Source organism: Acomys minous, assembly GCF_964271855.1.
Source record: "Acomys minous genome assembly, chromosome: 4".
Taxonomy (NCBI): domain Eukaryota; kingdom Metazoa; phylum Chordata; class Mammalia; order Rodentia; family Muridae; genus Acomys; species Acomys minous.
Genome location: NC_140486.1, coordinates 75,238,970 through 75,299,359, shown reverse-complemented (window position 1 = coordinate 75,299,359; position 60,390 = coordinate 75,238,970). Strand labels below are relative to the sequence as shown.

Sequence of the window (60,390 nt, the reverse complement as noted above, 5' to 3'; positions counted from 1 at the left end):
ACTCCTTCTGTGTCACGCAGTGCCATAATAGGCTCTAACAGTGAGTACATTCCCACTGACTAGGATTTAGGCTCAGATATCACACTGGCTTTGCAGTCCATGGATCTTGCTCAGTTTCCTTCCTGTTTGCTTCTTCATAGGCCCCCGTCTGTCCTTACCACTCTCCTAGTTTCCTTCTGAGGATTCCTTGGTGACCGTGGGCACAGATGCTCCACAGCACACTTTGAAGCACACATTGACTCAGCTACTGTTTCTCAGAGTCTTCTTAACCGACTGAAAGCTGAACTGCCTGGAGACAGCTCAGCACATACCCTTAAGGCACACGGCAACTGATCCATGGGATGGTCGCAGGAGTCCCTGTTGTCAGTGACATGTGCAAGGAATCAGGGTCGTTTGCATTTTGCCTTGAAGATGAACAAAATTTTAAAAAAGAAAAAGAAAAGTCTCACAATTTGCTACATGGCCCATTCTCAAATGCCTCATGTAAGCACACTTCAGGTTTACTTCAAAAGACATTTGCATATAGCAACCCAGTTTGCAACTCCAGCAGACAGAACCAAGCCTTCTGAGTGAGGAAAAAGGACTGAAAAATTTTGTGTGAAAGGATAGAGAAGGGTTTTCAAAGGACAAAAAGGCTGTTAAACTGTGCGTCCCCTATCTCTGCTCTGCAGACCTCATCCCAACGAATCCAGTTGCACCCCGCCCGCAAAGACCTTTGGGGCTTCTGATACGGAGTCCAGATACAAGGCCTGCGCTCAGGAGTGGCCCTCCTCATCACCAGGTGTTATTCTGGTGGCGGTGCCTGATGTGTGCAAGCTGCTCAGAGTTTCAATGGTTAGGATCCCTCTTGAAGTGTTGGAAGAGATTGACAAAGGTAAGCAGGTAAGCCCTGGGGTGGAAACGGAGGTCACTAGAGGTTACACCTGGTGCCTTTTGCTTTAGTTCGTCCAGCCATCCCTCCAGCAGGCTACCAAATGGCTTTATCTGTCCTGGGCCAGACTCAGGATCCCAAGTGGGACAACCGGTATTCCTGGTAACTGCCTTTCAGATACTGGGGAGTGTGGAGTAGAGAAGGGGGCAGGAGTGGCTGGGGTGAGAACACAGAGGGAGAAGGACAGAGAAGGGTGCTTCCTCCTTGCAGCCTCTGCAGGGCAGAAGGCAACACTGAGTCCTGGGCTGGGAGGCCTGTGTTCGCAGCCTGGGCAGCGCTGGCCCCTTCCTGCGCTTTGATTCCTCAGCTTTGAGAGAAAGCTCTTTTTACAGTCCGGGAGTAGGAAAACATTCTGCGCCGCAGGCAGGCCGGACGTGGAGGCCAGGAAGCCTGCCTCTGTGACTTGACTTGTATTTACTTAGCTATCTCCATCCCAAAGTATAGCTGGGGGTGGGAGGCTCTTTCTTGCCCCCCCCCCGGCCCTCCCCCCCCGCACCAGAATCCTACAGAGCTTTGCCTAGGGACTGTGTGGCAATCAGGTGGCCACAATGAAGTGCTTTCCTCTAGCACCTGCCAACCGACTTTATGCAAAAGGTTCCCGTGGTGTCCCCTCGGGGTCCACATCCAGTCTTCTTTTTACAGCGCGGGCCACCCAATCCCTTCTCGGTTTTCTCCTGCGGGTGATCCACTGAGGCGCCGGTTGTTCGCGCTTCCTGGGAGGGCGGCGGGCACCCGGCGGCGGGAGCGCAGCTTGCCCTGACCTGGAGTCCTGTCGGGAGGGACGGCCCCGGCGCTGGCGAGCTCCGCCCCCGCCTCCCTATAAGTGGCCGCCCGGCCCGCGGCGGCGGCGGCGGCGGTGGCGGCGGCGGTGACGGCGGCGAGAGCAGACTCAGGGTCTCTCGTGGCCGGTGGATCCTCCAACCCGCTTCCATAAGGCTTTGACTTTCCAACTTCAGCTACAGTGTTAGCTAAGTTTGGAAAGAAGACAAAAAGAAAACCCCGGTGGCAGCTTTGCTGTTGTTCTTTGCCCTAGTTGTTCTTTAGGGTCTTTTGGCCTGAGGCTGCTCTGCTTTTAGCGGTGCTATCTCCGGTCCCTACTTGCACTCCCGTGAACAAGCCTCTGGGCAAGAGCAGCTATAGTATCCGGCATCAGAACAAGCAAGAGGAGAGCGCCTGGTGTCATGACCAAGGCAAGAGATCAGACCGGCCGGGAAGGATGCTGCGGTGAGTTGTGAAATCTAACGCATCAAGTGGTGGGAATGGGGAGTCAACCCTCCGTTCCATGAGGGTTGACTTAGGTTTCGATGGAGGTTCGAGGAGAATGTAAAGTCAAACGTTTCAATAAAAGAGTTTGCGTATAGACAAGGCTAGAGTAAGCTGGGCAGTGTGAAATTTCTTGCATTAAAAAAACAAAAACAAACCCCACCAAAGTTAAAGAATGTTGAAACAAGAGTTTCTTCACTGAGCATCAAGTTGGGCGGTTATTGACCAAGAGGCAACGCTGAATCTAAGTAGACGGTATTAAGTAAGCAGAATGCATCAATGTAGGTGACCTGATAAAAATCACACATAATTATGACCAAAAGCAAATTATAATCTGAGCGCATTGGAGTGCTTAAACATGTTTTGAACTTGTTCTCTGTGCCTTTGTAGGATCCTTAGCAAACTACCTGACCTCGGCAAAGTTTCTCCTTTACCTCGGCCACTCTCTCTCCACTTGGGTAAGTGAGAATGCACACTAGTTCTTAGAGCACAGTTGCACAAGTTCTTGTTTACTTTCATTGGAGACAGTTGTGTTAAGTGAACTCCCAGTTTTGTCATTCAGTTAAGTAAATAAATCGTTCTAAGACTCGTTTCAACAAAAAACGTTGTTTTCTTCAAAGACATTTCCCATGAGTGTTAGTAAATGTTACTTAATGGTGAAATCCTAAAACTCTACATAGATTGACAACTGTCCAAAACAGGAAAACTTGCATAATTACTAGGGTTGGTAAACTAATGCCTCCTACTGAACTGGGAAGGTGTCTCATGGGCCTTCCTTTTTTTCCACCCCCACATTTAATAAACTTACCTGTTTTCTTCTTTTGTTAATGTGTGATCCCAGCACACAGCGTTATCGAACAGAGTAGAGTGGAAAACTGATGAATACCTCCACATTGGGTTTGCAGTAGTCTTGTGAAATGAGTTTAAATATACCTGACGCAGGATCAAATATCTAAATGGTTACAATTCTGACCTTCAAAATCATTATCTGTGGCTACTAATACGTGGGTGGTACAAGTTATGTTAAAAACAAAACCTAGTGAAAATTAGTGATGGATTCACAGCTCTCCCTTTGGCGTCCTGTGTGGCTTTGGGAGAATCCCTGTGTTTCCACTGGCCTGGTTCCTTCATCAACTCCTTCAGATACTAGAGAGTGCTGGGTGTGCTCATTGGATAATCATTAGAAACTGTAAGGTCAAACAACTGTTCTCACTCCTTAAGAGCTTTAACTGTAGACATATTCTGTGCACTATGAATAAGGGAAATAATTTCAAGAGTATATTTTGAGGTGCTAACTTCTTTTTAATGGAAGCCCTTATTGATTTATCTATAAGACATAAATGGAAGCCATCATATGAGGAAAGCTGTGCCCTATGCCCTTGGGAAATATTAAGTTGGATTGTTGGCACTTTAAGCAATAGCAGTCGCAGATAACTTTTCAGAGAAGCAAGCTCCTGTCTTTCTGAACGCTTACTCGGGGATGACTCTGCAAATATATGTATAAACAAAGAGGAATTGCCTTGAGTTTGCTTTAGCTGATGGGTATAAGGAAACAAAACAAAACAAAGCAGTGAAGAACCCTTTATACATCCAAACCGACAGTTTGTTCTTCCTGTTTACCTTAATAATGTTAAGCATAGAAAGGACCAGGAATGGAGGACTGTCTGGAACCCTAGAGAACCAGGTGTCTTGTTTCTCAACACTGATTAACTTCAAGGCTCATGTGACCTGTCGGTGATAAAAGGTGTCAGACTGGCCAGTGCATGAGAAGAGCCTTGAGTGTTGGGTGTTCCAGGTCATTTTTTTTTTTTAACTGAAAAAGGTCTCTGTTAAGAAAATTTAAAGCAGATTTCAAAAGAAATGTGAAAGATGCTTGTTCTAACCTTACAGTAAATTGAGCAAATGCACAAGGTTAGGTCTGTGGGGATTTGCATGTTTTTTAACTTCTGACTTCGTTTCTGGCAATCGGCCAATGCATTCCCTGCTACCATTGGAGTATAGAATAAATGAGATGTAGATGCTTTTGTTAAGGAGTTTATAGCACAGTTTAGTAGGACTTTAAAAAGTAACAACAAAAATAGCAATGTAGAGAAATAAAAAGAGGAGTGAGTTGCTACTGTTTCTATTGATGCCCTTTGGACTGTTTCCATGTAAACCCAGGTGGTCTGCATTTCTCAAGGGCGTACTTCTATGCTTACAAAGGCCTCTGTTGTCATGTAGAGTGCCACTTGCCAGCCCCCTCTTGGGTTCCTTTTCTTCACAGTATTTGCTGCTACCTGTCCAATGTTAGGTTTGCCTTTGTCTCCGAACCCTGGAATACCAGCAACATGGAGAATAGCCCGTCTGCTTTGTGCACTGCTGAAGTTTTGACACCCACAGTAGCATTGGGCACACATCAGAAACCATTCTGTGGGCATTTATTAAGTGCATTAATAACTGGTTACATATTCTCAGATGCAATGTGGCGTGTAAACAAATATCAAAGTATAGTGAGAGCCCATGAGAATGTGGGGAGGCAGAAAATGGAGGCGGCACCTGGTTTAGCAGTTCAACCTGTGGGGTTGAATGACCCTTTCCCAGAGATCATCCAACACCATCAGAAAACACAGATATTTCTAGTGTGATTCATAAGAGCAAAATTACACTTTTGAAGGAACAATGAAAATTTTATGGCTGGGGATCACCATAGCATGAGAAACTGTATCACAGGGCCACAGTATTAGGAAAATTGAGAACCACTGACTTAGAACCACTTACTTTGTATATTACCCATTTCTTGGGATTTTTGTAAGTATAAAATTTATGACTTGTAAAATTAGGACAGCCAGAGCAATTTCAACTTTCTTCTCTGAGCTCTAAATCTTGTAATCATTTTGAATTATCATTGGAAATCTTTGCACCAAGATTTCTCTACCTCTGCACTGTTAATGTTTGGTGTCAGGAAATTCTTTCTTGTGGACTGATAGGAGTCAGAGGTATTTCTCTACCTCAAGCTCCCTGCAGGCATGGAGATAGTGATAACCAGGAGCATCTACATTTGTTAATTAGTGATCTTTAAAGAATAGAATCATTTCTAGTTGAGAATGGCATGATTTTTATATTAGCACAAATCAATTTAAAATTTGAACATTTAAGATTGTTATCTTAGGGTTTTGTTGTTGTTGTTGTTGTTGTTTTGCTTTTTATTTGGTTTTTTTCTTTTTTGAGATAGGGTTTCTCTGTGTACCCCTGGCTGTCTTGGACTCAGTTTGTAGACCAGGCTGGCCTTAAACTCACAGTGATCTGCCAGTTTCTGCCTCCCAAGTGCTGGGATTAAAGGCATGCATCACTATGCACAGCTGTTATCTTAGTTTTATTAACATTTAATAGCATTTGACTTAACAATATAATACTTTTTCCAACATATGAAATTTATCATGAAGATTTTGTAAGACTTTGGAAAGTTTCTAGAGTTGAAGTTCTTCACACAGGGTCAAATATGTAAGGAACTCAGTCTTGGAATTTAGTGATGATGATGACAAAGCATCGTCTTTCTTCATGTTACCCAAGACATCAGGGCTGGAGCTTACAATGTCGTAAAAATCTATGCTACACATCTCATATGTTAACCAACCAGACTTATTTAAAAGTTTGTGTTAAAAACTTATATCACATTTTATACCATTAATTACAAAATTCTTTATATGTTCTGGAACTATGTAAAGATATGGCATTTTCTTTCGAATTTATCTGTATTAAAACAGTAAAATAGCCAGGCATGGTGGCACATGTCTGTGATACCAGCCCTTGGGAGGCAAAGGCAGATGGGTTTCTGTGAATTTGAGGCCAGCCTGGTCTACAAAGTTAGTCCAGGACAACCAAGGCTACACAGAGAAACCCTGTCTCAAACAAAACAGAACAAAACACCAAACCAAAACAAAACAAAAAAACCCAAACAAGAACAACAACAACAACCACAAACCAACAAAAAGCAAAACAAAACATTAAAACAGCTACTTATATATTTATTTCAACATCTTTGGTTTTCCAGGATCAGAGTTTCCCATATTGACTTCTTCCTTCTTGTTGTTCTGTTGTTCTGTGACTTTGAAATTTACTTGCAAGGGGGTTGGAGAGATTGCTCAGTGGTTGAAGACACTGACTGCTCTTTCAGAGGACCCGGGTTCAAATCCTAGCACCCATGTGGCAGCTCTCAACTATCTGTAACTCCTAGATTTGACATTATCACATAGACATAAATGCAGGCAAAACACCAATGCACATAAAATAAAGGTAAATAAATTAAAAAAAATTTTTTTTTTAAAAATTTTTAAACAGAACATTGTGTTTTTTTTTTTAAAGATAGCCACGAGAAAACATCAGAGGCCACAAAGTCCATTCCTACCAATTCTTAAATTAAAAAGCCGGTGTGTCAGCATTTAAGGCAAACTGATGCGTATAAACCATTAGTAATAAAGCTTGAATGTTTTCCATTGTGTCGGAATGAAGTGTAACATTAAGCAGGTATTTAATCCATAATTATTGACTTGAAAAACCATTTGATATAGCCAGAAAGCACCCATTTGATAAGGAAATGACTTCTTGAGTCTAAAAACAATTTAACTAACCATCTTTATCTTGTTTAAGGGGGATCGGATGTGGCACTTTGCAGTGTCTGTGTTTCTGGTGGAACTCTATGGAAACAGCCTCCTCTTGACAGCTGTGTATGGGCTGGTGGTGGCAGGCTCTGTTCTAGTCCTGGGAGCCATCATTGGTGACTGGGTGGATAAGAATGCCAGACTTAAAGGTGAGTGCTGTGATGTAATCGTCTTCTCTGGACCAGCCTGCGTCCCCTCTGTAATGAGGTGGGTGGGGTATCCGTCTGAGAGAGAAATCAGTGTGACTGGCTCCGAGAAAACACTCACATAATACAGCTGCAGGATGTGGTCGGTGCCACACCTGGATTCAGGGTCCTGAGGCTTCTGCACTAGCTGGGATTTCAGGACATTGACCTAATAGGTTTTCTTTCTTTTGGCAGTTTGTCAGTCTCAAATGTTAACCATTAACCCTGTAGCCAATTTTCTGGGAATCATGTTAAACATTAAAAGTTTGCTTAGTGCTGGCTTCCTCTCTAACCATGAACTGCTCTAGAGGCCCTCCAGTGTGATGTCCCTGGGAACAGCTTAACCATCTGTCCCCTAGATTACTGAGTTGCACAGAAAGGTGGGTGTGATGGAATTGAAAACTAAATATTGACCCAGGGGAGAACAACTATGTCTACCTCATAGACAGCTGAATTATAATTTTTTTAGGGAAAGAGAAGAAATTATAATATGTTGTACATATATTGTATGTGTATGAAAAAGTGACACTTATTCTAGGGTATCAAGACGTAATCTGTTTTATATACAAGAGATTGAAAATAACTAAGGAATTTAGTCATTTAGAATCAGAGGAATGTAGATAATTATTTGGACCTTGCCTAATAATGCAAAGAGCTGGCCACACCTGCCTGAAGATCGACATTGGAAAGCATTAAGGTATCGCTAGTTTTGTTCTGTTCAGGATGACTGCTTCTAAGTAAGTGGTCAAGAGGATTGTTAAGCTCTAGGATGTCGTCCTACTAGTAAAAATTTCCATATGAAGATTTTTTTGTTTAGAGAATGAGTAGATCAGAACACATATAGAAAAAAGTCTACATGCTAGACAAAACCAAATTCTTATTATCGCTATACACGGGAATATTTTCCATTGGATCCTTTGAGCAGTACAATCACGCGTTAGGGGAGTGCTGAGCTGGGTGGAAAAGATGTGTGTGATAAGATGGGGGTCTCCTGTGCCTGGGATGAGCTCGGCCATTTCTTCCTCTGTGCGTTTCGAGACTTTGTGGCACTGCTGTTACTGGACTGATGTGGCGAGAGTGATCTAATCACATACCCTTCCTTCTGGGGTGTTGGCAGTCGATATTTAATGCTTTGCTGTGAATGAACGCAGGCACAGGTATATGGATAAATGAGTTCTGGGCTGGGTCTTACCTCAGACTGCCTTCTGAGGAGAGTTTGCTTCATCTCAAGCCCTTTGCTGTGACCTTCCAAGCCAGGATTAAGTGTGTTACTGTCCTGGATGACAAGATCTGTAATTATAACTTACGCATTTCAGAATGCTTTTATGACTATTTTATTTGAGTATCATTATGATTCCATAAAGGAAGGAAGATGGACGCTATCCTCCACACTTGCTAGGCATAGGCATAAGAAGCATTAAATATCCAGTCCTAGATTGTTACCTAGTGAGTGGTGGAGAAGCAACTACCGGGTTCATACCTGGCTTTGCTCTAACACTTCGTCTGCATGCAGGAGTGTCTCTTTCTACCAGGATTTGCATTTCTGTGATGGAAGGTGTGGCTTAGAATTTTATAGCAATGATAAATAAAATACAAATCAGAAGAAATTTGCTATTTGATTTTTGGCAAATGTTGGTGTATTTTTCACTTCTCAAGATTATTTTACGAGGTCAAGTCTGCATGCAAGTGAGAGGTTATGAATTCCGTAACTTTCTCCTTCAACCCTTTATAACCTCCTATATGTTTTAATTTTAGTTTAAGCAGCAACGGGTTGAAAGACAATCTTATCTGTGGAATAGTTCTGTTTAGGGCAGCAAACTTTCTAGTGGATAAATCAGACGAAAATGCAGTTACCATGAGAGACGCCAGCTAGCAGAAGAACGCCACGGGAACATTATTTGCAGGTTTCACAGGTCTGTGCACAGGAAGTAGCCGAGGCAGAATTTGCTGTTGAAATCTTTCCTTTGTCTTGTAATTATGCATGAGTATCGATGTAGTTCAACAAGTGCTCAGGACATGCTGCTGCAGTGAACATATGCGTTTGCTTTGTGCAGTGGCCCAGACGTCACTGGTGGTGCAGAATGTGTCTGTCATCCTCTGTGGCGTCATCCTGATGATGGTTTTCCTACACAAGAATGAGCTGCTGACCATGTACCATGGATGGGTCCTGGTAAGTTTTCCTCACAGTTCCTAATGCTTGTGTGTTTTGGGGGCCCTGAGGCTGGAACTCAGGGCCTCAGAAGTGCGAGGCTCACACTCTGCCTCCTCCTGGCTGTGCCTCAGCTCCCCCAGGGTTCTGGAAGACAGAAAATGAACATCTGATAGCAGTGAAAAAGTTAACCCTTTATAGTCTAGGTGGGAGTGTACCTTTGTAACCTTTTAAGATATATTTCTATGTCCAAAGGTCTCTTTGATTCTCTTTAGATGCAGTTTTAACAAGTACTTTTGGGATAAATGTTAAAAATCATCAGTACATCACTACTTTCTATGAACTGTCACATAGATGATCACTGTTGCTTTTTTCTCACTTTTTTTTTTTTTGCATTAAGTACAGATGATGCAGGTGTGATCAGTGTCATGCCCTTTAATTTCTTACTTCTGGTACTCAACTGTCCCACACGTAGAAAGTAAAGTGACTTCTTATCAAAATTATAAAAATAATGCATCCTGACATACTAACTCAAATTTTTTGCTCCAATTCTTTAGACTGTCTGCTATGTCCTGATCATCACTATTGCAAACATCGCAAATTTGGCCAGTACTGCTACTGCAATTACTATCCAAAGGGACTGGATCGTTGTGGTGGCGGGAGAGAACAGAAGCAGATTAGCAGGTAGCTTGCATTACTTTTTCGACTAGATGAGTCCGTGGTGATAGTGGGAGTATGGGACTTTTGCTCTTGGTCATCTGGGAAAGTTTCAAGAACAACTCCAGGAAAGCACAGGGTTTTGAGCTGTTGCTGCTCTGGGTGTCAGAGAGCACTGTGATTTAGCTGATTGTTACCACGTTAACTTCAGGTACTTACTACCGTCACTGGAACAGCTCATTTGAACTTTCCCCCTTTTTCTTTGTAAATTATTGCTGTTTCTAAGCTTCAGTTGTGATGGTAACAATCTGACATCGTATTTTACCTGCATGACTATGACATGTAGTTTAAGTATTGTACCATTGGTACTTCTTAAAATATATATACCAAATGGAAACAAAACAGTTGTAGCAAAGATTCTAGAAGTTAGTTTCCACTTCAAAAACATTTTTTTTGAACAGCAGTTATCTCACATCCTACAAAGTATAAGGCTTTTGGAATATGTTTTCAAGTGGAAGATAGAATGTGTTCTTTAGCAAACAATCTTAGTTTATTGGAAACACAGAAAGTGGCTCAAGAGAGACCAAAGAATGCTGACAAGACAGCGTGCCCTGTTATTACATCACTACTTCAAAGGGTCAACATGCCCGCACACATTTGGTGTTCTTCTTCATCTTAGAGCACACAGGCTTGAGCTGGATGGATAATTACCCAAGGTGATGGAGGATGGCTACCCAGGGCTGCAGATCAGCTGAACTGACTGCTGGTCGTTAAGATAATGGGTACCACAAACACATTGCCCAACAATCCCCACAGTCAAGAAAACTGTTCTTGATGACCACAGAGGCTTACCCCAGGATGGAGAAGGAACAATTATATGCTAGGGTTAGCAACTGGCTCTGTTTGCCTAGACTTTGTGGTTAAGAAATAAAAAGAAGGTAGGAAAGAGTGACTGAAAGAGAACAAAGTCTACAGGAGCCTGGAGCAGTCTTGCTCAGCCTGCCTACATGCTTCCTTGGATAACTGTGAATGTGGCCCCACATAGCTGTAGGTGACGGACAGTGCTATGCTCTCCTGTTAAAAAGCTGGACAGCCCTAATCTAGAAGAAAAGGAATTTACCTGGGTCAACACTTCCTTGTAGCAGTAGTGCAACCCAGAGAAATTTTACTGGGGTTTGGGGTTTTTGTATAAAATGAGAGTAGCCCAGTGAATGTGCTCTGCAGGAAATTCTCCTTGGTCTTTGATTGGTTTTGATTTTGGTTTCAAGACAGGGTTTCCCTGTGTAGCCTTGGCTGTCCTGGACTGGCTTTGTAGACCAGGCTGGCCTTGAATTCATAGAGATCTGCCTGCCTCTGTCTCAAGTATTTTTCATTGTTTATTTAAAAAAAAAATAATTCCACATCTCTTTTTTTCTGTCATATTGAAAGAGAAGATAAGACTTCATCCTTTTTTCTTAGCTTTCTCTTTTTAAAAACTATTATATATTTTAGGCTTTGATTTTTTGAAGCTTTTTTAAAATAATTTTTTTATTTGTGACATATACATTTGTATTATTACACATGTGTACAATAAACTACCTACAACAAGAACCATGAAACAATTAGGAATTATATAAATGTTACATTCTTAGTGTTTTGGCTATTTGTATTTGACAGCCTTGAAGAAAATATCTTTTCTATCTTTGTGCGTCTAAAATTCTAAATGTAAATCAATATCTATCATATCTCCTCATTATCAACTTAAAAAATCTATCTAGACCTAAAAACATCCTAACCCCTAAACAAATAAGCTTCATTGTAAAACTAAGCTACATGGTCTTCAACCCCATCAGAGATTGAGAAAGAATAAAATTAATTAACTGAGTATACAGGGGGTGCAGGTTAGCAGCTTCCCAAATGAGAAGATGGCAGAGATGGTTTGCTGCCTGAACAGTCACCCAAAACTCTCTATAACATCATCTTCAGCCTTCTGGCCCAATATATCTGACAGACATATTTGTGAGGCAGGAACTATTGAGGACTTGCTTACCCTATCTTGGCAGAGTTTGGCCTGCATCCAAGCTTGCCCTTTTTAAGACAGGATTCTGTGGTAGAAATGAGGACATTTTGCACAGTGTCTAGTTTGCCACAGTTGAAGCCATCTTCATAAAGAAATTCTTTGATGCTCATCATCTTCTTTGAAGTAGGCTGGGTGTTACCAGGAGTTAACCTGTCTCATTGTCAACAAATCTTTAAAATAATAAAAACATTTTTAAATGCCATATTCTGTATGTCTCTGAGGTTTTGGGGGACCTTATCTAACTATTTTCCCTTATCTTTCTATAGAATCATATCTATATGTTGCACCTAAGATATATTTTCTTGTTATAAAATAGACTAGTGATTGACATGACCATGATTTGATCAACTAACAAGTAACTTGTATAACTTACTTATCCTAAACAGCCTGCAACAGCTCTTTCAAAATATTAGTTTTAAATTTATTTTAAGCACATAAAATATGTCTGTGTTTTAAAATTCAGAGGAGATGAGAGTGCATTTTTGAAGATAGGTCAGACATTTATTTTTCTGACATGTTTTTAGGAAAAATTTGGCTTCTAAATTCTTTTCTTTCACTTATCTGACTTTATTAACTATACTCATTTTGACCCTATAAAGGCCATTAAATTTAAAAGGCTATTTTAGGGAGCTGGAGAGATGGATTTGTGCTTAAGTGCACACAGTCCTCTTCTGGGGGCCCCAAGTTCCATTCCCAGCATGGCCCCAGGCAGCTGCCTGAAACTCCAGCTGCAGAGGGTCTGACGCCCATAGGCTCGGTGGGCACCTGCCCTTATGAGCCCATACCTGCACAGTGCACATAATTAAAAAGTAATAAAAAGGTGGGTGTTTTTGTTGTTTTTGTTTTGTTTTGTTTTGGTTTTGGTTTTGGTTTTTTTTTTTTTTTTTGGTTTTTCGAGACAAGGTTTCTCTATATAGCCTTGGCTGTCCTGGACTCACTTTGTAGACCAGGCTGGCCTCGAACTCACAGCTATCTGCCTGCCTCTGCCTCCCGAGTGCTGGGATTAAAGGAAAAAAGGTGTTTTTAAAAGGTTGTTTTACTCCTTCAAATATCTTTGATAAAAGGAAATACTGGGAATCTTTATGTGGTGCTAGTAGAACTACACAGACAATATAACTCTGTGTATCTATGTAAAGATGTTTCATAACAACCAAAAATATGACTGGCCAGTTCTCAGCTGGCCCTCTCTTTATTGTGAGTTATTGCACGGTAGGCAAGTCTAGGATGGGCAGCCTGTTTCTGAGCCTTGTAGGCTTTCTCCAGTTTAAGAAGGGAAACGCGATGTCTGCTGACTTTCTATCAGTCACGTCGTAAGTGCTGTTCTTCCCCCTGAGCCTGACGTGCAGGTTAGTAGAGCAGTGAAGGAAACTTACAAACTTCCTTTCCCGATATTTAACTGCAGCAGGTGTTAACTAAAAGCCATGTTTTGGTCAACAGATGTCTAGTCATGGGTTTTGTGTGTCATTTCTACTATGAGCAGAATTTTAAAAGTCAGAAAAAAAAAAAGGAGATGGCCAACGAAAAATAGAAGAAGAAAAGTAGAGTCTCTGTGTGGAGGGGGTGGCAGTGGTGGGGACTACAGCTGTTGCCTTGGCTTCCGATGAGGATGTTAGAAAACCAGATAGGAGACCGGGCTGAGAGGGGGTGTGTGTGTGTGTGTGTGTGTGTGTGTGTGTGTGTGTGTGTATAGATGAGTGAGCAGAAAGAGTAAGATTATGAAGTGACTGCTGGCTGCTGGCTGCTCCCATTTTCTTGTTCCAGCATTCATGGCTCCAGAGAACTTTAAAATTGGAAGCTGTATCATTGAGAGATAGGACAGGAGAGAACACTTAGGTGGAGAGCTCCAGAAAAGATGAGAGGTTTTCACATACACACTCTTTTGTAACTTCAGGTGCTTGTTTTCATATCTTGAGGCGCTCTCTTCTCCATGTGTCTGTGGAGCCTCCTCTCCCAGACATGCCAGGCCACCGGCTGCTCCCTTCTTCCCTTTATGGGACAATTTTTAATGACAGCTTTTTGGGGTTTCTTGCTAATTACTCCGAAGAAAAATCTGGTGGTTTGCTTTTATCAAGTATGGCATATAAATTTCATGTCTGAACTCTAGTGGTTAAAAGTTGGTTTCATCTTTTAGCTAGGTGAGCCTGCTAGCTCCTATTTGCTGAGCAAATCCCTTTTTGAAAAATTATTCTTCTGTGTGGTAGTACGTACTTATTATAGTGAAAGAAATAATTTCATGCCGTGTTCTGTGCCAGAGCTATAGCCAAAGCAACCAAATAAGAACCAAGAAAACACTCATTTGAGTGTTCATATGAGAATGAGTATAAATTCACAAATAGCATACATTTGCACATTTGGAAGACTGATTCTGTTCTAGAATGTTCCCAATAAGATGATCAGAGCTTCAGAACTGCTGCTTAACTCATTCTGCCTCAGAAAAATAAAACCTGCTTTCTGATACCACCTTTTTCTTGACACAAAGCATTATTACCTTCCTAAATATTACATAAAAGACAGAAACCTGGGGTCTTGGAAGAGTTATTGGTCATCTAGGGAAAGAGAAACATTTAGCTATTGTAATGATGTTTTAAGATCCAGCTATTCTTTTTTTCAATTATTTGCTTTTTGGATTGAAATTACTGAGTTACTTGGACCAGTTCCTTGTGTCACTGTTGGCGCATACACTGGAATCTTGTTAGTGGGTAGACTGAAGTCAGGAGAGCCTCTGCAAAGATAGCACCATGAAGGCTGCCTTTGCCTTCCAAGTGAAAGGTGGAGAATATCAGAGTTCTCTCATTATCATATACCCATTGCACACTCATAGGACTAATCAGGAAGCCAGCGAAGACTAGAAGGAATGAGGGAAAGAAGAAAGGCCAATTTCCACGAATGTACTCATTAGTCACATATTGATTTTCCTCTTACTAACCCAGATGATTGCTAAGGACCTACCTCATTAATGTCACCGTGCTGTGTGCTATAGGCCATGACAAAGTACATAATTTTCTTAGCTGCCCTTCCTTCATCTTTGACACTGCTGTGCATTCCCAGAGTCAAACTTGAGAAAGTCTTGTTAGCACCACTGAACCGTCCTGCCTCATACTCGCAGTCTTTAGCATCTGTGGCTTAGCCTACCTCTCTCCATTTTCCCAGCCCAATTGGCCAGGCAGCCAATGGGCCTGCATACTTTCTCTCTTGCCCAGTTTAAATTTCAAGATCAGTCATGATGGCATGCTTACCTCCCAGGGGTTAGCTCACTTGGCTCCCTCCCTCTCCTTTTGTTAGGCTAGCTCAGCAACTCCATATAAACCCAACTTTTCACAGTAGTGCAAGACTGGAGTAATACACATGACTTAGCTCAGTGTTCCCTTGTGCACAGAGTTGACCTCATGCATTGAGATGATCAAACTTTTCCCCTCCTTCCTGAAGGATTGTTTTGGATTTTCTCCTTTATCCTTCAGGGCCTTCTCCACCTTCCTCACACTCGTGCTGGCTTTCTTTTTATTTTACTAGTAGCTCTTTACTAAGAGGCAGCATTTATATTGTGTCCCTGGAGGGACACCTGCTGAAAGATAAGAAAATGGTGTTTCCTGGAGTTGGCACCAAGACCTTAAACCAACTTTAGTCAATCATTTGCCCTTCTTGCTCCACTGTCTTTGAGGCTCCCAGTGGCTTTCACTGAGCCAATCAAGGGCCCTTCATAGCGTTCATTTTTCTTGACTGCCACCAGTACTCGGCCCACATGATTTTCCTGCACTTAGAAGCACAGTCCTCTTTTGGTTTGCATGACACTATATTCTTGCTTTTATCATTTTGCTAGTTTCTACTCACCTTCTGACTTCTAAACAGTGGCATTCCCAACACTTTAGTCTTCTTTCTGTTCTCTACACACACTCCCTTGAGATTCCATCAAATTTCATTGTTTTAAAGATTGGCAAACTTCCCAAATGGGCTCACATCTCTTTCCAAATCCTCTGCCTCACTTATTTATTTAACTGTTGGTCTCGAGAGAACCTCTTGGATGTCAGTGGGTCTATCAAAATCAATATTTCCAAAATCACATTCTAGTTCTCTTAGGCTAACTTTGATGATTTTGAAGTCCTCTGTTTCTCAGTAAATAGTAACTCAAGAAAAATAAAAAGAATAACACTTTGTAGAGCCACCTTTGATTCCTCTTATACTCTATAAGTCATAATCTATAACCAACTCACTCTGAGTATTCCTTTAAGGCAGCAGTTCTCAACTTGTGGGCGTCAGCCCTCTAGGGAGGGTCTCAAATAACCCTTTCACAGGGGTCACATATCAGATATCCTGCATATCAGATATTTACATTATAATTCGTAAGAGTATCAAAATTACAGTTGCTAAGTAGCAAAGAAATAATTTTATGGTTGGGGTTACCACAACATGCGGAAGGTATTTAAAAGTTTCAGCATTAGGTGGGTTGAGAACCATTGCTTTAAAATAAACACTGGGTTTGTTTTGCCACATTTTATATGTTACATGTATTTGTAGGCTTGTTTATGTACTTATTTCTATGCATATATAATATGTAGTGTATATTATATACTACTCATTGATGTATTGGTTTTCTCTAGAGGAAAATCACTTCAGAAAACATGAAAATACTTTTTTTCTTCATTGCAAGTGGTTTAGTCACAGAGTGCCTTTAGAAATTAGCCTTTCAGTAAACTGTACTCTTGGCTTTTGTCTTTATCATACATGCATGGTCAGCCTTTCTTTGATAGGCTTAAACTCTTATTCACCTGCCACTTGCACCTATCTCTGTAGACATGAATGCTACCATTAGAAGGATTGACCAACTAACCAACATCCTGGCCCCCATGGCTGTCGGCCAGATCATGACGTTTGGTTCCCCGGTCATCGGCTGTGGTTTCATTTCGGGGTGGAACCTGGTGTCGATGTGTGTGGAGTACTTCTTGCTCTGGAAGGTTTACCAGAAAACACCTGCCCTGGCTGTGAAAGCTGCCCTTAAGGTGGAGGAGTCGGAACTGAAGCAACTGAACGCATCTAAAGGTAACTGACTACAGCAGCACTCTGCGTTCTAGGCTCAGACCTTGACCTTGGGGGAAGAGCACATGCTAAGTAGCTTCCAGGCTGTGTTTCCAGGGCAAGCCCAGATGAGTGGGACATACCATCTTCTGAGATTCTGCAAAGAGCTCTCGGTGGGATCTAAAAAAAGTTAGGTTAGGTCCCTGGCTCAGGCACAGAGGAACAACTGGTTCAGGATGGCTGAGGAAAATGACTCACAGAAATGGGAAGACAGAAAACGTGAAAATTTTTTAACATCCTTGAGAGGAGTAAAATTGCCATTTGGAGGGCAGTGGGAGCAGTGAAGAGAGAGGCAGAACTTTTCAAGAAGAAGGGGAGGCTGGTTTTCTGGTAAAATGATATCTTAATGAGGTCCTATAAAGTAAGGTACTCTATTTCCCCCACATATTTTTTATATTTTATTTGATGAATTTTGGTGAAATTTATTTAAGTGAGAATGCAATTTCTATAAGAAAGAGGAGCTTAAAATGAAACCAACAGTATTTTTAACGCAAAACTGGTACTTGGGAATTATTCCACAGCTGTAATTCATAGATTACCAGTAAAAAGACAACATTTAATGTAGTAGTCAAGGAGACCCATACAGGAGAGGAACAAGGAGATCAAAAATAATTGGCTTTTACTCCCCATGTTCTTCCTCTAAAAAAATGATGTGTCTTATTAACAGATACTGAGCCAAAACCTCTGGAGGGAACTCATCTGATGGGTGAGAAAGACTCCAACATCCGTGAACTTGAACATGAACTTGAGCCCACATGTGCCTCACAGATTGCTGAGCCCTTCCGCACGTTCCGCGATGGATGGGTCTCCTACTATAACCAGCCGGTGTTTCTGGCGGGCATGGGCCTGGCTTTCCTCTATATGACAGTCCTGGGCTTTGATTGCATCACCACAGGTTACGCCTACACTCAGGGGCTGAGTGGTTCCATCCTCAGTATTTTGATGGGAGCATCAGCAATAACTGGCATAATGGGAACTGTGGCCTTCACTTGGCTCCGTCGAAAATGCGGCCTCGTTCAGACTGGCCTCTTCTCAGGACTGGCACAGCTTTCCTGCTTGATCTTGTGTGTGATCTCTGTGTTCATGCCTGGAAGCCCCATGGACCTGTCTGTTTCTCCATTCGAAGATATCCGTTCTAGATTTATGCAGGTGGAGCCAGTGTCCCCAACTACCAAAATACCCGAGACCATCTTTACAACAGAAGCGCATATGTCCAACGTGTCTAATGTTGTTAATACTGTCCATGAGATAAGTACTAAATCCGTGCCCATAATCTCCGTCAGCCTGCTGTTTGCAGGAGTCATTGCTGCTAGAATCGGTAAGAGCTCTTTCTGTATATTCAAAAATTACAAATATGGGTTTGGAAACCTGATGCAGAGAATTCAATGATAAGTTAATCTGAAAATACTTTATAGATGTGTTAATTTAATTGAATCCCACAGTTTACATATACAATCTACTCTTTAAATATGAAATTTTACTCAATATTTAAAATTATATATGTATATGTATATATGTGTGTATATGAAGTGATATTTGTAAATAGTGTGTGTGTGTGTGAGAGAGAGGGGCGGGAAAGAGAGAGAGAGAGAGAGAGAGAGAGAGAGAGAGAGAGAGAGAGAGAGAGAGTGTGTGTGTGTGTGTGCGCGTGCGCACAAGCGTGCTACTGGGGATCAAACCCAGGTCCTTCTGTGTGCTAGGGAAGTGCCTTAAATTGTTATTGTTACTCTTTTAAAGACAGATTAAAGAAATACCCTTCAAAGTCTTCTCTAGCCCTGTGTAGTTACCATATAATTTGCAACACAGATGAGTTTTATACTTCTGGCAGGAAATATACCATATTTTTTGGACCATAAGACTCACTCCCCCCCAAAGTGTGGGGAAAATTAGGGAGTACTTTATGGTCCAATTGCTGTTTTTACTCTTTTTCTTGTTTTACTGCTCTAAAAACTAGATGCGTCTTATGGCCAGGTGTGTCTTATGGTCTGAAAAATACAGTAATGTAAAGGCATCTTACAGAGCAGAATTTAAGTAATCATTAATGGAGCACTGGTGCATGGCCTCTGAATCCATTTATTCTTGAAACGAAACCATATTTATCTTGTGATATAGAGCAATTCATTAATTTATCAGTGACATTAATACTCAGGCAAGACAGCTTTATTGGGAGCCCTATGCTACTCAAGTGGCAATATAACAATGGTTTAAAGTTTCTGTACTCTTTAACCATGGCAGCACATTAGGTCACTTTAAACTTAGAAGTACTGGAATTTATAGGCTGCCATTTTACTTTGGTAGTTTGGTTAGTCACAGAAGAACAGGACTGAGAAACTTGTAGCTTAGCTTTGTTGTGTCTTGTGGCTGTAAAAATCCTTTCTTGAAATCATTAATAATCCAATTTATACTATTAAGCTATATAAGGCAAAGTATGATTAATACTTTATGTATGGGTAATTCAAAGGTTGTAGAGCTTAAATGTGTCTTGCATATATTAGCACATTGAATGTGAGATATATAATTATAAGTTAAATTACACATGAAAATTTAACCTTTTAAAATATCATTTACCAATAGGTCTGTGGTCCTTTGATTTAACTGTGACCCAGTTGCTGCAAGAAAACGTAATTGAGTCTGAAAGAGGCATTATCAATGGTGTGCAGAACTCCATGAACTACCTTCTCGACCTCCTGCATTTCATCATGGTCATCCTGGCCCCCAACCCTGAAGCTTTCGGTTTGCTCGTACTGATTTCCGTCTCCTTTGTGGCAATGGGCCATCTTATGTACTTCCGATTTGCCCAGAAGACTCTGGGCAACAATTTTTTTGTTTGTGGTCCTGATGAAAAAGAAGTGACAGATGAAAATCAACCTAACACATCTGTTGTGTAAAATAGTTTAGCTGTGACCCCTGTTACGAGATTGTAGAGAGCGGGTGTGCTTATTTGTACTGCAGAATTCCAATAAATGCCTACATATTTCTCTGGTTTTACCACAGCTGCACCTTGAGGGCTAAGAGCACTAACTGACCTATGTCAGGGACTGGTATTTCTCCTTACATTTAGACATGGGAAAAGAATGAAGGAGAGAAAACATCAGTATATGTATAGAGAGAACATAATGGTAAAGAACTTCCCTTATTACGAGAATTTTCAGAGTGGCTATTAGGTGAGTTAAGTTATTCCCGAGCAGAGAATTCAGATACATCACTTCACCTTAAAACTCACCCTTGTACAAGTCTGGCCCACTTCCTTTTTTTTTTTTTTAGATCAGTGATATTTTTCTCGGTTACGATGTAGAAACAAATTTTCCTCCATATATGATTATAGTCTGATAACCAGTATTATTCTTATTAATCCCTTTGAATTTAAGGGATTTATTATATGTGGAGAATAAAATATGTAGCCAGACTCGTTCAAAAAGGTTCATGGTTTAACTTTTGCATTTTGCCTATAAGATAGGGCAAAATATCATAGTTATATGTGAATGTGGCTCTTCATAAAATGACTCTCAAAAGCTGCAGGAAGAAGCAAAGCCGTAGATTTCTAGTACAATGTGGGAGGACTTAAAGTATGTTATTAGTGCGGCTGTAAAAGCTGGAAGCTAAGGTGGAGGACCCAATGTCACCATGGTCACTGTCCTCAAGCAATCACTAATTGTCTTAGTGTATGAGAGGGCTGCCCCCAGGCCTGGCAACTTACAGGTAGAAAAGCAGCCCACACTTGGAAAGGACATTTTATGTTTACTGACTTGGGCTTACATATGTGTTATCTCTGTCCTATTCTAGACCAAGAATAGTCACAAAACTTTCCCTTTCAATATCTGAAAAAATAAAGGCAAAACTGTTTGTAAATATTTTTTTTAACTGTTTTGAAAGTCTTTTTGTAACATGCCAGTATCAACATGGGACATTCATTGCCTTAACTTTTGATGCACTTTCATGGAGACTGCAATACTTTGCTACAAGCACTTTCTTTGTCCTTGAGGTTAATCTTTTCCTTCCATCTTTCTACAGTATGACATAATGATATACTACGTTGTAAAATCTTCATAAAATATTTCCATATAAAATGTTTTTAAAATCTTAATTTCTCTTTACTGAGTTGTGTTCTCCAATTATTTTTACTTATTTCAAAATTAGCATATGCTGTATTTGGTATCATTATGGCCTCTCGAACCGAGTATGCTTTAGTCAGTTTCTCCTGTCCCTTCCCTCCTTTACCCCTAGTCTCCTCCTTAGCACCTTCCAGTGGCTTTCCATTATGTCTCTTTGTCCTTCCTTGTCACCTAGTCATACCTTGTCTTTCTAGTTTTTTAAGCCTTACTCATGTAGACTCGTATATGTATATATGTACACATGGAAGGCTGGGATCATATGTAGACTCATATATTTGTATGTGTACACATGGCAGGCTACAAATTCAACATATGAAACAGAACTTGTTTTTGTCATTCTGAGTTTGGATCAGTTTCCTTAAAATTATACTTTCTAGCCAGGAATGGTGGTGCATGCCTTTAATCCCAGCACTCAGGGAGGCAGGCGGATCACTTTGAGTTCCACGCTAGCCTGGCCTCCATAATGATTTATATGATGGCTATATTAGCTTTCACTCCTACCAGCAGTGAATAAAGGTGGCTTTTGCCCACATCCTTGCCAGCATTTGCTATCAGATTTCTTTTTCTTTTTTTGGTTTTTTCGAGACAGGGTTTCTCTGTGTAGCCCTGGCTGTTCTGGAGCTCACTCTGTAGACCAGGCTGGCCTTGAACTCACAGAGATCCACCTATCTCTGCTTCCCGAGTACTGGGATTAAAGGCGTGCGCCACTATCGCCGGGCTGCTATCAGATGTCTTACAATGCCATTCTGATCAGTAAGGTGGTATCTCAAAGTAGTTATAATTGTTTTTTCCCTGATGACTAGGGATGTTGAATGCATTTTTGAAATTCTCATTAGCCTTTTATGTTTCTTCTTTTGAGGGAGTTAGCTCGTTAGCCCATTCCTTGATCAACAGTTTAAGTTTTTTTTGTCTTTGATTTTTACAGTTTTGTTTTGTTTTGTTTTGTTTTTTAAATTCTGGCTATCAGAGCCCTGTCTGAAATTTGGCTGGTCTTTCTGCGAGCCATTCATTCCACTGATAACTTCTTAAACTGTGTAGAAACTTTTAATCTCTTGTAGCTCTGTGTGCTGATTCTTGGGGTTAATTATTTAAGTTGTTTTTGTTACAGGACATCTGTGTTGGATAGTGTGTTTTTCTCTGTAGAAGGCTACATACAGTTTTGTAGTTTATGTTGTCCTGGATGAAAGTGTAGTACCAGGGAGCCAGGGGCACATTTTTTTTTCACGTTGAGTCAGTCATACCATGTTCTCAAGTTCTATTTTCCCTTCTGTAAATTGGAGGTAATACTATAAAAGGTAGCCCTACCAGTCTCAGTACTTCCATGATCGGATTGAGCAAATGAGGCCATGTGCAGCATTTGAGGATGGTGACGTCATCATAAGGGATTGGGCCTAAGTAACACAGCAGATGTCTAACACTCTGTGAGTGGAGCCACACTCAGGAAACATGCAGCAATCCTTCGTTGATGCTGTGACCTAGGCCCCTAGCTGTGATCAAGGCAGACAGTGGATAAAGATCCCTTCTCCCATGTAGCCTGCAGCTACAGATCTGGAGTCTGCACAGACGGCAGATGCCAACTATGTTAGGCCTGGCTGCAGTCTTGCCCAGGCCCTCGGCTCCCTTCCACAGAGGTCATGCTGGGGTGAGATGTCTGTTCTGAGTGTATGCAGGCCACAGCTGAAGGTCTGTGACCCTGGGTGATAAACAGACTCATCTGAGCAGGAAAAGATCCCAGCACTTGATGTGGGCGCTTTGCCAAATGCCAGACCCACAGGAGAAGCGCTGTGGAGAGGAAGGACCGTGGTGGGGGAAGTTAATGGGAATTTTACAGCAGCTGCCCTTATCTTTGCTGGCTACTCCACTGAGCAGGAAGAGAAGCAAAACGGGGAAATGGTGGCTGTTTACTGCCCGAGGGTTTAGAATGACGTCACGGGTGGAAGACTCAGAAGACCAAGGACCCTGTCTCTGGGCGTGTATTTTTTAAAAGTGCGATAAATTCAGAATCCTTCTGGGTCCGCGGGATCATATAGCACAGTGACTTAGAAGTAGGAAAAATATTCTTTTATTTTGTAGGTAATTACATTTTTTTAAAAAAAGAAAATTTCACTTTGTTCTCACTTGGAAACATTCACTCCAGATTGTTTTCCTTGGGTTTGTTTTTCATCCTCGGCAGGCTGTTTAAGCTGATCTCCCAGCAGACTCCTTTTGGCTGTGTACTAAGCCCAGCGGAGAGGCTTCATTTTTCTTTTCCCTTTTAGTTTCTGTACATTACGTGCATAAAGCAATGGGGTTTGTTGTGACACCCTCCGCGTATCTGGGTCCCATGCACCAGTGCACCTCCTTCCTTCCCTCCCGTCCCTCCCTTTGCCGGTCTTCTCTGATGATCCCCCATCTACTTGCATGTCTTCTCTTTTTTGTCCCACTAGAATCCAAAAGTGAGGGGGGAATGCAACCTTTGTCTTTCTGGCCGAGCTTATTTCACTTAGTTCTCAAAGAAATATTCCAACTGCCATTCTCCCACTTTCTCCTGCCTACCCTCTGCCCTGCAGTAACAACATTAATAAGTTTGGTACTCAGTGTCCTTTACAGTTTCTGCAGGTAAAAAGTTACTTTCCAGAGTGCTATAAGAAAAGTCAGTGCACAAGGAATTCTGAAGGTACCCACATCCAAGGCCTGTTGGTCTGGCCGGGAGTGAGGTGTGCTCAGGGCTCAGGGCTCAGAGCTCAGGGCTCAGGGCTCAGGGCTCAGGCAAATGTAATGACTCACTGGTCATTTGATGTGGCCCTGTGTTGGCAGAACCTGAAACTCTTAAATATTGACAATTAATCTGAAAACACATACGCGCGAGCACACACACACAAACACACACACACACAAATAACCAAACAAACAAAATGCATGGGCTGCTTTTTTAAAATTAATGTTCTCTTGGGGCCTAGAGAGATGGCTCAGAGGTTAAGAGCACTGGCTGCTCTTCCAGAGGTCCTGAGTTCAATTCCCAGCAACCACTTGGTGTCTCACAACCATCTATAATGTGATCTGGTGCCCTCTTCTGACCTGCAGGTGTACATGCAGGCACTGTATACATAATAATAAATAAATCTTTAAAAAATTAATGTTCTCTAATGAGATGATTTGTGAATAAGAGGATGGTATTTTCATAAAGCAAGTGATTGTGAAAAGAAACTTAAACAGAAAAACTAAAAAGTTAGGAGAACAAGGAAAAACTGGGCAAACACTTGTAAAAAAAACTTCAAGAGAGCATTATACAAAAAAATCTATATATCTATCACCTATCATATGGATGTCATGAATTTTGCCATCTCATTTCTTTATTCCATGTGTGCTAGTACTGTTGGGTTAAACAATGATGTTTTTTAAATGACTTTTAAAGATTGCCTGATTTGTAATGATAATACACCCCTCTTGGGAATAAAGAAAATTACGCAGAATTTCAGTGAAAATGATCATTTCCTGTCCATTCTCTGAGTCTTGGAAGTAACCACTGTAAACATATTTGTTTGTTCACATAATATTTTCAATGAATTTAAAGAGATACTTGTTCTTGTATCACCATAGCTTATTTGCGGAGTTTATCTCTACTTGTGGATATTTCCAAAATTCTAAGAAAGGAGAAAACCATGTTCACATGGACTGTTTGTATAATCACCAAGCATTTTAAAGATCTATAATACTTGTAAGTAGGTATACAAATTGCCTAATATATTTTACCATGGTTAGGAAATAAATGTAGGGGACTATAGAGGCGATTCTGCACTTAGGAACACCTGCTCTTCTTGACAGGACTCTGGCTCCCTTCCCAGCACTCACATAGGGTGACACAGATTCATCTCAGTCTTCAAGCACCTGCATACATGCAGCACACATACAGACACATGAATAAAAGTAAATAAAAAATGTTTAAAGTAAATAAATTTAGTCTAAGATTGTAGCCCAGACCAAAAGTTAACTTAAAAAGCAAACAAAATAAAACAAACAATACCAAAAAAACAAACAAAACCCTCAGTTTTAATTTTTTTCTCAAATTATTCTTACGTCAAACTCTCACTACCTCCAGCTAAGCAGAACACCTTCTTCCAGGATGCCTTTTTTCTGCCTTTTGATTCACTCTTCAAAATAATCTTTGCTATCAGGATTTTTTTTTTTTTTTTTTTTTTTTTTTTTTTTTTTTTTTGCTGTTCAGGATAGTAGCTCAAGAGTAGAGTGGATGTGAGCATAGCCTTTAATGGCTGAGCCAATAAACATCAAAGCCCTATCCAGATCTAGCCAATGGACAGGACATTCTCCACAGTTGAGTGGAGAGTGAGGTCTGACTTTCACACCAACTCTGGTGCCCCATATCTGACCACGTCCCCTGGATGGGAAGACCTGGTGGCACTCAGAGGAAGCATAGCAGGCTACCAAGAAGAGACCTGATACCCTATAAGCATATACAGGGGGAGGAGGTCCCCCTCAGTCACAGACATAGGGGAGGGGAGTAGGGGGAAAGTGGGAAGGAGGGAGGAATGGGAGGATACAAGGGATGGGATAACTATTGAGATGTAATATTAACGAATTAATAAAAAATAAAAGTTTAAAAAACAATGAAAATAAATTAAAAGTAAACAAGGAAAAAAATAGAGTGGAAATGTTTGAATCTTGTGACAACACATGCACATTTTACCTAACAGGTATGAACTGGTCATCTTCCTAACACTTTAAAATTTAAATGACCTTTTTCTTTATAAGTAGACTTGTTCACATTTTCCAGGTCTATAAGGGAACATGTATTTATCTAAGGAACGGACTAATGGAATATCAAAGCACAGGTAAATTTTTTTGTCTCTGGCCTTGTGTGAGTTAGGATATATATATTTTTTTATTTGAACATTTTCCCTATTGTGTTTTACTGGAAGAAAAGTACACTGCCAAGTTCTTAAAATAGCTAGGCTCAAAATTATCTTAGTCTGTTGCGGAACTTACTTTATGTATATATGAATGTAACGGGAGTTTTGGTTTTGTTAAAAATTCAGTTATGTTATGTTAACATGTTTTTGTTTTAATCCCAGGTGTGGGATATGGGGCTGATTTAGATTGTTCTCAGCAGCAGACTATGCCCCCTGTGGGTTCTGAGAGGGGCATGATCTTTGCCAGCTGCAGACAGCTTAATTCCCAGGACTCTGGAGAGGGAATAAATATCAGAGCCCAGAGAGAGCCTGGGGCACACCAAAGAAGGACGCCGTTGCTTCCCCTCTGTTGCTCCTTGTTGTTGTTTTTGTGGTTTGATGAATAGAAGTTGGAGATGTCCCAAAACAAAGATTGGACTTGCTCTAAAGAACCCAACAACCCTAAAACGGCAGGAAGTAGCCAAAGATGACTACGCCTCCTCTCCCCGCTAACCGTCTTTCTCTCCTACCTGATGTTGAGGTGTTGGAAGCGATTGGGGTGAAAAAGAGAGGTAGGCACATAAGGAAACCCAATAATGTAGAGTGAAACTACCAGCCAATACGTGAAGTTTTATAGAAGCAATTTTCCCATGTCTCCAGGGATGTCAGTTAAGAAAAGACAGCTTCCTCAACAGCAGAAGGAATTTACATGAGATGCTTGAGTTAATCATCTCTCTCTCTCTCTTTCTCTTTCTTTTCTGTCTCTCTCTCATAATTATGAACAGATAATCAAAGATGGTCAGAAGATTGAGAAAAACAAGGAACCAGATAGCAGCAGTAGATCCATAAAGAAAACAATGATCAATGAAACAAAACACTTCATCGAGGAAAATATATTTTTTAAAGCTGTAGTTAGTATATGCAGAGATCAAAGAAGAAAGTTTTATTGATAAACTAAGTAAACGCCTTTATGCAAAAATTCCCCATAATTTTAATAAGGTGAATAAATTGAATACTTTATAAAATGAGGACAGAGTGGACTGGAAATAATATAAATACAGGTAAATTAAATCAATGTATAAGTTGATAGAACCTGAAGGTTGTAGATGAAGGATGCAGTAGGATTCCTCTAGCTTTACTTTGTGACACAGTCCTGCTAAGTAGCCCAGACTGGAATAGTGCTCAGTACACGGTCCAGGCTGTCTTGCTCACAAGACTCCTGACTCTGTGTCCAGATTGCTAGCATTACTACCATATATGATTCATACATCTTCAACTTATTGAGAGACAACTGAGATACTGGACATATTTATGAAACAATAAAGGGCATTTAGACTCATTATTTGAGACTATGAAAAGCAACAAACTGCAAATGTATAGTGAAAAAAATCTTGGAGAAGAGGTAGGAATGGGGTAGAGATGATTTACTTATGTGAGGAAGTGAGCCACTGAGAGAAAGTTTGCCTTAGGTCTCTACATTAAGCAGTAGAAGTGGAGATAATGTTAAAGTAGTGTTGAGAAACAGGTGTAGGTGGCTACCACCTTAATGGTCCTGATAGTTACATCTTTGCTCTGCATGTATGTATTAGCAAGCTCATTCTTAAATACAATTGTTAATGAGATCAATGGTTCGATGACTAAGACAACTTATGTTGTCTGTTTAGAACCACACAGTGTCAGGAATATATCTACTCAGGCTTCTTGAGGGGCTGTTATTGTAACGTGTTACATGTATGTAACTGATTACTTTTGCTTTCTTTTGTGAAAGTGAAAACTGTCTTTGCTCAGAGAGATGTGAGTATGAAGTCCCCTTCCTAGCTCTTAGCATTTGATAGCTGCTGGGAGATGGAGAGTCCATTTTCTTTCATGACGATCCCTCGTAGGTCAACTGGGCATGAGGGCAGGCCCCACATCCAAGAGCAGTTGAGCAACACAAATTGGACTTGATGGCTTTAATAAGAGAGAGAGAGAGAGAGAGAGAGAGAGAGAGAGAGAGAGAGAGAGAGAGAGAGGGAGGGAGGGAGGGAGAGAGAACACGAAGTTGGTAGGGAGGTGAGTTGATGTTTACCTTTGAGGAATTAGGGGAGGGAAGGTGAACTATGATAAAAATACATTAAAATCCTCAAGGAATTAATTAAAGTATTATTTTTAAAAGAAGTAACACATCACACACATGTTTTCTAAAGAGGAAGGAAAAAGTTTATGGTCATAGAATTACATGCAAGTTACTTAAATATAATATAAATGGGTCTTAGTTTGTTACAAAGTAGTTTGACCATGTGCAGATGCTCTGACTGTGATTTGTAGGTTATTTGTATCTAGTGCTTATTTTTTACTCTTCCTCAGTTCCGGTCATCTTGTTGTTTTCTCCTTTCCCTAGTAATATCTCATCCATACTTTCCAATGTTTTGCATTTATCAAAACTTTTGAACTTTTGATTTTTAACAAATAAATGTTTAATAATGACACAGCTTCAAAAAATGGGTTTATGTAATATAAGTTAAAAATAGAAAGTAAAAAATTATTTTTTTGTAGTATGCTCAGTTCAAAGTAGTGAAGTTATGTTCAGTAACAGCCTGGAAACATATTAAAGCTTACTTTTGGAGAGATTGTTAAATAATCAGACATGAACTGACTTGTCAGTATTGACACTAGTAGGATGGAACTCACAATTTCCACATGATCATTTAAGGCTGATGCTTTCCTTGGCTACAGGAGCATGTAAAAATCATGGCTCCCAAGCTGGGTGTGATAGAGCACGCCTTTAATCCCAGCACTCAGGAGGCAGAGGCAGGCAGATCTCTGTGAGTTCGAGGCCATCCTGGTCTACAAAGAGAGTTCCAGGACAGCCAGGGCTGTTATACAGAGAAACCCTGTCTCAGAAGACAACCAAACAAAACCCATGGCACCAGAGTCCCAGAGCCAGGCTCAGAGGGAAGGTAGCAAGACGATGTTGGAGAGCATTATGGTTTATGTGGACAATAGGTGAGTACATGCACAATGGAGACTTCCTTCCCACCTGGCTATAGGCCCAGCAGGATGCTGTCAACTTTGTAGGTCGCTCAAAGACCAGAAGCTGGAGAGATGGCTTAGAGGTTAAGCGCACTGACTGCTGCTCCAGAAGTCCTGAGTTCAATTCCCAGCAACCACATGATGGCTCACAACCATCTATAATGTGACCTGGTGCCCTCTTCTGGCCTGCAGGTGTACATGCAGGCAGAGCACTGTATACATAATAATAAATAAATACATCTTAAAAAAAAAAAAAAGACCAGAAGCGACGCTGAGAATAATGTGGGTCTCATCATACTGGCCAACAGCTGTGAAGCGCTGACCATACTCACCCTCCGCTCCAACGTCCACACTGCCCAACCCAAGGCAAGATCACCTTCTGCACTGGCATCCCTGTGGCCCATCTGGAGTCTGAAGCACCAGCAGGGCAAGAACCAAAAGATGCCTTCGTGGGTGTCCCTGTGGAGGACAGTGACAAGGACCTGGTGATACCAGCTAAACACCTGAATGTTGACATCATCAGTTTTGGAGAAGAGGAGGTGAACACAGAGAAGCTAATGGCCTTTGTGAGCACATTGAACAGCAAGGACGAACTCGATCACATCTAGTGACATTGTCTCCCGGGCCCAGCTTGGCCAATGCTCTCATCAGCTCTCCTATTCTGGCTGGCGAAGGCGGTGCCATGTAGGGTCTCAGTGCCAGTGACTTTGAGTTTGGAGTAGACCCCAGTGCTGATCCCGATTTGGCTCTAGCCCTTCATGTTCCTACGGAAGAACAGCGGCAGCGGCAGCAGCAGGAGGCACGTCGGGCTGCTGCAGCCTCTGCAGCTGAGGCTGGAATTGCTACATCTGGGACTGAAGACTCAGATGCTGCCCTTCTGAAGAGGACCATCAGCCAGCAGGAGTTTGGCCATGCCGAGCTCCCTGGCCTCAGCAGCATGATTGAGGAAGAGCAGATTGCCTATGCCGTGCTGATGTCCCTGCAGGGAGCAGAGTTTGGCCAAGCAGAGCCAGCTGACATCGATGCCAGCTCAGCCAATGACACATCAGAGTCAGGGAAGAAGGAGGATAATTGTGACGTGATGCAGGACCCAGAGTTCCATCAGAGCATCCTAGAGAACCTTCCAGGCATAGATCTCAACAATGAAGCCATTTGAAATGCAATGGGGCTCTCTAGCCTCCCAGGCCACCAAGTACGGCAAGAAGGATAAGAAAGAGGAAGACAGGAAATGAGACCAGAGGAAGGAAGAGCTGAGTCTGTCCAGGGGACTGTAAAGTCCAGCTTGGATATAGACTTAGATGTGCTATCTGCAGCCTTTACAACCTGAATAAAGCTTTGCAAGTTAAAAAAAAATACCCAAAAGCAAAACCAAAACATAACATAGCACCTTTCTTTGATATCATGCTATCCTCCTGATTTTTTAAAAAGTAGCAATAGAAACATGAGCCCCATAAAACTACTGCTTCCCCAAGGGCTTAAGACTAAATTTATAGTTTGGACACAGAATTTAGATCTTTTAGCTTTTAAAATAATGTCAGTTCAATACTTTTTTTTTGGGAGGGGGGAGCCTGACATCTATTACTCTTTTCATGTACTTTGCATTTCTTGTTAAGACCTAATAGTTACTAATAAGAGGCCGCCGTTTCTACTCGCCACTCGTATATGTAACTACAGTTGAGAAGCACTGACCCCAGAAGACAATCTGTACTCTGGCAAGAGGCAAACATCACATGGTGAAGTTAATGGGCTGATAAGGGAATCTTGTGAAACATTTCTGAGCTCAGCTCAGTGCATAGCAGTGTTTTTCAACAAAGAAATACAGAGTTCACTGGAGAATTTGAAGCTGAGATAAAACGTACCTGAGGTAGAGCCCTTGAGAGTGCACACACTTGACACACTCCTCAGCAGCAGCAGCAGATGGCTATTGATGGGCAAATTATTCGTATTTCTAGTTTGTATCTTAAAAAGAGTTCTAGAAAGTAAATATGCTCCCAGTTTTTAAAGCACGACAAAACAAAACAGGTATTGTCAAAATCAGACACACACACACACACACACACACACACACACACACACACACACACACGAGGGTTATGCCGAGTGTTGATTTACTGAGACCCTGCATCTTCCTTGAAGATGAATCTGTGAAAAGCCATGTCTTCCCATATATCCACAGTTTATTTCATTAAAACCATTGGAGGAAACCCACATCTTAATCTGATAAAGTCATTCTGTCTTAGTTAAGGTTTCATTGCTGTGAAGAGACACCACGACCACAGCAACTCTTACAAAAGAAACCATTTAACTGGGGCTGACTTATAGTTTTGAAGGTTTAGTCCATTGTCATCATGGTGGGAAGCATGGCAGCACTCGGGCTGACATGGCGCTGGAGAAGGACCTGAGAGTTCTACATCTGGATCTGCAGGCAGCAGAAGGGGACTGTGTCTTCCAGCTTCAAGATCCTGATCACAGATATACCCTCCATTTCTGGATCGTAATTCATGCCAGATATAGTCAAGTTGACAATGCATAATAGCCCTCACACCACCCCCTGTATTGTTCTATTTACTTGTTTAGTGGTATTTGTTTGTTCATTTAAAAATTCAAAATATATATGAAAATAGAAATTAAAGTTGAACTCATTGAAAAATCTAAATGCAGCTGGCATTTAGTCAGTGCCCTTCTAGGCATGCATATGTTTCTTTATGCAATTTTATGCATCTGTGGCCATACTCTACCTGCTATTCAGTGTCTTCATTATTTTCATTAAACCAATGTCACTCCATCGCAATGACTTTAAAATCATGTCACAAATTACATGGTCACATATTTTGTTACTTAATTTAGTTAGTTCCTAATCAAAGGATAAAGGATCTGTTTTCAACTTACATTGCTGTTATAAATGATGCTCTGATCACATTTTTATGTGTATGGTACTTTGGCTATTTGGGAAGTGGTCTCCACAAATATATCTTTGGAAGAGTTCCTAGGTTATACTTGAAATTCTGAAAAGCCAAGTGGCTCTCTGAAAAACACTGCCATATGTATTTCTATGTATTTTTTTAAAGGGAGCTTTTCATTTAAAAAGTATGTATTAACATTATTTTTAATTTTGTATTGCTTGCATCAAATTTAAGGCCTCACATATGTTAGCACTCAGCTACAGCCTCTTTATCTTAGTCAACATCAGATTTTATCAATTATGTCTCTGCCAATGAGATAAATGAAAAATTGGTTCTCATTCAAGTGCGAACTTCTTTAGTAAATAGTAAGTTTAAACATCTGTTTATATTCTTTCTCACTCTGAGATGAAGTCTCACTATGTAGCCCTGACTGGCCTGAAACTTTGTATGTTAAACAGGTTGGCTTGGAACTCACAGAGATCCTCCCTCTGCCTCCCAAGAGCTGGGATTAAAGGCGTGCACAAGTGCACTCAACTGTTTTTCTCATTCTTATAAAATGCTCATGCATTTTTCTTCCATGGGCTTGTTTATTATCATCTGGTTGATGTGTAAAAAGATCTCTCCATGGGGGCATGTTGACATCTATCTCTTGTATGCACTATGATCATGGCATCACCTCTTTGCTTATTTGACATTAATTATGGTTTGAAAATGCTTATGAATCAGGCCTATCAGTCCTTTTTTTTTTTTTTTTTGGTGGATTATTTTGAGACAGGATCTTGCTACGTGGTCCAGGTTGATCTGGACATCACAAGCCTTCTGTCTACATCTCTGTTACTATGTTGCAATCATAGTAACGCATCACCAGGCCTACGTTCCATAAATCCTTTAAACTTAAAGTTGTGTGCTCACCAACATGCCTGGCTTCTCTGATCCTTTTAAACTTTAACTTTCAGATTTGTGTGGTCTGTAAAAAGGCTTTGTCACACTGAGATTTTTTTTAAAGTTTGAAAAGTTTGGTGGGTGTGGTGAAACCTTTGGGTGATGGCCAGAATACATTGTAACATCTATGAAATTGTTAAAGAAGAAGCAAAGTGTAAAGTCCACACTTTCTCCTGGTGCTTTTGTAGTTTTATTCATGCTATTTAAACTATCTAGAGCTAAGCTATTCAATATAAAACGAAGCATGGCTTTGGCTAGTTGTTTGTATGTGGATTTACTGAAAATACTGTAGAATGATCAAAAGATTCTCATCTTGGAGTCAAACTTTGTGGTCGAAATTCTGCCTCCACTGCTTAATAACTGGACAAACCTGATTTCGCAGATACAAAATGAGGGTAATGAGAACTGTTTCCTGGAGGTGTTGTTCAAGATTTACGTGCTTATGTGTACGAAGGGCTTAAAATAGTGCACAGCACATGATGAGCGCTTGCTGAGCAGTCGCTTATTGGATACTCAATTCACAGGGAAACAACTTCTTGGCTTTACGTTCTTGTATATATTTAGCAGGATCTAAAAGTGTAGTTCAGGATATATTCTAGTTTATGACATGTACAACCAAGTTCTTTTTATTTTTCAAATATATGTATATTTGCCTTTACATGTTTCCTTCATTTGCCATTTTGCAAATTGCTAGAAAGCTCATCGATGCTGTTACTGGGCTGGCCTTACAGCCTAGCTCTATGGTGTCTGTGGTGGTTTGACTGAGATGTCCTCCATAAGTCTCGGGCGTTTGACTTCTCAGTTGGTGGCTGTTTGGGGAGGATTCGGAGGTGTGGCCTTGAGGAAGGAAGTATACCAGTGTGGGTGGGCTTTGAGTTCTCAAGCTCTGCCTCTTGCTCATGGGTCATGATGTAAGCTTTCAGCCTCAGACTCCTGCTGCCTCGCCTTTGCGCCTCTGTTAGGCGCTCTAACCTTCTGGAGTTGTAAGCCCAGTTAAACACTTTCTTTTCGAAGTTGCCTTGCCTTGTCCCGGCTATAGAAAGTAACTAATACAAGATCTTAAGTGAAAACCTGACTTTTTCATCAATTTTAATGTTCCCTTTCATTAAGTACCACAAAGTAGTATTTTTCACTTATTTAATATTTCTTTGTTTCATTTAATAAAGATTTAGGCTTGTATTCACTTAAAACATTTAAATGTAAGGAAGCTCACTGATGTAAGTAAAGTGGGTTCACAGCATGGTGCAATCATCGCCACCCACTGTTCAAAACATTCTCACTTTCCCAGAATGTTGCACCTGTGTCTATTAAATACTAACAAGCTCAATTTCCCAACACCTAGATCCTACTAATGACTGCTGTAATTTCTGTCTCAATGCGTTTGGCACTTGGAGGAGTGGAACTTTACAGTATTTGTCTTTTCCCTAACCGGCTTCTTTCATGTGGCATGCCTTCCCAGGATCATCGATGTTTAGCATCTACCAGAATGTTCCTTCCTTTTAATGCTGAGAAATACCACTGTGGGTATTTATACCTTGTTCTGTTGACCAAGTCCTCGATCAATGAACACTTGGGCTACATCCACGTGCTATAAATGTGGGTGAAAGGTTCAGCTGGAACTGCTACTCAGTGTGCTGTGTACATACATACCCAGAGGCAGGATTGCCAAGTCTCCTGTAGTTTTCTATTGTAACCGCACCATTCTACAGTTCCCAAAGCAATGCAAACTGGTTCAAATATTTACATGTTCTTGCCAACATATCTCTTTGGTTCTTTTTTTTTTTTTTTTTTTTTAGATATTATTGTTGTGTATATGTTGGTGAGGAGAGAAATGCCACAGTGCACACGTAGAAGTCAGAGGACAACTTTATGGAATGCATTTCCTCTTTCCTTGTATACAGGCTTCAGAGATTGAATCCAAGCCCTGAGGTTTGTATAGAAAGTGGCTTGCCTCCGTTGCACAGTCATCTTGTAGCTCCTCGCCTTCTATCTTTTGATAACAGTTATCCCAGTGAGTGTGAAAGAATACTAAGCATTCTCAATTAAAGCTTAAAGAAAAGACAGGCATATATAAGAGGAGAAGAATAGTTTATGAGTGTCTTTTTAGCTTCTAGGAGTCATAGTTATGGTTGGAGCACTGAGTTTTAGAAGTAACATTTTTTCCATCAATCCACATGAGATACAAGGAGTGAAAAAAAATCCTGTGGTCTTGCAAAGAAATAAAGTGGGGCAGGCAGTCAAGGTAAGAAATATTCATGCAGCTGTTGCTTACATGAGTCCAGAGAAACTTCTGGAAGTTGTTCATAACATGCATATTTACTTTGCTATGAACCTACCTAACTAAAGAAAAACTCAAGTCTAATACGCTTTCAGTTTGTAGAGGTAGGGTACAGACAGACATGTGTTTGTGGGTGTTCTGAACTCATCCGGACCTCAGCAAGTTTGTGAAAAATTCCGGTTTTCTTCATTTGATCTTATTTCCAACCTAGTCCACTTCAACTTCAAGATTGTGGCCTGGAGTTTTATTTCCTGCCCAGGTGTTCACACTCTTGTTCCAGCTCCCACTAAACTGAACCCTTGCTCTCAAATGCCAAGCCAGAAGAAGCTGGTTTTAGCCAGTCTACACTTAGCCAGTCGTAAAAATGAACATTAGTAACCCCACCTTGATCACAGATCACTTCTCAGTACTTCACCCAGGGTTCTTCTTTATAGCTTAAATATTTAAAGTGACTCTTGGTTACCATTTATGACTATCTCTTGCCCAATGATCAGTGTGGAACAGTATCTAATCGTTTCTCAACCCCCCCTAAAATTATGTATATTGGGTACAGAAATCACTCTGTTTTCAAAACAAAGTAGCCAACTTAGCTGTTGAAAAAAAAACTATTCAAAAACTAGAATGAGGAGAATTCTAAGCCATAAGAAGAATACAACAATAAAAGATTATTGATTAATTTGGCCAGGCATAGTGTGGTGGCACATACCTAGAATCTAGCAATCAGGAAAAAGAGGCAGGCAGATCTCTGTGAGTTCCAGGCCATCCAGGGCTACATTGTAAGACTTTGTCTTAAAAACAAAACAATACAAATACAAAAATACCCATAATTTATTATATACAAAGAGAAAAGTGCTCTGAAGCTAGATTGTGTTCAGGATTACAGCTCTGTGTAGTGTGCAGTATGTAAATAATATCTCAGTAAAGCTGGTTCTAAGTCATAAACACCTTAGTGCAACAAATGGACATGGGTAGTTGTAGTGCATTAGTTGCCGCATTCAGTGAAGTGCCTGGAAGCTGTCAAATTAAGGGAGCCCGAGTAGTGACTTTGGGATGGGGAGTCTTTGTAGCTTCTGCGAAAGGAACCGTTACTGTCAATAATTTTAATAATCTGCCCACTTAGTAGGGATGGAGTTGGTGTCTGAGGCTAGGTACTGCACACTTAATAGGGATGGAGTTGGTGTCTGAGCCTAGGTACTGCGCACTTAGTAGGGATGGAGTTGGTGTCTGAGCCTAGGTACTGCCCACTTAGTAGGGATGGAGTTGGTGTCTGAGCCTAGGCACTGCCAGCTTAGTACACATGTGGAGGTCAAAGCACAATTTTCAGAACTGGTTCTTTTCTTTTACCATGTGATTCTGGGGACTGAGGATAAATGTCTTTACCTGATGGGGCCTCTCACACACCCGCTTGTGGATAGTTTACAATGTATTCAAACTGCATAATCAGGTCAATGTTCTACCAGAGAATGCCCATTATACTTAGGTTGCTATTTTGTAGATCCAACTGAGTAAAGCAAAGCCACAATCAGATGAACAAACCTGTCTCTGTCTGTGATGTGATACAGACCCAAGGGTCATGGCTGTTTTTAGTGCGGAGCTGTCAAGCCAGCTCCAGATGTTTAGATTTGCTCAGTGGTTTGGAAGCACAGCTTTGGTGGCAGATACCTAGGCTCAAGAGCCAATTCTATCTCCTCTAAAATTCCATCCATCTTCTAAAAACCAATAGGAACAGCTACCCATGCAAATTTTATCTGGGAGAACTTGCTAGAGATTAAGATTTGGGATAATTTCTTTCCTTTGTCTTTAACAGAGGCTCACAGGTCCATAGAGTTTCTATCCCTTACTTTCATGTTCCCACTCACAGTGTCTTTCTAAGATATGTTTCAATGTTTCCAAGACAAAGTTATGCAGTGTAGTGATTAATGTAAACATAACAAAGCAGGAATTTAAGACAGACAAATCATTTTCATTTTCTGCTTGTGTTTTAGCTGAGTGTCTTATAGCACAATTTCTTGGTGTGTTGAGTTCCATGTCCAATACCCTTTTAGTTTGACTTAATTGTCATTGTTTAGTTCTCAGATAATAAGCCACTTGAAGGATGCCTAAAACCTAACATTCTAGAAGTTTCCAGCACAGCAGGGAAGACAAGCATGCCAATAACTCTAAAGCCAGCTTTACCAGGAAAGGCGGTCAGACAGCATTTCCTGAGCATGCACTGTGAGCACTGACCTCCGCGGGCTTCAGTTAAGTAGAAGAAAAGAGGAACAAATAAAACGTCAATCACTGGTGCTGTTGGCTTTTCAGAAAATGGCTTCACAGAAAGTGTAGGATTAAATAAGTCTTAAAGAATGAACAATTCGTAAGACTATACTTCTGTCAAACACCTTGGGAGAGGGAGAGAAACAAGCCAAGAAAAAGATCCCACAGCACTGGCGGGAACCGGGCAAAGTGAAAAGACCATGTACTTGATGAGGGGTAAACAGGGGAGCCTATTACATTCTGGTTTTCTGTAGAATAATTTAGTGGACCAAATTTCATATGACTTGAATTGCACCACTCAAATTCATACGTTGAAATGAATTCCAACCCTATTTAGATGAGAACAAATTTACATATTATTACTTAAAAATAATAATATTTAGCAATTGTGTTGTTGCAGATGTACGTAAGTAATGTGAGGTCATCCTTGACCAGAGTGGGCTTCTAATGCAATACTACTGGTAACTTTATAAAAATAAAATTAGACAGTTAGACACAGAATTAAAAGCCTGCTAAATGAAGAGAAAGGCAGCGAACAGGATGATGCAGCCCCTGGCAAAGAGTGCGCCAGGCCACCAGCAGAGCATGCCTAACTAAGAGAAAGTCTTGGAGTGAGTATATTTGCTGATGCTTCTGGCTTGGCCTTGCACTCTCCAGAACCAAAAGACAACACATTTCTGTTCTGAAAGGTAACACAGTATGTGCATAGTCATGTCTGGAAACAGCAGGTCCCCAGTGCCAGGCCCAGGTGGTACACATAAAAAATCTTCCATGCACAGGAAGGACAGAGTGGTTCAGGCTTTGAATGAAAATATCTACACAAGCTGTTTAAAACCATCTTGTGGCCCAAATCCACCTCATTTCCCAGACAGCTCTTTGGCTAGAGTTCACTTTGGAAGACTGTATGGGGATTGAACTTTGCCACCGTCCTGGACGGCTTACTGTCCTCAGGAAATCTGAGTAAATGTTTCTTCCCATCCTCAATGATTGCCCCGTCATGCAATGGAATGATCGAGAGTTTCTATAGAAATAAAGCTAGGTGAAGTTGCCTGTTAATATGGGAAGACTTTGAAGAGGAGAGAAAATGAATATAATTTCTGGAAATGTATTGTTCGTATGGCCATTTGATATTCAATGTTATTATAAAGGAAAAGAGGCCTCTATATTAACAAGTGGCTTTTTACATAACTGTTGGTATTTGAAGTTCAGCTTTGGCATCCTTTTGCAAGTGATTTCTATACAGTGTGAACAGTCCTTAGTGGCTGAGTCACTGGCAAAAGACCTTTCTGTTGGGCACCTCCTCAGTGCATTGAGCCTTATGTGTGTGCGGGACTTTTGAATGGTCCTTCTATGGCCAACATCTACTAGATTTAAAATATAACTTTAAAAAACATAATAATAGTATTGGCCAAGTATTATAGAAATCAAACTTTTTTCCTCAAACTAAAACAAAACCCAGAACTTCTACATGATCATATAGGTGTCTGCTATAAAGTTGCCCATAAAACAATGCTGATAAAATAAGTTGTCTGAACCCCAAAGCAATGGTGCTACGCTGGTGCTGGCTACCAGGTGATGCCCATGGATGCATTTGTCTCTCTCACACGTCCAACCCAACTTGATACTCAATCCTTTTCTGTTGCTTTGATAAGCAGGCCTTTATAGAGTCCAGAGGGCTGTCCATCTAGACAGTTGTTGCAGTAAATCAGAGGAAGAACAGTGTGACTAATAGTGTTGAGAATATTGAGTGAATCTGGCCGAGCACAAACTATTACAATCTCACTGATAGTAACACAGGCCCAGAGTATTTGAGCTCTTAGGAAAGGAGAAATGTCAGGGATCTTGGACCTAGTCCTCCCAAAGAAGGAAGCTGCTGCAAAGCCAGTTTCTGACACTGAAAGTGGACCATTGTTTGGTGCCCTATTCCATGGGAAGACAGATTTTTTCATACTATCAGTATTCCTTAGGTGTCTAGGGTTGAGGCCTCGTGAACTTTTCCCCATCCAGGTTAGCGTGTCCTTGCTCGGGTCATGTTTAGGCAGCTATATTGGTGAGGCTTCATGGCTGTAGCTTCTGACGTTTTTATAAGACACAGTCTCATACCAAACTTTGTTTCTCTAGCTCTTAACAATCTTTCTGCTCCTTCTTCTACAATGTTCCCTCAGCCTTAGGTTCATGACTGTGTTGTAGATGCATCATCAACTTTGTCTGAGCTCCACAACTGCCATTTGTTTGGTTGTGGTTTTAATGGTTTCCATCGGTGGCGAAGAGAAGTTTCTTTGTTGTCTGATGTCAAATGATCAGCCCTGCAAACATGCATATGTGTAACATTATACAGATTAAGCAGGTTATACTTATATTTTTAGGAATATATGTATGTCTACACATATACATATACATACATATAGTCCTGAAATTTACTAACTAGATCAAGGCTGGCCTTGAACTCAGAGAGATCTACCTGCTTCTGCTTCTGCTGGGATTAAAGGCATGTACCATCACACCCAGTCTTGAATTCCCAGTTTTCTAAGAAAAGACAGAAATTTCTTTTAACTTTCCAATGTTGCCACAAGCTACTTTTTGTTGCAGTGATGGGTCTTCTGACAATCGCTTAGGCAATGCAGATGGGAGATCTTAACATCTAGATGTCAGGAGTTCATGATGGATTCCAAGTGTTTTGAGTCAGGGTGTTGACAGGGCTGTGCTTCTGTCAGAAACTCTAGAAGAGACTCTACATTCCTCTGCTTTTTGGAGGTTGCTGCGTGCTTCGGCTTGTGGTCTCTACCTCTCCCTTCCATGTGGGCAGCAGAGCATTTTTCAGATCTATCTACCATCTGCCTCTTTGATCACATCTTCATTTCTGACTTTCCTGACTCTTTTCTCTTGTAAGGACTCTTGCTTGATTATACTGGGCCCATGATCAAGAACAGTCTGGCAGCCCCTTTCAAGGAGGACAGTGACTGCACATTCTAGTGTATTTTCAGCTGCAGTGTGAGATGGCCAGATACCAGAGCTCAAGGGATTAGAAGGATTAATTCCTTGGTGCAAAGTCAAAAAATGCGTAGAAACAAAGCCTCACCCTGAAAGTACTAGAGAGAGGGACCACAGAGAAGAAAGGCAGCAAGTAGAGGAGGCAGAGAGATGTTTGGAACCAGGTAGTCATCTCACATCCCTGTTGGGATAGCTGCTCACCAGCCAGAACACTCATGATTGCCTTTGGCTAAGTTTGAAGCATTACTTACTGGATTGTTTTGGTTTTGACATCATTTAGGATTGCAGGAACCCTGGATGAATACTGGGGCATGTTGTTACAGTCGGCTTCATGTATTAGCAGAATACAGAATACTTCTTTATTCATATTTAACCATTCTGTAGTCACACTTGATCTCTTTCAGGTCATGGCGTCCTCTGGGTCACTGCAACACTGAAGGACACTACTTTTTTTTTTTAAGCTTAACTTCAGATGCATGAGTCACCATGAATGCCACATGAGAGGTGTCATAACAACAGTCTGATATATCAAGTTGCATTTTAGCATTATTGGAAACTTGTATAGACCTGGCAAGGAGCTGGCACAGACACTTGGGTAATCATTTTTGCCATGATTGATGTTCTGCCTGAATCAAAGCTACAGATGATCAATTATTCTGAATCAGAACTGTGACTGGGTTGAATTTTAATGTTTTCTGAAAAAAAGGAAAGAAAAAAGGAAGAAAGAAAAAAGACTTAAAAAACTTGTCCCATTAAATACTAGGCATTTTTATATACATGCATGATAACATAGGAGGCCACCTCCCATTGTGTGAACAATAGGCTAGCCTACTGAAGGGAATGTATTCAAATAGCTGTTCAAACATGCTTTTTGCTGTGCTGCCTCAGGCAAGTCAACCAACTTATTAAATCAGAGATAATGCCCATCATATAAGGCTCTGAAATGACTAAGTGAGACAACAGATGGGAAAGTACTCTGTGTTTCTTTATATGTGGTTTAAATCTATTTCTTCTGTTTCTGTGTGTAATTGTCTTTGGAACAACACATTAGCATTTCATCTCATCAGTTTTTTGGCCTATGTCCTTCTTCTAAATGATTATAATTCTTATTTAAAGACGGTAATGCATGGGACCAAAACATCACATTTTTTAATAGAAAAGAAACTTTTCATACAATATATTCTTGATTATATTTTTCCCCTCTCTCAACTTTTTCCAAATCCTACTTACCTCAGCCAGCTTTATGCCTTTTCTTTTTCTTTATACAACAAAAAAGTAATAAAAAATCCAAACAAAATAAAACCCACAAGAAACTCTGGCGCTCGTGCGTACACATAGACACACACACACACACACACACACACACACACACACACACACTATAAAACTGGAAACAATATTATACAAGACTAGTAAGACAAAAATAAATAAATAAATAAACCAAAAGAAACAAAGTGAAAAGAAAAAAAAACAAAAGCAAAAAAGCACCCAAACAAAGTAATATGATTTAAAAAAAAAAATCTGCAAAAGTGCAGTATAAATTTTTCCTTTGCATGAGGATGTCAGGTGGAAATAGCTACTTGTCTAGGAATGGGACATGGCCATGTCTCCCTCTTAGCCCTGGAACCCCAATAAGCTCAAACTTGCACAGGCTCTGTGCATTCTGGGACAGCCATCATGAGTTCACGTGTGCATCAGTACTGTTGTGTCTGATAATGTTTCTTTCATATCATCCATCCTCTTTGACTCTTACAATCTTTCTGCCTTCTCTTCTACGTAGCTCCCTCAACTAGATGGAACCCATTCTTGTAGTAGAGGTTTCCCTTTTTAGCAAAAGATGTGTCCCTCCCTTTATTTGATGACTCTGGTTAGATTTCTCTCATACATGCATACACTGTAGGAAGCTTACAGTAGTAGTTTTCCTATGACCTCTTAGTGGTAGTTTTACCCCCTGCATTCCCTTCCTTACTCCTGTCTTCTTTCCTTGTCTCTATTTAATCCTCCTAGTCTTCCTGCTCTTCTCCATAACTATTTATTTTATTTTCTCTTCTTTGGGAGATCCTCTCCTCCCAGCTCCCTAGTTCCTTACTATGTCCCTAATCTCTGATGGAATATGGATTGTAGCATGACTATGGAAGGCTGAAGTACTATTCAACATATAAGAGATAGCCTACTATATTTATCTTTTGGGTTCTGGGTAACTTTTTTCTAGCCAAATTTTTTTTAATTAGTTTAAACTTAAACAACAGAAGCAAAACTAAGTCTATATTTATAATCATATAGTGTATGTGACACAAAATAGAAAAAAAATTTAAAAATCTACTTGAGTTTCAAACAGCAGACCGGAAGCAGTTGATACCTTGCCAAATTTATAAAGGACTCCATGGTATGAATCTTGTTCCTCTTACTAAAGGAAGTTGGACACAATTGATGAGAACCTAGGGAAGGAGATTCCGTTTGGGCCATGGACCAAATATTGCCCATCAGCAAAGATGCTGCGTTACCACCTCCTGACGACAACTGAACAGTTTACACTTCACGTGATTACCAAACCGAACAATGGAGTTGTATGAAACTCATCCAACTTATTTTGAAATTGGTGAAGTGCAGACTGCCTTTCTTTGAGTTTGACAAACCTTATGTCATTCTTTTTCTTCCTTTCTCTCTCTCTCTCTCTCTCTCTCTCTCTCTCTCTCTCTCTCTCTCTCTCTCTCTCTCAAAGAGGGTAACAGAAAAAGGCTTGTTTTATTTTAATGACTGATCCATATGAAGCCTTAAAGCCAGGTCACTATGTACAGACGCAAGGGAAGCTTCACTTCTTGGTCTCTTCCTCCTTGGACAGGGTCTTGATGAGCTCCTCCTTCTTGGCCTGGAGGTGCTCCTCCGGACGCTCACTGTTTCTTCAGCCAGGTCAGGCAGGAGCTTCTTGCGGCCTTGTCTGCCTTCAGCTTGGGTATGTGCTCCGTGAGAATTCCTTGTTTTTGAACACATTCCCTCTGACCTTCAGGTACAGGCTGTGGGACACATGGTGGTCAATCTTCTTAGATTCACAGTGTCTCCTCATGAGCCGGCGCAGGATCCTCATCCATCTCATCCAGGGCACCTTCTCAGCATGCAGTAACTGGCAGGACCCTTCCCCTTCCCTATGCCCATATGCCTGCCCTTCCATCAAGCCAAGGTGTTTTTTCTGGCATCGAGGCCAGGAATGGACAGTCACAGGCTTCTGGATGATCAGCCCATCCTTTATCAGCTTCCTGGTTTGCTGACCGGAGTTGACATTGGAGATTTCGTTGCTCTCACTGGGGTCTAGCCAGACCCTTTTTCTGCAGCGGAGGACACTAGAAGCAAGTTTGTTCTGTAGCCTGAGCATACTCACTGTTTTTATTATCAATTTTCCACAATTAGTCCATACTACCTTCTGGTTCTGAATCGCTATTTGTTACTAACTTTGTCATTTTCTGTATTTGTGTTTGCTCACTTTATCCTGCTGTTTGTCAGTATGAGTATACTTGGTAACTATACCTTAGTGTTGCCAAGCTGACCTTGGAAGGGTAGCTGAATTGCAGCTGGAAGAGATACACTTTCCTTTGGGGACCTTAAACCTGAGGAACAGTTTTCTTCCTTCCTTCCTTTTTTTCTCCCCCGAGACAGGTTTTCTATGTGTAGCCTTAGTTGTCCTGGACTCGCTTTGTAGACCAGGCAATCACTTGCTCTGCTTTCCAAGTGCTGGGATTAAAGGCATGTGCATAACACGTCTGTCTTCAGCATTTGAAGAAGCTGAGTGCTTGAGAGACTAGGGCATGAACTTTGGAGTCAAGAAAAAAAATTTTTGAATCCCAGGTTTCCATTTGCTCCTAGGTGAACACATCATTTTGCTTGATCTAGTTGTTATAGGCTTTTGATGTATACAAAAGATTATCACCTCATGGGAATCCTTCAATGGAAGAATGTTGAAGTTCTTCAGAGGAGCTCCAATAAACAACACAGAGGGAAAAATGGCAAGAACAAACTTCAACTGAAATGAAGAAGAGGCAACGGCCCTGGCTCGTGGTGGCTTGTTCCCCTATTTCAGCTTCCAAACTGTCACCAAGTCCAAGTAAATGATGTAGAGACATCAAAACGTCTGAACTTTTGGGAGGGCTATAAGATAGCCCAAACCTCCAAAACTTAGTCTTCAGCCATCAGAGAACATAACACAGATGTGAGACTAACAGGTTATGATTGGTAGGAAAAGTCTTTTCTTCCAAATCAATGCTTGTTAAGTGAACCAATGAATATAGGAAATGGAATTGTTCCTCTCTGTATATACTTCAGATATTTGTCTTCTAGAATTCTCAAGACTCAAATCCTTTTAAAACACATTGGCCAAGTGATTACATGAGCTTCATGTCCATATAAGGAGGGAGCCAGATCACAGCTGCCTGTTCACAGCTCCTGCCTCTTCTACTCTACTTTATTCTTTATAAGGTAGAATCTGTGAATCTGTGATTATCCAGTGTGTGTGTGTGTGTGTGTGTGTGTGTGTGTGTGTGTGTGTGTGTAAAAGGAATCTACCTTTTAATTATATCATTTTGTTTTTAAAGAAATATAATGTACCTTAAAGGATGCACCACAGAATTAGCATATGTAACAGAATTTTAGAGAATAAGGATAATCAATAACAACATATTGATTATATTGTACTTTGTGTGAGAAGTCAGCTTCTGTGAAAGAAAGGCAATAAGAGCGGTATATAACAAAGCATCTTATCCTATAGATTCCGGTCAGAAACATACAAGTTTTAAAAATGCAAAGCACACATTTTTATTTTAACATCTACTAAAGCAAAAGTAAATAACACAAATACAAACAAAAGAATAACATGAAAAATAGATTAGGGATGAATCTGCAAACAAATAAATGTAGTAAAATCCTGGGAGACTGAAGTAGAAAGTCTTTGTTTTTATAGATGGTACAAAGTTATAAGAAGATGGGAGCTGACATTGCCTTGTGGAATCTTTGGACATCTCTGGCCTCAGACTCAGTAGCAAGGAATGTTTGTGAGAGGGTGAGTGGAGCTGCTTGAGGTCAATAGTGAATGGCTGGTGCTGTGGTGCCTTTGCCCCTCTTCCTCCATCAGCTAAGAGAAATCACTAGCAGGCACCTCTTCTAAAACTTAATAATATTTTTGGAAAGCAAATATCTCATATCACTTGGGATAAAACACAGAAGGCATTTCTGTGCTTGGCAGAACAAACTGCAAATGTCAAAAAGTAGGTTGGGAAAAAGTAAAGCATTAGCTGATAGGAGGAGCAGAACATTCAGAGGAAAGAGGGATGATATGAATTCTCAGACACCAGGAATGGAGTCATTCATTCATAAAAAGTACCCACTGAGCATAGATGGTAGCCTATGCTTTTTTGGGGGAGGGCAAGGGAAGAAAAATTCAGATAAAACTTTTCAGCTTCATGTACATTGTCATTAGCAAATAAAATTGAAAGAGTTACCACAGGAGATGATGGAACAAGAAATGAAGGTTTAAATATACATTTAATGATAACTAGTAGAACTAACAATAATACACACTTAGAATTATAGGGGAATGGTCTAAGTCTTAAGCACGCTCCTAAGGGATCAGATCATCTCTGGAGGGGTAAGTCAAAACAGAGACAGCCAGAATATCTATGATTAGAAAGAGACACCAAAAGTAAAGAGAAAAACACGTAAAATAGTTTGGTTTTAGGATGCAGGATTGAAGGCGAGAAGAGAAGGCCAGTCGTCCCATTTGCTTTGTGAAAGTTTGCTCTGCATTGTTACTTGGTGCATGTATTATATTAATTATAATAGGAACAAATAGTTTAATTAAGTGACTTTTAAGAACAATTCCAATCAAAGAGAACCATAATTTATTTGTCAGTGTCAGAAGATTAGACACAAAATGATTGGAAATGGATTTTTCTCTACTTCTCCGTAATTATTCAAAAACAGATACAATTTCAGTACCTTCTCCTGGCTACAGTTAATGGTATCTGTAGCCAGATACCAATGGTTAATCAAAATAATAATAAATTAGTGAAGGCTGATGTGTAGGAAATGAAAGAAAATAGTTTGTGTGTTTTTTAACAGATTGGGTGTAGTTCATTTTAACAGAAGTGTTTTTGTGTCCACAGTGTTTTCTTGTGCTAAGTTAGCAGTGCCTGATGAGTGGAGTTCACACGAATTCACTGAGTGGTTGTTTTGTACAGAGCTCTTCTTGTAAGGCAGGCCACTTATCCTGCTCAACAACATGTACAGTTGTCATTAATCTTCACATTGGACACACGAGGAAACTGAAGGCTAGACACATAGCAAAGCTTCCTAAAGGCAGCCAAGCAGAAAACCATATTCCAACCTTCATATTTCTGACTTCTAAAGTGGTCTTTCTTCCTTATGCCTTTGTTTGGCCAGTGCATGCTTTCTTAGAGAAAGACTACTGATCAGTACAACTCCACCAGAAGTCTGCCCTTGCTATTTACTGTGGCATCAAATTGCTACCCTCCCACACATCTCTAAGGCTAAGATATTAACTACTTTCACAAGAATTTCAGCATCAAATTTGTGATAAAAGTGCATGCCTATTCATTTTTCGATATGCAATAAAGGAAAATTTAAAACTTTTGTTTTTTATTTAGAAGCGATAATATTATTTCTATTGTACTATGCTTAAATTAATTATCATGCAATACCTAAATTTATCCTCAAAATTTATCCCTGAACAATGTTTTGGTCCATCTCTTGACCCTTTTACATACATGTGTTTGTGTACTTGTATTATAGATAACTGATTTCCCTTATTCAGTAACTAACAATAGAAAGACATTCTGGTCATGCATACAGATTTTGCAAAAACAAAACTAGTTTTGTATTTGAGACCAATATTTTCTAAGTAACAATGTGTGGTTAATCTTGGTCATCATCATGACTTGATCTAGAATCAACTGAAAGACAAGATACTAGGACATCTTTGAGAGATTTTCTTTAAAAACAAAACAAAACAAAACAAAACAAAAAACCTCCAAACTTCTCTCATTTCCTCCTCACCTCTTTATACACCCAACTTCATGAACTGTTTCTCCTCCTTTCTTTTTACTAAACAAAAACAGAGAAACAACAACAACACAAACAAACAAAGAAAACAGAAAAAAAATTAAAAAGGAAAGCCAGGTGTTGAGGCGCCCTCCTGTAATCCCAGCACCTTGGAGGCAGACACAGGTGATAACTGTGATTTCCAGGCCAGCCTGGTCTACAAAGCAAGTCCAGGATAGCTAAGATAACACAGAGAAACTCTGTCTCAAAAAACAAAACAAAACAAAAAAACAAACAAACAAAAAAAAAAAAACCTAAAAAAGAAACAAAACAAAACAAAAAAATAGAAACACAAAACAAAAAAGCCTGTAGAGATACAAATAAAAAAACCATAATATGGCAAAAGATCTGTAAGACCCTCCCCCCACCAAAAAAAACCCAAACAAAACAAATCAATATGAGGAAAAAAACCTACAACAATACCAGTGAGTTCATTTTGTATTAGCCATCTACTGCCGGGCCTAGGGCCTGCCCTTAAGTGTGGTTCGTGCACCTGAAGAGACTCTGATGGAGAAGACGAATTTTTTCTTTGCAGGTGGTTGTCAATTGGAGATAGCATCCTGGTTGGGGATAGAAGCTCAGGTTTACTCCCCACTCTCAGCACTGGAACCCCAACTGGCTCAAAGTTGCAAGACCCTGTGCATGCTGCCATAGTCTGTGTGACAACACGTGTGCATAAGTCCTTCCGCATAGGGAGGACACTGGTTCCCTGAAGCCGTCCATCCCTCTGGCTCTTACCCTCTTCCCTCCACATAGCTTCCTGCATCCTGAGGGGAGGACTTTGATGGGCATCCCATTTAGGGCTGTGTGTTCCAAACTCTTTCACTCTGTGCACATCGTCCAGTTGTGGGTATTTTGTAAGTTTTCATCTACTGCAAGAGAAAGTTTCTCGGATGATGGCTAAGTGAGACACTGATCTATGGGTATAGCAGAATGTCCCTAGGCGTCATCTTATTGCTATTCCCCCCTGGGCCCATAGCCTAAACATTCTCAGGTTCAGTGTCAGATATGGACCATGAAGTGGGCCTTAAGTCTAATCAGAGAGTAGCTGGCTATTCCCATGATGGCTTTGCCATTTTTGCACTAGTATATTTTGTAGGTAGGTCACTGTTGTACGTCACGGCATGCGTAACTGGGTTGATGACTACCGTTTACATCTGGTAGGGTACATTCCAGTACTAGGAACACTGTTCAGTTGGAGTGAACCCTTTAGTTAGGCACCAGCTCAAAATTTCTGTGTTCAATGAGATATGTAAGTATAGTCTTCTACAATAAGGCCTTGCCATCAGTTTGTGGAGAGCAACCAATAGCCTTGGCAGTAATGTGAGATGTTTCAGGGTTTCCATGGAGCCCCTTTGGCTAATTACTCAATTAGGTGTAACCCAGTCCTGGCATTGGAGGTTCTACTTGGTTGCAAAAGTTGTCTGGTGCACTGTCTCCACCATTATTTGGAGAACCTGTTTAGATTTTTTTCATGTACATATATATTTTAAAAACTTATACAGTAGTCACTTTTATATGACTCTCATATGGCCCTTACTGTGAGTTAACACTTCCTTTGTTCGTTTTCTTACCTTCGTTTTTCATTCACCTTGCTCTTTAACCCTCCTACTCCAGTCTCTCTCGTCTCGGCATAACTATGTATTCTATTTTCCATTTCTTTGAGATTATCCCCCAAGTCCCTTACACTATAACTAACGTCTGTGTCTATACAGATTATATTATTGAAGCCTGTAAGATACCATCTACATATACAAGAAAACATATAATATTTGTCTTTTGAGGTCTGAGTTATCTTGCTCAGGATAAATTTTTCCAGCTCCATCAGTTTACCTGCAAATTTCATGATATTTTTGTTGTTTTTTAAACAGCTGGATAATATTTTACTGTATGAATGTACCACATTTTTATTATCCATTCATGTATTAATAGATATCAAGGCTGTTTCTAATTTCTGGCTATTATGAATAGAAAATAATTAAACATAGAAAAGAAAGTGTCTCTGTAATAGGATATAAGTCTTTAGTGTATGTGCCCAAGAGTGGTATAACTAGGTTGAGGTAGATAATTCCCAGCTTTGAGGGGGTTTTCATGACCAAGTCAGGCAGACGTTGGTGTTTCTTTCTCATGAGCAGCCTAGATAAAAAACATTGGAAGAAGGAAACTTTGGTTTTTTTCTTCTTGCTTCCATTCATAGTGGCAAGTTTATCTCCCCCACTGCTGAAAGCACTACTGCTCTTGCATTCCTTCACTGATATCATACCCAGTTTCTTCAGGCTTTCAATGTGAAGTAGAGTCCACTGATTCTCAAGGAATCCTTTGAGCCTTCAGTGCCAAATTGGGAGTGCTAAGGTACCGTGTGCTTTCTCTAGAAAGAGAAACTACTGAATTCTCAGTCTGTCAAGTGTATGGCAGCTATTATTGGACTACCAAGACCATATCATATAAACTAATCTAATAAATCCACTTTTAGCATATATTAATTGTGTTGGTTTTTAGAGAATCCTGACTAATACAGAGCTATAATGCAGAGACTTTAAAAAGTTATAGAATTATGATAAGTAATAGTATTGTGATTGGACATTAGGTTGAAGACACAAACTTGTATTGTTTCTGAAGTTTCCTAACATACATAATTTTCAAGGTTCTCTTATGCTGTTAGTGGAAGGCCAGGGGATTGTTACAATTTTAAGTCTGATGGCTTTATCTGTTGCTGTAGCTGTCATGATGTAGAGTAGCCTTTATCAATGTCACTCTGAAGAAAGGTCTTAAGAATGCTATGATGCACATTCTCTCTCTTGGTGGGCTCAGCGTTGGCCTTAATACAATGGTAAGAGTTATCAATGCCAAGGGGATCATTTTGACTCAGAAAAGACAAGGAAGGAGGAAGGAGAAGGAAAGTCAATAACAATGAATATGTAGAAATATTTAACATAACCACTTGACTCTATGAATTAAATTGTAATTGTGTACTTTTGTTTTAAAGGTTAACTATAAAAATACAGGATAGTTAAGTGGTTTCTTAGCAAGAATTTATGCAAAACTCTGTCAATTTCATTTCCTTCAGGACTTCACTATCTTCTTTACAATCATCCCTGAACATAATTTTTCCAGCTCAGACATCAAGTCAGAGCTCCGTTTCTGTGTTTCTAAAATATGACGAACTCATCATCTCAGATGTCTCAAAGCTTCCTCGGGTCTACCAAACCTACAGTTAAATGCTTGAATCATCCCTCCAAGCTTGTTTCTCTTCCAGAGACTATTTCTGCCCTCTGTCATGTTAGTAAAGTGGGGCACCGCATCGTTGTTGACATCTTCTTTTCACCTGTCTCCCATCATTTCCAGTTCTCTCTACAGCCCTTTAACTTCTAGAATTTCAGGATTTATTACTCTTTCATCCTCATGACTGTTTTGTTAGCTCATGGAACCATTATCTCTTACCTGTAATGTAGCTGATTTTCTAGCTAATTTTAGTATTTCCACTTTGTCTTTTTCTCATCCTCTTAAAGCTGGAGTGCTTTAAAATACAAATTTCATTGGATGGTACAGACTTCCACATCCAGCATTGATCCATTCCTCTTACATGTGTACCAAAGCTGTATCTCAGCATCTGTTCCTAGTCTTGTTCTTAGGAGTCTGTCCTTCCCTCTAGATAGCACAATCCATTGGCTTTTTCTCTGCTCTCAGGACACTGAATCTCTCCACCACTGAGCCTGTTGGTGTTATTCCTTATGTACCCTGGGCTGACCTAATCATGATGTAGCTGAGAATGACCTTGATTTCCTGATCCTCCTGCCTCCACCTCCCAAGTGCTGGGATTATAGGCATGTGCCACCACACTGGCTTTTCTTTGTTTAAAGAGTAATTGCAAAGTGAACACAGTTTGCAGCGAGTAAGTGGGAAGGAAAGTGCAGGAGAAGAGAACCGAAAGAGAGTCATGTCGTACATGATCTGAAGAACAATACAAATACTTGGTTTTCAGTCAAAAGTTTCTGGAAAATATTGGGCAATTTCAGCAATAGGTATGCTTTAAATGTTAAGTAATTCAGTGGTTGTGTGTAGGGGGATGAGCTCTGTGTGAATATAGGAGGGCGGAGGCAGGAATATCAATTGTGAGTATACATCCATGTAGGCACAATAGATGGTGGCTTGATATATCAATAAAAGAGACGAGATTCTGTACTTTTGAAGGAAAGCCTTTTTGATAGATAGGGTATATGGTTCAAGAGAAGGAAAAAAAGTCAAGGATTAAATCAAGAATTATAATGTGAGTGATTAGAAGATGGAATCTCTACTTATTAATAAGAGCAAGTCTGTGAAAAGCATATTTGGGAGCATAACCGCTTAGGGTTGAGTCTGGATATGCTGGTCACATACAAGTAGAATCAGTGAATAAAAATATTAGTTTATAAATCTAAAATTTGAGAAAGTAGTAAGAGCAAGGCAAAGAGAACTTTGAGTAGGTTTTACTGGTTTGCCTTTGATGAAGAAGGTCCTCTGAAGCCAAGAACAGACAAATGGATGAGTTGGCCATTCTACATCTGAACTACAAATCTAAACTTGGGACTCTTTGGTGCATAAGGGCCATCTAAAACCAAAATATTAAAAGAATTGAGATCCCCTAGAGAGTATGAATTAGGAAAAGGAGTTGACTGGATATAAGTTGTGCACTTAAAGAAGAAATTGAGGAAAGATCAGTAGAAGTGGATACAAAAGGAAAGTCCAGTGAAGTTGGAGGAAAAACTGAGTGTGATGTCCTGAAAGACAGTAAAGTAAGGGTTACAGTTGGTGAGTAGTTACCAAGCATCACCATTCCAAATAAGCATAATAGGTAAAATAATTGAACTGGCCACTGACTTTCCTAATGTGAGGTCACTAGTCAGCATGAAAAGGATTTTTTTTTAAACCATGAAATTATAGGGCGAAGCCTGCATTAGAGTAGAGTCTAGGAAAGTACAACAGTGTGCAGAAGGATGGAGAAATGGGGAAGCAGCTAAAGGAGGAAGTGGGGTTAAGAAGGTTTCAGATGGGAAACTATGTAATGTGTTGACAGGCTATTGGGAAAGAAACCCCAGGTTAATGCTGCAGAGGAGACACCTGACCGTTGTGGAAGGAAGACCTTTGAGCAAAACCTCAGTAGCTTTTGTTATGAGCATACATATTGCTCTGATGATTATAAAAATGGTGTGTCGTTCAAAAAATACAGGCAGGTAGCTGTGAGAACTCCTGTTTATTTCTCTCTGGTTGCTCCCATTTTCTACTGAAAGGGAGAATTAGGTCATTAACCAAAAGTAGCAGATATGGAGTAGAGCAAAGATTTTGGTTAAAGTTCAAAGGAAGAAGACATGTGAGATGACTCGCGTGTAGGAGAAAATAAATAGTTAAATCTGATGAAATGTGAATCAAAGCTGAGAGGGGACAGAGGGAGAGATAGAGGAAGAGAGAAGGCAGAGGTGTGTTTGTGTGTTTGCAAGGGGGAGGAGTGGAAATTAGAAACATAAAGAGAAAAAATATAGATGAGCAAGGACGCCACTTTTTGCTACTATAACCATGGAGGTAGGGCTGCCACCATTGTAAAGATCGGAGGGAAATAGAGTTCTCATGAAAAAAGGTGGCTTTTTCATGGACCTCAAAGACAAGAAGAATGTTCCTGAAAGTTAAAGATAGTAAGCATATTTATGATGGGCTACACATGTGTACAGAGATAGCCAGAAGGTTGAGGGAGTTGGGAATGGGGGTGGGAACTCAAGTCAGAGGTTCACAGAAATGAGGATTTATGCTTGTGGACTTTCCAGTGAGGCCAGGCTTTTTTTTTTTTTTTTTTTTTTTTTTTTTTGGGTTTTTTTGTTTGTTTTTGGTTTTTCAAAACAGGGTTTCTCTTGTAGTCCTGGCCTCAGGCTGGCCTAGAACTCACCGAGATCCACCCGAGTGCACCGCCACCCTGGGAGTTGAACTTTGGACATGCAGCCAGTGTCCCTAACCTCTGAGCCATCTCTCCTGCCTGAGACCCAGGCTTGTTAATGCTGGCTGATAGGAACAGGGGTATATAGATAATGGGCGATGGACTGAGTCTTTCAGTAGAGATCTTTTTCTACAACCAATGGAGGGACAGAGAATGAAGAAGATGGACTTATAATTGAGCTTGGTGGATCTGGCTTAGTCTCTCACCCCTGTGTAGATGGCTTCACAGATATGATTTTTCAATGTCTGTCTCCCTATTGTTATCAACTTCGGGGATCACAGACTGGACTACAGTCTAGGTTTGGCTATCCAGAATAGTCAAGAAAAAGGGCTAAATTAATAATGTACAGCTTTCAAGAAATTATTTAAAGTGGTCACAGAGGGAAGGCTGACAATGATATCCCGTGACTCCCCAAAGTCCAATTTTGAATTTGGAAGGCCCTAAAGGGAAATTAAACTTTGAAAAGAGAGCCAAGAATACGTTCATCTAAGCAGTATCTGCCAAGGTGTGGTCCTGCCCACCACTGGCCCATCACAGTTTGGACTACAGTCTGATCCCATAAGATGTTTTGACAAGTTGATAGAAGTTTTCAAAATCTCTTTCTGGAGACAAGATTCCCTGTGCATTGTGCCTTTTCCTTCTTTCAGCATGAGATGCCTGGAGAATTTCACCATTCTTTAGGGTCCATTGTTTTAATAATCTGAGAGATTCAAAGATATAAGTCTTTTAGGAATATCTTCTTTTCTGATAGGCTGGTTATGCCACTGGTTTATTAACCTCACAAGGGCAACGTGACTTACTGTAGCTTACTTTGTATCTCTAGACTTTGAACTACGTCTGGTGCATAAGAAGATCCCAATGAATATATGTTGGATGAACAAAAAGAAAAGAATAAAAAACTTAACTTGATCGCCAGGTCCAGACTAGCAGTAGTTAGGTGATATGGCTGCCACATAAAAGGAGACAGTGATGAAGAGAGATACCTCATTGGCTGGAAAGAACAAACTTCCATTATCTTCTGGTAAACACACTCATGTGTTGAGCATATATATATTTTTAACCACAGAGATAACAATTTATCTCAGAATTTCTCAAGTTTGAAAGACTTACTGTAAGGCATTGGTAGAAATAAGGTCAGAGACAAGTCCTAGAAATGTAAGAATCTCCCTGGGTAAGGCTTCGTGGGAGTGGGTAGCAAGGGGACACTTCAGAAGCTGGATTATTTTATCACTTCTTCGGGGTCACAACACTTCATCCTAACAGTGACTCAGCTTCTCCAGTGGCCACGTGCCTGCCTGCTCAGCTTCCTCCTTGGTTTTGCTTAGTTACACAAGAGTGCCCTGAGCATCCCAGGCTGATCTTCTGCATCGTTTCCATGATGTCCATCTTTGCTCGTGACTTTGAAAAGATGCCTCTCCATACTTTTCTGCCTGCCCAGATTGTTTCTCTTCTGCTCTGTTAGAGAAGGCCAGAGGTCACACTATCTAATTTGGTAAACAGCTGTCTTCCCCTTTTCTAAGAGCCCCCATCACTCTAAGAGGAAGCAGACAGGCATGGGAGTGCCACCCCTGGCCTGGTTTTCAGGATAACATTCTTGTCTTTCTGATGATCCATTGCAATCCCCATTTTTTCTTTTACACTCTATTTAATTATTTACTTATTTTATTTATTTATTTATTTATTTATTTATTTATTTATTTATAAATGAGGTCTTACCATTTGTTGCCAGGCCTAAAACTCACTTTGTAAATCAGACTGGATATGAGCCTGTAGAGACCCCTGCATCTACTTCCTGAGTGTTGAGATTGAAAGTCTGCACAATCATGGCCCAGCTAAATCTTTTTTCTTATTTCTTCCCTTTTCTTTTCATTCTTTTTTTTACAAGGCACTCTCTCTCATTAAAAAGATAATTACTTTCCTTAAGACCCAACTATTCCACTCCTTGGAATATACCCAGAAAATGCTCCACCACACAGCAGGGACATATGCTTAACCATGTTCATAGCAGCCTTATTCATAATAGCCAGAACATGGGAACAGTCTAAATGTCCCTCAATAGAAGAATGGATAAAGAAACTGTGGTACATTTACACTATGGAATACTACTCAACTATTAAAAACAAGGAATTCCTGAAATTTGTGGACAAATGGATTGAACTAGAAATTATCATAATGAATGAGTTAACCCAGAAGCAGAAAGAGTCAAATGGTATATACTCACTAATATCTAGACACTAGCCCAAGGGGCATGTCCCATGAAAGTCTTCACTTACCAGGAAAGTGGGTCAGAGGGGAGGACATCCTATTGAGACTTTAGGTGAGAGAAGCATAGGAGAATGGGGAAATAGAAAGATCCAGAGGGTCCTAGAAACCCACAAGAAGAACATTATGACAGACGGATCTTTCTTTATCCATAAAACTACCAAGCCATAGTGTGTACCCAGGAGACGTGGTGCCGACCCATGCTGGCCCTGTGCTTGCTGCTTCAGTCTCTGTGAGGGTGAGCCCATATGCTCCCTGCTTAGTTAATTCAGTGGTCCATGTTCTCCTGGTGCCCTCCATCCCATCTGACTTCTACAATATTCTTTCTTGTCGGGTCCCAGACCGCGGGAAAAATCGAATCAGGGTTCACCTGAAAGAGGGAGTGGGGATTGAAAGTAGGATGCAGAGACACGAAAAATAACAAACCAAGTCAAGAAATTTCTGGTCAAGATTCCTCTTTAATGAGGACAAGTAAGACTTTACATAATAAGGTCAATAGGATCTAGTCTGTTCCCTCTCTCCCTAGCTCCCAAGGCAAGAACACAATAGCCTGAATAGCTCTCTGTAAGAACTTCCTTAACCCTCCAGGTGTTTCTCAGTAGAGATTTCCCTACTTCTTTCAAAGGTAAATAGTCCAAGGATGGCCTGGAACACAAAGACCACCTCTGGCGGAGATCAGCAGCTGGAAGGTCACAGCATGCAGCCTAAGCACTGGATTTCTGACGTGGCAGAATTTGACTTGGCTTCCCACACTCTCTCCTTTTTCAGTGGAACTCACTGAGCTCCAAGGGGAGAGACCTCCAATTTAGACTCTGCATAATGTCTGGCTGTGGGTCTCTGTATCTGTTCCCACCTGCTGCCAGAGAAAGCCTCTATGATGATGAATTGACAAGACACTACAAGTAAAGGAGAATATTATTACGAATCATTTTATTAATTCTTTTTTAAAAGACCAGTTGTTTGGCTCTACCTTAGGTCACTGGGTTACCCAGTCTCCAGTTCCTGGCCATCCAAGAAGTGTCTGGCATGGACTTCCTCTTGTGGAGTGGACCTCTAGTTAAACTGGATATGGCTAGCCACTCTCACACATTCAGGCCCACCATTGGCCTAGCACATCTTGCAGGTAGGACTGATTGCTGATCAAAGGTTTTGTGGCTGAGCTGATGTTCATGTTTCTCTGGCTGGGCTGGTGTCTATGTTTCTCTTATGGTAACCTTTACCAAACAGACTAGGAAGTGGGGTGAAGGCTCAATGCAGGCACCAGTTCAGCCTTTCAACATTCAGTGAGCAGTGCGGATGTTGCCCTTGGCAACAGGTCCCCGCCCCCCATCAGTTTATGGGGAGCAAGCCTCGGTCCTAGCATCAGCCTGCATTGTTTGGGTCTCTCCATGGGACCCCCTAGTGTGGATTCCTTTCTCAGGGAGGCTGGGATGAGAATCTAGTCACAGAGTTTTCTTCAGCATTCTGGAGGCTAGCTGAAGAAGGCTCTGTCCCCAGAGCCAGTCACTAAAAGGCCTCCTGGGCAGAGAGGGAGCTTTCTGGCCAAACCCCCAGCCTGAGGGAGTGCAGGGCATTTAGCCGGGTTGAGACAGTGGGAGTTCATGTCTCCACATTCCTTCCAGCCCGGGGTAGGGGTGGCGTGAGGGGGGTGGGCGGGGTGGAAAGTTACTGACAGCACTTGGTTAAAATAAAGACAATCAAGAGATGGAGAGGTAGATTTTAATTTTATCTTAATGATAAAAGAAAGACAAAGACAGGAAGCTACTGTGCCCCCACCCTAGATCTCTGGGTTTTTTAACAAGGGTATCTGAATTGCAGGCCATAGGATCAGGACACCTTCCCAGCCTTGTCTCCAGGGCAGCTTTGATATGTATTTCTTCAAAGAGCCAGCTTTTGACACCTTTTGTGTGGTCTGCTAGCCCCAGGTCTGGTGGGTTGCTGCCAGTAGGGAGGTCTCCTCCACCTACAGGCAAAGGCCCACACCCTAGGCCAACAGCTAAACTGAATGCAACCCAGTCCTGCCACTGGAAGGCTTGACTGGCTATAAGAGGCGGCCAGTTGAGAGTCTGTATCTCCCATTACTAGGAGTCCTTACTAGGACCATGCTCATAGATTCCAGGAAGTTCCCACTGCACTAGGTTTCCACATTGTGCCCCTAGTGCCCCCAATTTGAACTGTCTTTCCTCACACTCTCTCCCTCCATTCCATCTCCCTGACCTGACCACTTCTGTTCTTGTCCCCACCCACACCCATACACAAAATTTGTACTATTTTCCCATCTCAGAAGGATCCATGCATCCCACCTAGATCCTTCCTCCTCACCTAACCTCTTTGGGACTACAGATTGTAGCTTGGTTATCATTTACATAACAGCTAATATCTCTTATAAGTGAATATATATCATATTTGTCTTTTGGGGTCTGGGTTACCTATGGATGATGTTTTTTTTTCTAGTTCTATCCATTTGTCTGCAAATTTCCTGGTGCCATTTTTTAAACAGCTGTGTAATACTCCATTGTGTAAATGTACCACATTTTCTTTATCCACTATTCTGTTGAGGGACATATGTTATTTTCTGACTATTATGAACAGAGCAGCAATGAACGTGGTTGGCCAAGTGCCCTTGTGGTAGGATGGGGTGTCCTTTGGGTATATGCTCAGGAGTGGTATAGTTGATGCTCAAGGGTGGTATAGTTGGATCTTGAGGTACATCAATTTTCAACTTTCTAAGAAATCATCATATTAATTTCCATAGTGACTGCACAAATTTGCACTCCAGCCAGCAATGGATGAATGTTCTCCTTATTCCACATACCTCACTGCCATGAGCTGTCACTCGTGTTACTGATCTTAGGCATACTTACAGGTATAAGATAAAATCTCAGTGTTGGGTCCCAGCCCGCTGCAAAAATCGAATCAGGGTTCAGCTGAAAGAGGGAGTGGGGATTGAAAGTAGAATACAGAGACACGAGAAATAATGAATCAAGTCAGGAAATTTCTGATCAAGATTCACTTTAATGCCAACTAGTAGGAACATATATAGAGCAAGGTCAATAGGATCTATTCTAATCTCACTCACCCTAACCCCTGGGCAAGAATGCAATAGTCTAAATCGCTCCCTGTAGAACTTCCTAGTTCTCTGGGTGGTTCCAAGTTGGGACTTCCCTACTTCTTTCAAAGGTAAATGGTCCAAGGATATCCTGGAACACAAGACCTCATGAGGTAAAGGTCAGCAACTCGAAGGTCACAGCATACAGCCTAAGCACAGGATTTCTGACATGGCAGAATTTGGCATGGCTTGAATTTGGCACGGCTTCCCACATCTCAGTCATTTTTATTTGCATTTCCCTGGTGGTTAAAGATGCTGAGAATTTCTTAAACTGTTTCTGAGCCATTTGATATTCCTTTATTGTGATCTGTTTAGATTTATAGCACATTTTAATCAGATTATTTTTTATATCTAGTTTCTTGAGTTCTTTTTATATTTTGTATATTAGTGCTCTATCAGATATAGAATTGACAAAAATCTTTTCCTAATCTATAGGCTGCCAATATGTGTTATTGATAGTGTCCTTTACCTTACAGAAGAATTTCAGCTTTATGAGTCTTATATCCAGCCTCTTTCCTGAAGGAGTTTACCAGCTGTAGGAGTTCTCTGGTAGAATTTTTGGGGTAACTTATGTATACTATCATCTGCAAATAACTATACTTTGACTTCTCTCTTTACAATGTCTATCCATTTGATTTCCTTCAGTTGTCTTTTTGCTCTAGCTAAAATTTCAAGTACTATTTTGACAGTAGACAACCTCGTCTTCTTTTTGATTTAGTGGCAATGATTTGAATTTCTCTCAATGTAATTTGAGGTTGGCTATCAGATTGCTGTAAATTGCTTTTATTATGTTTAGGCATGTCACTTTACAACTTTGTAATGTTCCTTCAGTTTCTATTTTGTGGAACAATTTGAGAATTGGTGTGATCTCTTTTTTGAAAGTCTGGTAGAATTCTGTGCTAAAACCATCTGGCTCTAAGCTTTGTGTGTGTGTGTGTGTGTGTGTGCGCGCGCGCGCGCGCGTGTGTGTGTTGTGTTAAATTTTAATGACTGCTTCTATTTCCTTAGGGGTTATAGGACTATTAAAATTGTTTATCTTATCTTGATTTAACTTTGATAAGTGGTATCTACTGAGACATTTTCCAATTTGTTGCAATACAGGTTTTTAAAGAATGTCAAAGAACAAACAGATTTACAAAGAAATCAAATAAACAGCACATTTCATAATAGCCTCAAATGATATAAAACATCTTGGGGATAACTCTAACCAAGCAAGTGAAAGACATCTATAATAAAAACTTCAAGACTTTGAAGAAAGGAACTGAAGAAGCTATCATAAGATTAAAAGATCCCCCATGCATACAGATTAGTAAAGTTAACATACTAAAAATGGTCACCTTTCTATCTACAGATTCAATGCAATTCCCATCAAAATTCTAACATAATTTTTTACAGACCTTGAAAGGACAACTCTTACATTGGGTTAGGGTGATTGTTATGATTAATAATTAGATATAAAATATAAGGTAATAATAAGGTATCAGGCAGCAGATATTATGTTGTAGAGGAGTTTATTAAATGATCATGGGGGGAGAAGGAAAAGGAGAATGGGTACTCCAGAAAGAAGAAGACAAAGAAGAAGAAGAAGAAGAAGAAGAAGAAGAAGAAGAAGAAGAAGAAGA

General features: G+C 40.6%; 1 protein-coding gene and 2 pseudogenes across 3 annotated transcripts; 2 read left to right on the top strand and 1 right to left on the bottom strand.

The window, feature by feature from the left end:
• The first annotated feature begins 1,762 nt into the window (after window positions 1-1,762).
• On the top strand, window positions 1,763-21,035 carry SLC40A1 (solute carrier family 40 member 1). The gene is made up of 8 exons (XM_084778274.1): window positions 1,763-2,155; window positions 2,585-2,652; window positions 6,821-6,980; window positions 9,071-9,186; window positions 9,723-9,849; window positions 16,670-16,915; window positions 17,619-18,269; window positions 19,526-21,035. Exons 1-8 carry the CDS (start codon window positions 2,113-2,115, stop codon window positions 19,837-19,839), a joined length of 1,725 nt encoding a protein of 574 aa, XP_084634400.1. The 5' UTR covers window positions 1,763-2,112; the 3' UTR covers window positions 19,840-21,035.
• A 7,864-nt stretch (window positions 21,036-28,899) lies between these two features.
• LOC311596276 (26S proteasome non-ATPase regulatory subunit 4-like) lies at window positions 28,900-30,193 on the top strand (annotated as a pseudogene). Its single transcript has 3 exons — window positions 28,900-28,934; window positions 29,270-29,500; window positions 29,714-30,193. The product of its transcript is annotated as a 26S proteasome non-ATPase regulatory subunit 4-like (transcript).
• A 12,950-nt stretch (window positions 30,194-43,143) lies between these two features.
• Window positions 43,144-43,701, bottom strand: LOC311595945 (large ribosomal subunit protein eL19-like; annotated as a pseudogene). Its single transcript has one exon. The product of its transcript is annotated as a large ribosomal subunit protein eL19-like (transcript).
• Window positions 43,702-60,390: the final 16,689 nt, after the last annotated feature.

What these genes read in the sequence shown, in the direction of transcription:
- SLC40A1 (XM_084778274.1), top strand. Translation starts at nt 2,113, where the DNA reads ATGACCAAGGCAAGAGATCAGACCGGCCGGGAAGGATGCTGCG. An exon ending in GAACAGAAGCAGATTAGCAG is followed by an intron (nt 9,850 to 16,669) that starts GTAGCTTGCATT and finishes CTATCTCTGTAG; the next exon opens with ACATGAATGCTACCATTAGA. An exon ending in GCAACTGAACGCATCTAAAG is followed by an intron (nt 16,916 to 17,618) that starts GTAACTGACTAC and finishes TCTTATTAACAG; the next exon opens with ATACTGAGCCAAAACCTCTG.